The sequence below is a fragment of the Heterodontus francisci genome, unplaced genomic scaffold (assembly GCF_036365525.1).
Source record: "Heterodontus francisci isolate sHetFra1 unplaced genomic scaffold, sHetFra1.hap1 HAP1_SCAFFOLD_113, whole genome shotgun sequence".
In the NCBI taxonomy this organism is placed as follows: Eukaryota; Metazoa; Chordata; class Chondrichthyes; order Heterodontiformes; family Heterodontidae; genus Heterodontus; species Heterodontus francisci.
In genome coordinates this window covers 631,568-703,656 of record NW_027141007.1, presented here as the reverse complement: position 1 = coordinate 703,656, position 72,089 = coordinate 631,568, and positions in this window count along the sequence as shown.

Genomic DNA, 72,089 nt, shown 5'->3' with positions numbered 1-72,089 from the left:
ACAGATTAATATTAACACACTCACTGACACACTGTGTATATCATGACCCACAGTCAGATACACCCTGTGAAGTGTAAAACACCCCCACTGTTCTCAGGAATATTAACACACTGACAGAGAACACAGATTAATATTAACACACTCACTGACACACTGTGTATATCATGACCCACAGTCAGATACACCCTGTGAAGTGTAAAACACCCCCACTGTTCTCAGGAATATTAACACACTGACAGAGAACGCAGATTAATATTAACACACTCACTGACACACTGTGTATATCATGACCCACAGTCAGATACACCCTGTGAAGTGTAAAACACCCCCACTGTCCTCAGCAATATTAACACACTGACAGAGAACACAGATTAATATTAACACACTCACTGACACACTGAGTACATCATGACCCAGAGTCAGATACACCCTGTGAAGTGTAAAACACCCCCACTGTCCTCAGTAATATTAACACACTGACAGAGAACACAGATTAATATTAACACATTCACTGACACACTGTGTATATCATGACCCACAGTCAGATACACCCTGTGAAGTGTAAAACACCCCCACTGTCCTCAGTAATATTAACACACTGACAGAGAACACAGATTAATATTAACACACTCACTGACACACTGTGTATATCATGACCCACAGTCAGATACACCCTGTGAAGTGTAAAACACCCCCACTGTCCTCAGGAATATTAACACACTGACAGAGAACACAGATTAATATTAACACACTCACTGACACACTGTGTACATCATGACCCACAGTCAGATACACCCTGTGAAGAGTAAAACACCCCCACTGTCCTCAGTAATATTAACACACTGACAGAGAACACAGATTAATATTAACACACTCACTGACACACTGTGTACATCATGACCCAGAGTCAGATACACCCTGTGAAGTGTAAAACACCCCCACTGTCCTCAGCAATATTAACACACTGACAGAGAACAAAGATTAATATTAACACACTCACTGACACACTGTGTATATCATGACCCACAGTCAGATACACCCTGTGAAGTGTAAAACACCCCCACTGTTCTCAGGAATATTAACACACTGACAGAGATCGCAGATTAATATTAACACACTCACTGACACACTGTGTATATCATGACCCACAGTCAGATACACCCTGTGAAGTGTAAAACACCCCCACTGTCCTCAGGAATATTAACACACTGACAGAGAACACAGATTAATATTAACACACTCACTGACACACTGTGTATATCATGACTCACAGTCAGATACACCCTGTGAAGTGTAAAACACTCCCACTGTCCTCAGTAATATTAACACACTGACAGAGAACACAGATTAATATTAACACACTCACTGACACACTGTGTACATCGTGACCCACAGTCAGATACACACTGTGAAGTGTAAAACACCCCCACTGTCCTCAGCAATATTAACACACTGACAGAGAACACAGATTAATATTAACACACTCACTGACACACTGAGTACATCATGACCCAGAGTCAGATACACCCTGTGAAGTGTAAAACACCCCCACTGTCCTCAGTAATATTAACACACTGACAGAGAACACAGATTAATATTAACACATTCACTGACACACTGTGTATATCATGACCCACAGTCAGATACACCCTGTGAAGTGTAAAACACCCCCACTGTCCTCAGTAATATTAACACACTGACAGAGAAAACAGATTAATATTAACACACTCACTGACACACTGTGTATATCATGACCCACAGTCAGATACACCCTGTGAAGTGTAAAACACCCCCACTGTCCTCAGGAATATTAACACACTGACAGAGAACACAGATTAATATTAACACACTCACTGACACACTGTGTACATCATGACCCACAGTCAGATACACCCTGTGAAGTGTAAAACACCCCCACTGTCCTCAGTAATATTAACACACTGACAGAGAACACAGATTAATATTAACACACTCACTGACACACTGTGTACATCATGACCCAGAGTCAGATACACCCTGTGAAGTGTAAAACACCCCCACTGTCCTCAGCAATATTAACACACTGACAGAGAACAAAGATTAATATTAACACACTCACTGACACACTGTGTACATCATGACCAACGTCAGATAAACCCTGTGAAGTGTAAAACACCCCCACTGCCCTCAGGAATATTAACACACTGACAGAGTACACAGATTAATATTAACACACTCACTGACACACTGTGTACATCATGACCCACAGTCAGATACACCCTGTGAAGTGTAAAACACCCCCACTGTCCTCAGCAATATTAACACACTGAGAGAGAACACAGATTAATATTAACACACTCACTGACACACTGTGTAGATCATGACCCACAGTCAGATACACCCTGTGAAATGTAAAACACCCCCACTGTCCTCAGTAATATTAGCACACTGACAGAGAACACAGATTAATATTAACACACTCACTGACACACTGTGTATATCATGACCCACAGTCAGATAAACCCTGTGAAGTGTAAAACACCCCCACTGTCCTCAGTAATATTAACACACTGACAGAGAACACAGATTAATATTAACACACTCACTGACACACTGTGTACATCATGACCCACAGTCAGATACACCCTGTGAAGTGTAAAACACCCCCACTGTCCTCAGTAATATTAACACACTGACAGAGAACACAGATTAATATTAACACACTCACTGACACACTGTGTACATCATGACCCACAGTCAGATACACCCTGTGAAGTGTAAAACACCCCCTCTGTCCTCAGGAATATTAACACACTGACAGAGAACACAGATTAATATTAACACACTCACTGACACACTGTGTATATCATGGCCCACAGTCAGATACACCCTGTGAAGTGTAAAACATCCCCACTGTCCTCAGTAATATTAACACACTGACAGAGAACACAGATTAATATTAACACACTCACTGACACACTGTGTATATCATGACCCACAGTCAGATAAACCCTGTGAAGTGTAAAACACCCCCACTGTCCTCAGTAATATTAGCACACTGACAGAGAACACAGATTAATATTAACACACTCACTGACACACTGTGTATATCATGTCCCACTGTCAGATACACCCTGTGAAGTGTAAAACACCCCCACTGTCCTCAGTAATATTAACACACTGACAGAGAACACAGATTAATATTAACACACTTACTGACACACTGTGTATAACATGACCCACAGTCAGATACACCCTGTGAAGTGTAAAACACCCCCACTGTCCTCAGTAATATTAGCACACTGACAGAGAACACAGATTAATATTAACACACTCACTGACACACTGTGTACATCATGACCCACAGTCAGATACACCCTGTGAAGTGTAAAACATCCCCACTGTCCTCAGTAATATTAACACACTGACAGAGAACACAGATTAATATTAACACACTCACTGACACACTGTGTATATCATGACCCACAGTCAGATAAACCCTGTGAAGTGTAAAACACCCCCACTGTCCTCTGTAATATTAGCACACTGACAGAGAACACAGATTAATATTAACACACTCACTGACACACTGTGTACATCATGACCCAGAGTCAGATACACCCTGTGAAGTGTAAAACACCCCCACTGTCCTCAGCAATATTAACACACTGACAGAGAACAAAGATTAATATTAACACACTCACTGACACACTGTGTACATCATGACCAACGTCAGATAAACCCTGTGAAGTGTAAAACACCCCCACTGCCCTCAGGAATATTAACACACTGACAGAGTACACAGATTAATATTAACACACTCACTGACACACTGTGTACATCATGACCCACAGTCAGATACACCCTGTGAAGTGTAAAACACCCCCACTGTCCTCAGCAATATTAACACACTGAGAGAGAACACAGATTAATATTAACACACTCACTGACACACTGTGTAGATCATGACCCACAGTCAGATACACCCTGTGAAATGTAAAACACCCCCACTGTCCTCAGTAATATTAGCACACTGACAGAGAACACAGATTAATATTAACACACTCACTGACACACTGTGTATATCATGACCCACAGTCAGATAAACCCTGTGAAGTGTAAAACACCCCCACTGTCCTCAGTAATATTAACACACTGACAGAGAACACAGATTAATATTAACACACTCACTGACACACTGTGTACATCATGACCCACAGTCAGATACACCCTGTGAAGTGTAAAACACCCCCACTGTCCTCAGTAATATTAACACACTGACAGAGAACACAGATTAATATTAACACACTCACTGACACACTGTGTACATCATGACCCACAGTCAGATACACCCTGTGAAGTGTAAAACACCCCCTCTGTCCTCAGGAATATTAACACACTGACAGAGAACACAGATTAATATTAACACACTCACTGACACACTGTGTATATCATGGCCCACAGTCAGATACACCCTGTGAAGTGTAAAACATCCCCACTGTCCTCAGTAATATTAACACACTGACAGAGAACACAGATTAATATTAACACACTCACTGACACACTGTGTATATCATGACCCACAGTCAGATAAACCCTGTGAAGTGTAAAACACCCCCACTGTCCTCAGTAATATTAGCACACTGACAGAGAACACAGATTAATATTAACACACTCACTGACACACTGTGTATATCATGTCCCACTGTCAGATACACCCTGTGAAGTGTAAAACACCCCCACTGTCCTCAGTAATATTAACACACTGACAGAGAACACAGATTAATATTAACACACTTACTGACACACTGTGTATAACATGACCCACAGTCAGATACACCCTGTGAAGTGTAAAACACCCCCACTGTCCTCAGTAATATTAGCACACTGACAGAGAACACAGATTAATATTAACACACTCACTGACACACTGTGTACATCATGACCCACAGTCAGATACACCCTGTGAAGTGTAAAACATCCCCACTGTCCTCAGTAATATTAACACACTGACAGAGAACACAGATTAATATTAACACACTCACTGACACACTGTGTATATCATGACCCACAGTCAGATAAACCCTGTGAAGTGTAAAACACCCCCACTGTCCTCTGTAATATTAGCACACTGACAGAGAACACAGATTAATATTAACACACTCACTGACACACTGTGTATATCATGACCCACAGTCAGATACACCATGTGAAGTGTAAAACACCCCCACTGTCCTCAGTAATATTAACACACTGACAGAGAACACAGATTAATATTAACACAATCACTGACACACTGTGTACATCATGACCCACAGTCAGATACACCCTGTGAAGTGTAAAACACCCCCACTGTCCTCAGTAATATTAACACACTGACAGAGAACACAGATTAATATTAACACACTCACTGACACACTGTGTATATCATGACCCACAGTCAGATACACCCTGTGAAGTGTAAAACACCCCCACAGTCCTCAGGAATATTAACACACTGACAGAGAACACAGATTAATATTAACACACTCACTGACACACTGTGTATATCATGACCCACAGCCAGATACACCCTGTGAAGTGTAAAACATCCCCACTGTCCTCAGTAATATTAATACACTGACAGAGAATACAGATTAATATTAACACACTCACTGACACACTGTGTATATCATGACCCACAGTCAGATACACCCTGTGAAGTGTAAAACACCCCCACTGTCCTCAGTAATATTAACACACTGACAGAGAACACAGATTAATATTAACACACTCACTGACACACTGTGTATAACATGACCCACAGTTAGATACACCCTGTGAAGTGTAAAACACCCCCACTGTTCTCAGGAATATTAACACACTGACAGAGAACACAGATTAATATTAACACACTCACTGACACACTGTGTATATCATGACCCACAGTCAGATACACCCTGTGAAGTGTAAAACACCCCCACTGTCCTCAGTAATATTAACACACTGACAGAGAACACAGATTAATATTAACACACTCACTGACACACTGTGTATATCATGACCCACAGTCAGATACACCCTGTGAAGTGTAAAACACCCCCACTGTCCTCAGTAATATTAACACACTGACAGAGAACACAGATTAAGATTAACACACTCACTGACACACTGTGTATATCATGACCCACAGTCAGATACACCCTGTGAAGTGTAAAACACCCCCACTGTCCTCAGTAATATTAGCACACTGACAGAGAACACAGATTAATATTAACACACTCACTGACACACTGTGTATATCATGACCCACAGTCAGATACACCCTGTGAAGTGTAAAACACCTCCACTGTCCTCAGTAATATTAGCACACTGACAGAGAACACAGATTAATATTAACACACTCACTGACACACTGTGTATATCATGACCCACAGTCAGATACACCCTGTGAAGTGTAAAACACCCCCACTGTCCTCAGGAATATTAACACACTGACAGAGAACACAGATTAATATTAACACACTCACTGACACACTGTGTATATCATGACCCACAGCCAGATACACCCTGTGAAGTGTAAAACATCCCCACTGTCCTCAGTAATATTAATACACTGACAGAGAACACAGATTAATATTAACACACTCACTGACACACTGTGTATATCATGACCCACAGTCAGATACACCCTGTGAAGTGTAAAACACCCCCACTGTCCTCAGTAATATTAACACACTGACAGAGAACACAGATTAATATTAACACACTCACTGACACACTGTGTATAACATGACCCACAGTCAGATACACCCTGTGAAGTGTAAAACACCCCCACTGTTCTCAGGAATATTAACACACTGACAGAGAACACAGATTAATATTAACACACTCACTGACACACTGTGTATATCATGACCCACAGTCAGATACACCCTGTGAAGTGTAAAACACCCCCACTGTCCTCAGTAATATTAACACACTGACAGAGAACACAGATTAATATTAACACACTCACTGACACACTTTGTATATCATGACACACAGTCAGATACACCCGGTGAAGTGTAAAACACCCCCACTGTCCTCAGTAATATTAACACACTGACAGAGAACACAGATTAATATTAACACACTCACTGACACACTGTGTATATCATGACCCACTGTCAGATACACCCTGTGAAGTGTAAAACACCCCCACTGTCCTCAGTAATATTAACACACTGACAGAGAACACAGATTAATATTAACACACTCACTGACACACTGTGTATATCATGACCCACAGTCAGATAAACCCTGTGATGTGTAAAACACCCCCACTGTCCTCAGGAATATTAACACACTGACAGAGAACACAGATTAATATTAACACACTCACTGACACACTGTGTATATCATGACCCACAGTCAGATACACCCTGTGAAGTGTAATACATGCCCACTGTCCTCAGGAATATTAACACACTGACAGAGAACACAGATTAATATTAACACACTCACTGACACACTGTGTACATCATGACCCACAGTCAGATACACCCTGTGAAGTGTAAAACACCCCCACTGTCCTCAGGAATATTAACACACTGACAGAGAACACAGATTAATATTAACACTCTCACTGACACACTGTGTATATCATGACCCAAAGTCAGATACACCCTGTGAAGTGTAAAACACCCCCACTGTCCTCAGGAATATTAACACCTGACAGAGAACACAGATTAATATTAACACACTCACTGACACACTGTGCATATCATGACCCACAGTCAGATACACCCTGTGAAGTGTAAAACACCCCCACTGTCCTCAGGAATATTAACACACTGACAGAGAACACAGATTAATATTAACACACTCACTGACACACTGTGTACATCATGACCCACAGTCAGATACACCCTGTGAAGTGTAAAACATCCCCACTGTCCTCAGTAATATTAACACACTGACAGAGAACACAGATTAATATTAACACACTCACTGACACACTGTGTATATCATGACCCACAGTCAGATAAACCCTGTGAAGTGTAAAACACCCCCACTGTCCTCAGTAATATTAGCACACTGACAGAGAACACAGATTAATATTAACACACTCACTGACACACTGTGTATATCATGACCCACATTCAGATACACCCTGTGAAGTGTAAAACACCCCCACTGTCCTCAGTAATATTAACACACTGACAGAGAACACAGATTAATATTAACACACTCACTGACACACTGTGTACATCATGACCCACAGTCAGATACACCCTGTGAAGTGTAAAACACCCCCACTGTCCTCAGTAATATTAACACACTGACAGAGAACACAGATTAATATTAACACACTCACTGACACACTGTGTATATCATGACCCACAGTCAGATACACCCTGTGAAGTGTAAAACACCCCCACAGTCCTCAGGAATATTAACACACTGACAGAGAACACAGATTAATATTAACACACTCACTGACACACTGTGTATATCATGACCCACAGCCAGATACACCCTGTGAAGTGTAAAACATCCCCACTGTCCTCAGTAATATTAATACACTGACAGAGAATACAGATTAATATTAACACACTCACTGACACACTGTGTATATCATGACCCACAGTCAGATACACCCTGTGAAGTGTAAAACACCCCCACTGTCCTCAGTAATATTAACACACTGACAGAGAACACAGATTAATATTAACACACTCACTGACACACTGTGTATAACATGACCCACAGTCAGATACACCCTGTGAAGTGTAAAACACCCCCACTGTTCTCAGGAATATTAACACACTGACAGAGAACACAGATTAATATTAACACACTCACTGACACACTGTGTATATCATGACCCACAGTCAGATACACCCTGTGAAGTGTAAAACACCCCCACTGTCCTCAGTAATATTAACACACTGACAGAGAACACAGATTAATATTAACACACTCACTGACACACTGTGTATATCATGACCCACAGTCAGATACACCCTGTGAAGTGTAAAACACCCCCACTGTCCTCAGTAATATTAACACACTGACAGAGAACACAGATTAAGATTAACACACTCACTGACACACTGTGTATATCATGACCCACAGTCAGATACACCCTGTGAAGTGTAAAACACCCCCACTGTCCTCAGTAATATTAGCACACTGACAGAGAACACAGATTAATATTAACACACTCACTGACACACTGTGTATATCATGACCCACAGTCAGATACACCCTGTGAAGTGTAAAACACCTCCACTGTCCTCAGTAATATTAGCACACTGACAGAGAACACAGATTAATATTAACACACTCACTGACACACTGTGTATATCATGACCCACAGTCAGATACACCCTGTGAAGTGTAAAACACCCCCACTGTCCTCAGGAATATTAACACACTGACAGAGAACACAGATTAATATTAACACACTCACTGACACACTGTGTATATCATGACCCACAGCCAGATACACCCTGTGAAGTGTAAAACATCCCCACTGTCCTCAGTAATATTAATACACTGACAGAGAACACAGATTAATATTAACACACTCACTGACACACTGTGTATATCATGACCCACAGTCAGATACACCCTGTGAAGTGTAAAACACCCCCACTGTCCTCAGTAATATTAACACACTGACAGAGAACACAGATTAATATTAACACACTCACTGACACACTGTGTATAACATGACCCACAGTCAGATACACCCTGTGAAGTGTAAAACACCCCCACTGTTCTCAGGAATATTAACACACTGACAGAGAACACAGAATAATATTAACACACTCACTGACACACTGTGTATATCATGACCCACAGTCAGATACACCCTGTGAAGTGTAAAACACCCCCACTGTCCTCAGTAATATTAACACACTGACAGAGAACACAGATTAATATTAACACACTCACTGACACACTTTGTATATCATGACACACAGTCAGATACACCCGGTGAAGTGTAAAACACCCCCACTGTCCTCAGTAATATTAACACACTGACAGAGAACACAGATTAATATTAACACACTCACTGACACACTGTGTATATCATGACCCACTGTCAGATACACCCTGTGAAGTGTAAAACACCCCCACTGTCCTCAGTAATATTAACACACTGACAGAGAACACAGATTAATATTAACACACTCACTGACACACTGTGTATATCATGACCCACAGTCAGATAAACCCTGTGATGTGTAAAACACCCCCACTGTCCTCAGGAATATTAACACACTGACAGAGAACACAGATTAATATTAACACACTCACTGACACACTGTGTATATCATGACCCACAGTCAGATACACCCTGTGAAGTGTAATACATGCCCACTGTCCTCAGGAATATTAACACACTGACAGAGAACACAGATTAATATTAACACACTCACTGACACACTGTGTACATCATGACCCACAGTCAGATACACCCTGTGAAGTGTAAAACACCCCCACTGTCCTCAGGAATATTAACACACTGACAGAGAACACAGATTAATATTAACACTCTCACTGACACACTGTGTATATCATGACCCAACGTCAGATACACCCTGTGAAGTGTAAAACACCCCCACTGTCCTCAGGAATATTAACACCTGACAGAGAACACAGATTAATATTAACACACTCACTGACACACTGTGCATATCATGACCCACAGTCAGATACACCCTGTGAAATGTAAAACACCCCCACTGTCCTCAGGAATATTAACACACTGACAGAGAACACAGATTAATATTAACACACTCACTGACACACTGTGTATATCATGACCCACAGTCAGATACACCCTGTGAAATGTAAAACACCCCCACTGTCCTCAGTAATATTAACACACTGACAGAGAACACAGATTAATATTAACACACTCACTGACACACTGTGTATATCATGACCCACAGTCAGATACACCCTGTGAAGTGTAAAACACCCCCACTGTCGTCAGTAATATTAACACACTGACAGAGAACACAGATTAATATTAACACACTCACTGACACACTGTGTATATCATGACCCACAGTCAGATACACCCTGTGAAGTGTAAAACACCCCCACTGTCCTCAGTAATATTAACACACTGACAGAGAACACAGATTAATATTAACACACTCACTGACACACTGTGTATATCATGACCCACAGTCAGATACACCCTGTGAAGTGTAAAACACCCCCACTGTCCTCAGTAATATTAACACACTGACAGAGAACACAGATTAATATTAACACACTCACTGACACACTGTGTACATCATGACCCACAGTCAGATAAACCCTGTGAAGTGTAAAACACCCCCACTGTCCTCAGTAATATTAACACACTGACAGAGAACACAGATTAATATTAACACACTCACTGACACACTGTGTACATCATGACCCTCAGTCAGATACACCCTGTGAAGTGTAAAACACCCCCACTGTCCTCAGGAATATTAACACACTGACAGAGTACACAGATTAATATTAACGCACTCACCGACACACTGTGTACATCATGACCCACAGTCAGATACACCCTGTGAAGTGTAAAACACCCCCACTGTCCTCAGCAATATTAACACACTGTCAGAGAACACAGATTAATATTAACACACACACTGACACACTGTGTACATCGTGACCCACAGTCAGATACACCCTGTGAAGTGTAAAACACCCCCACTGTCCTCAGTAATATTAACACACTGACAGAAAACACAGATTAATATTAACACACTCACCGACACACTGTGTATATCATGACCCACAGTCAGATACACCCTGTGAAGTGTAAAACACCCCCACTGTCCTCAGGAATATTAACACACTGACAGAGAACACAGATTAATATTAACACACTCACTGACACACTGTGTATATCATGACCCACAGTCAGATACACCCTGTGAAGTGTAAAACACCCCCACTGTCCTCAGTAATATTAACACACTGACAGAGAACACAGATTAATATTAACACACTCACTGACACACTGTGTACATCTTGACCCACAGTCAGATACACCCTGTGAAGTGTAAAACACCCAAACTGTCCTCAGGAATATTAACACACTGACAGAGAACACAGATTAATATTAACACACTCACTGACACACTGTGTATATCATGACCCACAGTCAGATACACCCTGTGAAGTGAAAAAAATCCCCACTGCCCTCAGTAATATTAACACACTGACAGAGAACACCGATTAATATTAACACAATCACTGACACACTGTGTACATCATGACCCACAGTCAGATAAACCCTGTGAAGTGTAAAACACCCCCACTGTCCTCAGTAATATTAACACACTGACAGAGTACACGGATTAATATTAACACACTCACTGACACACTGAGTATATCATGACTCACAGTCAGATAAACCCTGTGAAGTGTAAAACACCCCCACTGTCCTCAGGAATATTAACACACTGACAGAGAACACAGATGAATATTAACACTCTCACTGACACACTGTGTATATCATGACCCACAGTCAGATACACCCTGTGAAGTGTAAAACACCCCCACTGTCCTCAGTCATATTAGGACACTGACAGAGAACACAGATTAATATTAACACACTCACTGACACACTGTGTATATCATGACCCACAGTCAGATACACCCTGTGAAGTGTAAAACACTTCCACTGTCCTTAGGAATATTAACACACTGACAGAGAACACAGATTAATATTAACACACTCACTGACACACTGTGTACATCATGACCCAGAGTCAGATACACCCTGTGAAGTGTAAAACACCCCCACTGTCCTCAGTAATATTAACACACTGACAGAGGACACAGATTAATATTAACACACTCACTGACACACTGTGTACATCATGACCCACAGTCAGATACACCTTGTGAAGTGTAAAACATCCCCACTGTCCTCAGGAATATTAACACACTGACAGAGAACACAGATTAATATTCACACTCTCACTGACACACTGTGTATATCATGACCCACAGTCAGATAAACCCTGTGAAGTGTAAAACACCCCCGCTGTCCTCAGTAATATTAACACACTGACAGAGAACACAGATTAATATTAACACACTCACTGACACACTGTGTACATCATGACCCACAGTCAGATACACCCTGTGAAGTGTAAAACATTCCCACTGTCCTCAGGAATATTAACACACTGACAGAGAACACAGATTAATGTTAACACACTCACTGACACACTGTGTACATCATGACCCACAGTCAGATACACCCTGTGAAGTGTAATACATGCCCACTGTCCTCAGGAATATTAACACACTGACAGAGAACACAGATTAATATTAACACACTCACTGACACACTGTGTACATCATGACCCACAGTCAGATACACCCTGTGAAGTGTAAAACACCCCCACTGTCCTCAGGAATATTAACACACTGACAGAGAACACAGATTAATATTAACACTCTCACTGACACACTGTGTATATCATGACCCAAAGTCAGATACACCCTGTGAAGTGTAAAACACCCCCACTGTCCTCAGTAATATTAACACACTGACAGAGAACACAGATTAATATTAACACACTCACTGACACACTGTGTATATCATGACCCACAGTCAGATACACCCTGTGAAGTGTAAAACACCCCCACTGTCCTCAGTAATATTAACACACTGACAGAGAACACAGATTAATATTAACACACTCACTGACACACTGTGTATATCATGACCCACAGTCAGATACACCCTGTGAAGTGTAAAACACCCCCACTGTCCTCAGTAATATTAACACACTGACAGAGAACACAGATTAATATTAACACACTCACTGACACACTGTGTACATCATGACCCACAGTCAGATAAACCCTGTGAAGTGTAAAACACCCCCACTGTCCTCAGTAATATTAACACACTGACAGAGAACACAGATTAATATTAACACACTCACTGACACACTGTGTACATCATGACCCACAGTCAGATACACCCTGTGAAGTGTAAAACACCCCCACTGTCCTCAGGAATATTAACACACTGACAGAGTACACAGATTAATATTAACACACTCACCGACACACTGTGTACATCATGACCCACAGTCAGATACACCCTGTGAAGTGTAAAACACCCCCACTGTCCTCAGCAATATTAACACACTGACAGAGAACACAGATTAATATTAACACACTCACTGACACACTGTGTACATCGTGACCCACAGTCAGATACACCCTGTGAAGTGTAAAACACCCCCACTGTCCTCAGTAATATTAACACACTGACAGAAAACACAGATTAATATTAACACACTCACCGACACACTGTGTATATCATGACCCACAGTCAGATACACCCTGTGAAGTGTAAAACACCCCCACTGACCTCAGGAATATTAACACACTGACAGAGAACACAGATTAATATTAACACACTCACTGACACACTGTGTATATCATGACCCACAGTCAGATACACCCTGTGAAGTGTAAAACACCCCCACTGTCCTCAGTAATATTAACACACTGACAGAGAACACAGATTAATATTAACACACTCACTGACACACTGTGTAGATCATGACCCACAGTCAGATACACCCTGTGAAGTGTAAAACACCACCACTGTCCTCAGTAATATTAAAACAATGACAGAGAACACAGATTAATATTAACACACTCACTGACACACTGTGTACATCATGACCCACAGCCAGATAAACCCTGTGAAGTGTAAAACAACCCCACTGTCCTCAGTAATATTAACACACTGACAGAGAACACAGATTAATATTAACACACTCACTGACACACTGTGTATATCATGACCCACAGTCAGATACACCCTGTGAAGTGTAAAACATCCCCACTGTCCTCAGGAATATTAACACACTGACAGAGAACACAGATTAATATTAACACACTCACTGACACACTGTGTATAACATGACCCACAGTCAGATACACTCTGTGAAGTGTAAAACACCCCCACTGTCCTCAGTAATATTAACACACTGACAGAGAACACAGATTAATATTAACACACTCACTGACACACTGTGTACATCGTGACCCACAGTCAGATACACCCTGTGAAGTGTAAAACACCCAAACTGTCCTCAGGAATATTAACACACTGACAGAGAGCACAGATTAATATTAACACACTCACTGACACACTGTGTATATCATGACCCACAGTCAGATACACCCTGTGAAGTGTAAAACATCCCCACTGCCCTCAGTAATATTAACACACTGACAGAGAACACAGATTAATATTAACACAATCACTGACACACTGTGTACATCATGACCCACAGTCAGATAAACCCTGTGAAGTGTAAAACACCCCACTGTCCTCAGTAATATTAACACACTGACAGAGTACACAGATTAATATTAACACACTCACTGACACACTGAGTATATCATGACTCACAGTCAGATAAACCCTGTGAAGTGTAAAACACCCCCACTGTCCTCAGGAATATTAACACACTGACAGAGAACACAGATGAATATTAACACACTCACTGACACACTGTGTATATCATGACCCACAGTCAGATACACCCTGTGAAGTGTAAAACACTTCCACTGTCCTCAGGAATATTAACACACTGACAGAGAACACAGATTAATATTAACACACTCACTGACACACTGTGTACATCATGACCCAGAGTCAGATACACCCTGTGAAGTGTAAAACACCCCCACTGTCCTCAGTAATATTAACACACTGACAGAGGACACAGATTAATATTAACACACTCACTGACACACTGTGTACATCATGACCCACAGTCAGATACACCTTGTGAAGTGTAAAACATCCCCACTGTCCTCAGGAATATTAACACACTGACAGAGAACACAGATTAATATTCACACTCTCACTGACACACTGTGTATATCATGACCCACAGTCAGATAAACCCTGTGAAGTGTAAAACACCCCCGCTGTCCTCAGTAATATTAACACACTGACAGAGAACACAGATTAATATTAACACACTCACTGACACACTGTGTACATCATGACCCACAGTCAGATACACCCTGTGAAGTGTAAAACATTCCCACTGTCCTCAGGAATATTAACACACTGACAGAGAACACAGATTAATATTAACACACTCACTGACACACTGTGTACATAATGACCCACAGTCAGATACACCCTGTGAAGTGTAAAACACCCCCACTGTCCTCAGGAATATTAATACACTGACAGAGAACACAGATTAATGTTAACACTCTCACTGACACACTGTGTACATCATGACCCACAGCCAGATACACCCTGTGAAGTGTAAAACACCCCCACTGTCGCAGTAATATTAACACACTGACAGAGAACACAGATTAATATTAACACTCTCACTGACACACTGTGTATATCATGACCCAGAGTCAGATACACCCTATGAAGTGTAAAACACCCCCACTGTCCTCAGGAATATGAGCACACTGACAGAGAACACAGATTAATATTAACACACTCACTGACACACTGTGTATATCATGACCCACAGTCAGATACACCCTGTGAAGTGTAAAACACCCCCACTGTCCTCAGTAATATTAACACACTGACAGAGTACACAGATTAATATTAACACACTCACTGACACACTGTGTACATCATGACCCACAGTCAGATAAACCCTGTGAAGTGTAAAACACCCCCACTGTCCTCAGGAATATTAACACACTGACAGAGAACACAGATTAATATTAACACACTCACTGACACACTGTGTATATCATGACCCACAGTCAGATGCACCCTGTGAAGTGTAAAACACCCCCGCTGTCCTAAGGAATATTAACACACTGACAGAGAACACAGATTAATATTAACACACTCACTGACACACTGAGTATATCATGACCCACAGTCAGATAAACCCTGTGAAGTGTAAAACACCCCCACTGTCCTCAGGAATATTAACACACTGACAGAGAACACAGATTAATATTAACACACTCACTGACACACGTGTACATCATGACCCACAGTCAGATACACCCTGTGAAGTGTAAAACACCCCCACTGTCCTCAGTAATATTAACACACTGACAGAGAACGCAGATTAATATTAACACACTCACTGACACACTGTGTATATCATGACCCACAGTCAGATAAACCCTGTGAAGTGTAAAACACCCCCACTCTCCTCAGGAATATTAACACACTGACAGAGAACACAGATTAATATTAACACACTCACTGACACACTGTGTACATCATGACCCACAGTCAGATACACCCTGTGAAGTGTAAAACACCCCCGCTGTCCTCAGGAATATTAACACACTGACAGAGAACACAGATTAATATTAACACACTCACTGACACACTGTGTGTCTCATGACCCACAGTCAGATACACCTTGTGAAGTGTAAAACACCCCCACTGTCCTCAGGAATATTAACACACTGACAGAGAACACAGATTAATATTAACACTCTCACTGACACACTCTGTACATCATGACCCACAGTCAGATACACCCTGTGAAGTGTAAAACACCCCCACTGTCCTCGGTAATATTAACACACTGACAGAGAACACAGATTAATATTAACACACTCACTGACACACTGTGTACATCATGACCCAGAGTCAGATACACCCTGTGAAGTGTAAAACAACCCCACTGTCCTCAGTAATATTAACACACTGACAGAGAACACAGATTAATATTAACACACTCACTGACACACTGTGTATATCATGACCCACAGTCAGATACCCCCTGTGAAGTGTAAAACACCCCCACTGTCCTCAGGAATATTAACACACTGACAGAGAACACAGATTAATATTAACACACTCACTGACACACTGTGTACATCATGACCCACAGTCAGATACACCCTGTGAAGTTTAAAACACCCCCACTGTCCTCAGTAATATTAACACACTGACAGAGAACACAGATTAATATTAACACACTCACTGACACACTGTGTATATCATGACCCAGAGTCAGATACACCCTGTGAAGTGTAAAACACCCCCACTGTCCTCAGGAATATTAACACATTGACAGAGAACACAGATTAATATTAACACACTCACTGACACACTGTGTACATCATGACCCAAGTTCAGATACACCCTGTGAAGTGTAAAACACCCCCACTGTCCTCAGTAATATTAACACACTGACAGAGAACACAGATTAATATTAACACGCTCACTGACACACTGAGTATATCGTGACCCACAGTCAGATACACCCTGTGAAGTGTAAAACACCCCCACTGTCCTCAGTAATATTAACACACTGACAGAGAACACTGATTAATATTAACACACTCACTGACACACTGTGTACATCATGACCCACAGTCAGATAAACGCTGTGAAGTGTAAAACACCCCCACTGTCCTCAGTAATATTAACACACTGACAGAGAACACAGATTAATATTAACACTCTCACTGACACACTGTGTACATCATGACCCACAGTCAGATACACCCTGTGAAGTGTAAAACACCCCCACTGTCCTCGGTAATATTAACACACTGACAGAGAACACAGATTCATATTAACACACTCACTGACACACTGTGTGTATCATGACCCACAGTCAGATAAACCCTGTGAAGTGTAAAACACACCCACTGTCCTCAGGAATATTAACACACTGACAGAGAACACAGATTAATATTAACACGCTCACTGACACACTGTGTACATCATGACCCACAGTCAGATACACCCTGTGAAGTGTAAAAGACCCCCACTGTCCTCAGGAATATTAACACACTGACAGAGAACACAGATTAATATTAACACGCTCACTGACACACTGTGTACATCATGACCCACAGTCAGATACACCCTGTGAAGTGTAAAACACCCCCACTGTCCTCAGTAATATTAACACACTGACAGAGAACACAGATTAATATTAACACACTCACTGACACACTGTGTACATCATGACCCACAGTCAGATACACCCTGTGAAGTGTAAAACACCCCCACTGTCCTCAGGAATATTAACACACTGACAGAGAACACAGATTAATATTAACACACTCACTGACACACTGTGTATATCCTGACCCACAGTCAGATAAACCCTGTGAAGTGTAAAACACCCCCACTGTCCTCAGGAATATTAACACACTGACAGAGAACACAGATTAATATTAACACACTCACTGACACACTGTGTATATCATGACCCACTGTCAGATACACCCTGTGAAGTGTAAAACACCCCCACTGTCCTCAGTAATATTAACACACTGACAGAGAAGACAGATTAATATTAACACACTCACTGACACACTGTGTATAGCATGACCCACAGTCAGATACACCCTGTGAAGTGTAAAACATCCCCACTGTCCTCAGTAATATTAACACACTGACAGAGAACACAGATTAATATTAACACACTCACTGACACACTGTGTACATCATGACCCACAGTCAGATACACCCTGTGAAGTTTAAAACACCCCCACTGTCCTCAGTAATATTAACACACTGACAGAGAACACAGATTAATATTAACACACTCACTGACACACTGTGTATATCATGACCCAGAGTCAGATACACCCTGTGAAGTGTAAAACACCCCCACTGTCCTCAGGAATATTAACACATTGACAGAGAACACAGATTAATATTAACACACTCACTGACACACTGTGTACATCATGACCCAAGTTCAGATACACCCTGTGAAGTGTAAAACACCCCCACTGTCCTCAGTAATATTAACACACTGACAGAGAACACAGATTAATATTAACACGCTCACTGACACACTGAGTATATCATGACCCACAGTCAGATAAACCCTGTGAAGTGTAAAACACCCCCACTGTCCTCAGTAATATTAACACACTGACAGAGAACACAGATTAATATTAACACACTCACTGACACACTGTGTACATCATGACCCACAGTCAGAAAAACGCTGTGAAGTGTAAAACACCCCCACTGCCCTCAGTAATATTAACACACTGACAGAGAACACAGATTAATATTAACACACTCACTGACACACTGTGTATATCATGACCCACATTCAGATACACCTTGTGAAGTGTAAAACACCCCCACTGTCCTCAGGAATATTAACACACTGACAGAGAACACAGATTAATATTAACACTCTCACTGACACACTGTGTACATCATGACCCACAGTCAGATACACCCTGTGAAGTGTAAAACACCCCCACTGTCCTCGGTAATATTAACACACTGACAGAGAACACAGATTAATATTAACACACTCACTGACACACTGTGTGCATCATGACCCACAGTCAGATAAACCCTGTGAAGTGTAAAACACCCCCACTGTCCTCAGGAATATTAACACACTGACAGAGAACACAGATTAACATTAACACGCTCACTGACACACTGTGTACATCATGACCCACAGTCAGATACACCCTGTGAAGTGTAAAAGACCCCCACTGTCCTCAGGAATATTAACACACTGACAGAGAACACAGATTAATATTAACTCGCTCACTGACACACTGTGTACATCATGACCCACAGTCAGATACACCCTGTGAAGTGTAAAACACCCCCACTGTCCTCAGTAATATTAACACACTGACAGAGAACACAGATTAATATTAACACACTCACTGACACACTGTGTACATCATGACCCACAGTCAGATACACCCTGTGAAGTGTAAAACACCCCCACTGTCCTCAGGAATATTAACACACTGACAGAGAACACAGATTAATATTAACACACTCACTGACACACTGTGTATATCCTGACCCACAGTCAGATAAACCCTGTCATGTGTAAAACACCCCCACTGTCCTCAGGAATATTAACACACTGACAGAGAACACAGATTAATATTAACACACTCACTGACACACTGTGTATATCATGACCCACTGTCAGATACACCCTGTGAAGTGTAAAACACCCCCACTGTTCTCAGGAATATTAACACACTGACAGAGAAGACAGATTAATATTAACACACTCACTGACACACTGTGTATATCATGACCCACAGTCAGATACACCCTGTGAAGTGTAAAACATCCCCACTGTCCCCAGTAATATTAACACACTGACAGAGAACACAGATTAATATTAACACACTCACTGACACACTGCGTACATCATGACCCACAGTCAGATACACCCTGTGAAGTGTAAAACATCCCCACTGTCCTCAGGAATATTAACACACTGACAGAGAACACAGATTAATATTAACACACTCACTGACACACAGTGTATATCATGACCCACTGTCAGATACACCCTGTGAAGTGTAAAACACCCCCACTGTCCTCAGGAATATTAACACACTGACAGAGAACACAGATTAATATTAACACACTCACTGACACACTGTGTATATCATGACCCACTGTCAGATACACCCTGTGAAGTGTAAAACACCCCCACTGTCCTCAGTAATATTAACACACTGACAGAGAAGACAGATTAATATTAACACACTCACTGACACACTGTGTATAGCATGACCCACAGTCAGATACACCCTGTGAAGTGTAAAACATCCCCACTGTCCTCAGGAATATTAACACACTGACAGAGAACACAGATTAATATTAACACTCTCACTGACACACTGTGTACATCATGACCCACAGTCAGATACACCCTGTGAAGTGTAAAACACCCCCACTGTCCTCGGTAATATTAACACACTGACAGAGAACACAGATTAATATTAACACACTCACTGACACACTGTGTGCATCATGACCCACAGTCAGATAAACCCTGTGAAGTGTAAAACACCCCCACTGTCCTCAGGAATATTAACACACTGACAGAGAACACAGATTAATATTAACACGCTCACTGACACTCTGTGTACATCATGACCCACAGTCAGATACACCCTGTGAAGTGTAAAAGACCCCCACTGTCCTCAGGAATATTAACACACTGACAGAGAACACAGATTAATATTAACACGCTCACTGACACACTGTGTACATCATGACCCACAGTCAGATACACCCTGTGAAGTGTAAAACACCCCCACTGTCCTCAGTAATATTAACACACTGACAGAGAACACAGATTAATATTAACACACTCACTGACACACTGTGTACATCATGACCCACAGTCAGATACACCCTGCGAAGTGTAAAACACCCCCACTGTCCTCAGGAATATTAACACACTGACAGAGAACACAGATTAATATTAACACACTCACTGACACACTGTGTATATCCTGACCCACAGTCAGATAAACCCTGTGAAGTGTAAAACACCCCCACTGTCCTCAGGAATATTAACACACTGACAGAGAAGACAGATTAATATTAACACACTCACTGACACACTGTGTATATCATGACCCACAGTCAGATACACCCTGTGAAGTGTAAAACATCCCCACTGTCCCCAGTAATATTAACACACTGACAGAGAACACAGATTAATATTAACACACTCACTGACACACTGCGTACATCATGACCCACAGTCAGATACACCCTGTGAAGTGTAAAACATCCCCACTGTCCTCAGGAATATTAACACACTGACAGAGAACACAGATTAATATTAACACACTCACTGACACACAGTGTATATCATGACCCACTGTCAGATACACCCTGTGAAGTGTAAAACACCCCCACTGTCCTCAGGAATATTAACACACTGACAGAGAACACAGATTAATATTAACACACTCACTGACACACTGTGTATATCATGACCCACTGTCAGATACACCCTGTGAAGTGTAAAACACCCCCACTGTCCTCAGTAATATTAACACACTGACAGAGAAGACAGATTAATATTAACACACTCACTGACACACTGTGTATAGCATGACCCACAGTCAGATACACCCTGTGAAGTGTAAAACATCCCCACTGTCCTCAGGAATATTAACACACTGACAGAGAACACAGATTAATATTAACACTCTCACTGACACACTGTGTACATCATGACCCACAGTCAGATACACCCTGTGAAGTGTAAAACACCCCCACTGTCCTCGGTAATATTAACACACTGACAGAGAACACAGATTAATATTAACACACTCACTGACACACTGTGTGCATCATGACCCACAGTCAGATAAACCCTGTGAAGTGTAAAACACCCCCACTGTCCTCAGGAATATTAACACACTGACAGAGAACACAGATTAATATTAACACGCTCACTGACACTCTGTGTACATCATGACCCACAGTCAGATACACCCTGTGAAGTGTAAAAGACCCCCACTGTCCTCAGGAATATTAACACACTGACAGAGAACACAGATTAATATTAACACGCTCACTGACACACTGTGTACATCATGACCCACAGTCAGATACACCCTGTGAAGTGTAAAACACCCCCACTGTCCTCAGTAATATTAACACACTGACAGAGAACACAGATTAATATTAACACACTCACTGACACACTGTGTACATCATGACCCACAGTCAGATACACCCTGCGAAGTGTAAAACACCCCCACTGTCCTCAGGAATATTAACACACTGACAGAGAACACAGATTAATATTAACACACTCACTGACACACTGTGTATATCCTGACCCACAGTCAGATAAACCCTGTGAAGTGTAAAACACCCCCACTGTCCTCAGGAATATTAACACACTGACAGAGAACACAGATTAATATTAACACACTCACTGACACACTGTGTATATCATGACCCACTGTCAGATACACCCTGTGAAGTGTAAAACACCCCCACTGTCCTCAGTAATATTAACACACTGACAGAGAAGACAGATTAATATTAACACACTCACTGACACACTGTGTATATCATGACCCACAGTCAGATACACTCTGTGAAGTGTAAAACATCCCCACTGTCCCCAGTAATATTAAAACACTGACAGAGAACACAGATTAATATTAACACACTCACTGACACACTGCGTACATCATGACCCACAGTCAGATACACCCTGTGAAGTGTAAAACATCCCCACTGTCCTCAGGAGTATTAACACACTGACAGAGAACACAGATTAATATTAACACACTCACTGACACACAGTGTATATCATGACCCACTGTCAGATACACCCTGTGAAGTGTAAAACACCCCCACTGTCCTCAGTAATATTAACACACTGACAGAGAAGACAGATTAATATTAACACACTCACTGACACACTGTGTATAGCATGACCCACAGTCAGATACACCCTGTGAAGTGTAAAACATCCCCACTGTCCTCAGTAATATTAACACACTGACAGAGAACACAGATTAATATTAACACACTCACTGACACACTGTGCACATCATGACCCACAGTCAGATAAACCCTGTGAAGTGTAAAACACCCCCACTGTCCTCAGTAATATTAACACACTGACAGAGAACACAGATTAATATTAACACACTCACTGACACACTGTGTATATCATGACCCACAGTCAGATACACCCTGTGAAGTGTAAAACACCCCCACTGTCCTCAGTAATATTAACACACTGACAGAGAACACAGATTAATATTAACACACTCACTGACACACTGTGTACATCATGACCCAGACTCAGATACACCCTGTGAAGTGTAAAACACCCCCACTGTCCTCAGGAATATTAACACACTGACAGAGAACACAGATTAATATTAACACACTCACTGACACACTGTGTATATCATGACCCACAGTCAGATACACCCTGTGAAGTGAAAAACACCCCCACTGTCCTCAGTAATATTAACACACTGACAGAGAACACAGATTAATATTAACACACTCACTGACACACTGTGTATATCATGACCCACAGTCAGATACACCCTGTGAAGTGTAAAACACCCCCACTGCCCTCAGGAATATTAACACACTGACAGAGAACACAGATTAATATTAACACACTCACTGACACACTGTGTATATCATGACCACAGTCAGATACACCCTGTGAAGTGTAAAACACCCCCACTGTCCTCAGGAATATTAACACACTGACAGAGAACACAGATTAATATTAACACACTCACTGACACACTGAGTATATCATGACCCACAGTAAGATACACCCTGTGAAGTGTAAAACACCCCCACTGTCCTCAGGAATATTAACACACTGACAGAGAACACAGATTAATATTAACACACTCACTGACACACTGTGTATATCATGACCCACAGTCAGATACACCCTGTGAAGTGTAAAACACCCCCACTGTCCTCAGTAATATTAACACACTGACAGAGAACACAGATTAATATTAACACTCTCACTGACACACTGTGTATATCATGACCCACAGTCAGATAAACCCTGTGAAGTGTAAAACACCCCCACTGTCCTCAGGAATATTAACACACTGACAGAGAACACAGATTAATATTAACACACTCACTGACACACTGTGTGTATCATGACCCAGAGTCAGATAAACCCTGTGAAGTGTAAAACACCCCCACTGTCCTCAGTAATATTAACACACTGACAGAGAACACAGATTAATATTAACACACTCACTGACACACTGTGTATATCATGACCCACAGTCAGATACACCCTGTCAAGTGTAAAACACCCCCACTGTCCTCAGGAATATTAACACACTGACAGAGAACACAGATTAATATTAACACACTCACTGACACACTGTGTACATCATGACCCACAGTCAGATACACCATGTGAAGTGTAAAACACCCCCACTGCCCTCAGCAATATTAACACACTGACAGAGTACACAGATTAATATTAACACACTCACTGACACACTGTGTATATCATGACCCACAGTCAGATACACCCTGTGAATTGTAAAACACCCCCGCTGTCCTAAGGAATATTAACACACTGACAGAGAACACAGATTAATATTAACACACTCAATGACACACTGTGTATATCATGACCCACAGTCAGATAAACCCTGTGAAGTGTAAAACACCCCCACTGTCCTCAGTGATATTAACACACTGACAGAGAACACAGATTAATATTAACACACTCACTGACACACGTGTACATCATGACCCACAGTCAGATACACCCTGTGAAGTGTAAAACACCCCCACTGTCCTCAGTAATATTAACACACTGACAGAGAACACAGATTAATATTAACACACACACTGACACACTGTGTATATCATGACCCACAGTCAGATAAACCCTGTGAAGTGTAAAACACCCCCACTCTCCTCAGGAATATTAACACACTGACAGAGAACACAGATTAATATTAACACACTCACTGACACACTGTGTATATCATGACCCACAGTCAGGTACACCCTGTGAAGTGTAAAACACCCCCACTGTCCTCAGGAATATTAACACACTGACAGAGAACACAGATTAATATTAACACACTCACTGACACACTGTGTATATCATGACCCACAGTCAGATACACACTGTGAAGTGTAAAACACCCCCACTGTCCTCAGTACTATTAACACACTGACAGAGAACACAGATTAATATTAACACACTCACTGACACACTGTGTATATCATGACCCACAGTCAGATACACCCTGTGAAGTGTAAAACACCCCCACTGTCCTCAGTAATATTAACACACTGACAGAGAACACAGATTAATATTAACACACTCACTGACACACTGTGTCCATCATGACCCACAGTCAGATACACCCTGTGAAGTGTAAAACACCCCCGCTGTCCTCAGGAATATTAACACACTGACAGAGAACACAGATGAATATTAACACACTCACTGACACACTGTGTGTCTCATGACCCACAGTCAGATACACCCTGTGAAGTGTAAAACACCCCCAGTGTCCTCAGGAATATTAAAACACTGACAGAGAACACAGATTAATATTAACACACTCACTGACACACTGTGTACATCATGACCCACAGTCAGATTCACCCTGTGAAGTGTAAAACACCCCCACTGTCCTCAGGAATATTAACACACTGACAGAGAACACAGATTAATATTAACACACTCACTGACACACTGTGTATATCCTGACCCACAGTCAGATAAACCCTGTGAAGTGTAAAACACCCCCACCGACCTCAGGAATATTAACACACTGACAGAGAACACAGATTAATATTAACACACTCACTGACACACTGTGTATATCATGACCCACTGTCAGATAAACCCTGTGAAGTGTAAAACAGCCCCACTGTCCTCAGTAATATTAACACACTGACAGAGAACACAGATTAATATTAACACACTCACTGACACACTGTGTATATCATGACCCACAGTCAGATACACCCTGTGAAGTGTAAAACATCCCCACTGTCCTCAGTAATATTAACACACTGACAGAGAACACAGATTAATATTAACACACTCACTGACACACTGTGTACATCATGACCCACAGTCAGATACACCCTGTGAAGTGTAAAACACACCCACTGTCCTCAGGAATATTAACACACTGACAGAGAACACAGATTAATATTAACACACTCACTGACACACTGTGTATATCATGACCCACAGTCAGATACACCCTGTGAAGTGTAAAACACCCCCACTGTCCTCAGTAATATTAACACACTGGCAGAGAACACAGATTAATATTAACACACTCACTGACACACTGTGTACATCATGAACCAGACTCAGATACACCCTGTGAAGTGTAAAACACCCCCACTGTCCTCAGGAATATTAACACACTGACAGAGAACACAGATTAATATTAACACACTCACTGACACACTGTGTATATCATGACCCACAGTCAGATACACCCTGAGAAGTGTAAAACACCCCCACTGTCCTCAGGAATATTAACACACTGACAGAGAACACAGATTAATATTAACACACTCACTGACACACTGTGTATATCATGACCCACTGTGAGATGCACCCTGTGACGTGTAAAACACCCCCACTGTCCTCAGAAATATTAACACACTGACAGAGAACACAGATTAATATTAACACACTCACTGACACACTGTGTATATCATGACCCACAGTCAGATACACCCTGTGAAGTGTAAAACACCCCCACTGTCCTCAGCAATATTAACACACTGACAGAGAACACAGATTAATATTAACACACTCACTGAGACACTGAGTATATCATGACCCACAGTCAGATACACCCTGTGAAGTGTAAAACACCCCCACTGTCCTCAGGAATATTAACACACTGACAGAGAACACAGATTAATATTAACACGCTCACTGACACACTGAGTATATCATGACCCACAGTCAGATACACCCTGTGAAGTGTAAAACACACCCACTGTCCTCAGGAATATTAACACACTGACAGAGAACACAGATTAATATTAACACACTCACTGACACACTGTGTATATCATGACCCACAGTCAGATACACCCTGTGAAGTGTAAAACACCACCACTGTCCTCAGGAATATTAACACACTGACAGAGAATACAGATTAATATTAACACACTCACTGACACACTGTGTATATCATGAGCCACAGTCAGATACACCCTGTGACGTGTAAAACACCCCCACTGTCCTCAGAAATATTAACACACTGACAGAGAACACAGATTAATATTACCACACTCACTGACACACTGTGTATATCATGACTCACAGTCAGATACACCCTGTGAAGTGTAAAACACCCCCACTGTCCTCAGGAATATTAACACACTGACAGAGAACACAGATTAATATTAACACACTCACTGACACACTGTGTACATCATGACCCACAGTCAGATACACCCTGTGAAGTGTAAAACACCCCCACTGTCCTCGGTAATATTAACACACTGACAGAGAACACAGATTAATATTAACACACTCACTGACACACTGTGTACATCATGACCCACAGTCAGATACACCCTGTGAAGTGTAAAACACTCCCACTGTCCTCAGGAATATTAACACACTGACAGAGTACACAGATTAATATTAACACACTCACTGACACACTGTGTGCATCATGACCCACAGTCAGATACACCATGTGAAGTGTAAAACACCCCCACTGTCCTCAGGAATATTAACACACTGACAGAGAACACAGATTAATATTAACACACTCACTGACACACTGTGTAGATCATGACCCACAGTCAGATAAACCCTGTGAAGTGTAAAACACCCCCACTGTCCTCAGGAATATTAACACACTGACAGAGAACACAGATTAATATTAACACACTCACTGACACACTGTGTATATCATGACCCACAGTCAGATACACCCTGTGACGTGTAAAACACCCCCACTGTCCTCAGAAATATTAACACACTGACAGAGAACACAGATTAATATTAACACTCTCACTGACACACTGTGTATATCATGACCCACAGTCAGATAAACCCTGTGAAGTGTAAAACAACCCCACTGTCCTCAGGAATATTAACACACTGACAGAGAACACAGATTAATATTAACACACTCACTGACACACTGTATATCATGACCCAGAGTCAGATAAACCCTGTGAAGTGTAAAACACCCCCACTGTCCTCAGGAATATTAACACACTGACAGAGAACACAGATTAATATTAACACACTCACTGACACACTGTGTATATCATGACGCACAGTCAGATACACCCTGTGAAGTGCAAAACACCACCACTGTCCTCAGCAATATTAACACACTGACAGAGAACACAGATTAATATTAACACACTCACTGACACACTGTGTATATCATGACCCACAGTCAGATACACCCTGTGAAGTGTAAAACACCCCCACTGTCCTCAGTAATATTAACACACTGACAGAGAACACAGATTAATATTAACACATTCACTGACACACTGTGTATATCATGACCCACAGTCAGATACACCCTGTGAAGTGTAAACCACCCCCACTGTCCTCAGTAATATTAACACACTGACAGAGAACACAGATTAATATTAACACACTCACTGACACACTGTGTACATCATGACCCACAGTCAGATACACCCTGTGAAGTGTAAAACACCCCCACTGTCCTCAGTAATCTTAACACACTGACAGAGAACACAGATTAATATTTACACACTCACTGACACACTGTGTATATCATGACCCACAGTGAGATACACCCTGTGATGTGTAAAACACCCCCACTGTCCTCAGTAATATTAACACACTGACAGAGAACACAGATTAATATTAACACACTCACTGACACACTGTGTATATCATGACCCACAGTCAGATACACCCTGTGAAGAGTAAAACACCCCCACAATCCTCAGGAATATTAACACACTGACAGAGAACACAGATTAATATTAACACACTCACTGACACACTGAGTATATCATGACCCACAGTCAGATACACCCTGTGAAGTGTAAAACACCCCCACTGTCCTCAGGAATATTAACACACTGACAGAGAACACAGATTTATATTAACACGCTCACTGACACACTGAGTATATCATGACCCACAGTCAGATACACCCTGTGAAGTGTAAAACACCCGCACTGTCCTCAGGAATATTAACACACTGACAGAGAACACCGATTAATATTAACACACTCACTGACACACTGTGTATATCATGACCCACAGTCAGATACACCCTGTGAAGTGTAAAACACCCCCACTGTCCTCAGGAATATTAACACACTGACAGAGAACACAGATTAATATTAACACACTCACTGACACACTGTGTACATCATGACCCACAGTCAGATACACCCTGTGAAGTGTAAAACACCCCCACTGTCCTCAGGAATATTAACACACTGACAGAGTACACAGATTAATATTAACACACTCACTGACACACTGTGTGCATCATGACCCACAGTCAGATACACCCTGTGAAGTGTAAAACACCCCCACTGTCCTCAGGAATATTAACACACTGACAGAGAACACAGATTAATATTAACACACTCACTGACACACTGTGTACATCATGACCCACAGTCAGACAAACCCTGTGAAGTGTAAAACACCCCCACTGTCCTCAGTAATATTAACACACTGACTGAGAACACAGATTAATATTAACACACTCACTGACACACTGTGTACATCATGACCCACAGTCAAATACACCCTGTGAAGTGTAAAACACACCCAATGTCCTCAGGAATATTAACACCTGACAGAGAACACAGATTAATATTAACACACTCACTGACACACTGTGTATATCATGACCCACAGTCAGATACACCCTGTGAAGTGTAAAACACCCCCACTATCCTCAGTAATATTAACACACTGACAGAGAACACAGATTAATATTAACACACTCACTGACACACTGTGTACATCATGACCCACAGTCAGACAAACCCTGTGAAGTGTAAAACACCCCCACTGTCCTCAGTAATATTAACACACTGACTGAGAACACAGATTAATATTAACACACTCACTGACACACTGTGTACATCATGACCCACAGTCAAATACACCCTGTGAAGTGTAAAACACACCCAATGTCCTCAGGAATATTAACACCTGACAGAGAACACAGATTAATATTAACACACTCACTGACACACTGTGTATATCATGACCCACAGTCAGATACACCCTGTGAAGTGTAAAACACCCCCACTGTCCTCAGGAATATTAACACACTGACAGAGAACACAGATTAATATTAACACACTCACTGACACACTGTGTACATCATGACCCACAGTCAGATCCACCCGGTGAAGTGTAAAACATCCCCACTATCCTCAGTAATATTAACACACTGACAGAGAACACAGATTAATATTAACACACTCACTGACACACTGTGTACATCATGACCTACAGTCAGATACACCCTGTGAAGTGTAAAACACCCCCACTGTCCTCAGGAATATTAACACACTGACAGAGAACACAGATTAATATTAACACACTCACTGACACACTGTGTATATCATGACCCACTGTCAGATACACCCTGTGAAGTGTAAAACATCCCCACTGTCCTCAGGAATATTAACACACTGACAGAGAACACAGATTAATATTAACACACTCACTGACACACTGTGTATATCATGACCCACAGTGAGATACACCCTGTGATGTGTAAAACACCCCCACTGTCCTCAGTAATATTAACACACTGACAGAGAACACAGATTAATATTAACACACTCACTGACACACTGTGTATATCATGACCCACAGTCAGATACACCCTGTGAAGAGTAAAACACCCCCACAATCCTCAGGAATATTAACACACTGACAGAGAACACAGATTAATATTAACACACTCACTGACACACTGAGTATATCATGACCCACAGTCAGATACACCCTGTGAAGTGTAAAACACCCCCACTGTCCTCAGGAATATTAACACACTGACAGAGAACACAGATTTATATTAACACGCTCACTGACACACTGAGTATATCATGACCCACAGTCAGATACACCCTGTGAAGTGTAAAACACCCGCACTGTCCTCAGGAATATTAACACACTGACAGAGAACACCGATTAATATTAACACACTCACTGACACACTGTGTATATCATGACCCACAGTCAGATACACCCTGTGAAGTGTAAAACACCCCCACTGTCCTCAGGAATATTAACACACTGACAGAGAACACAGATTAATATTAACACACTCACTGACACACTGTGTACATCATGACCCACAGTCAGATACACCCTGTGAAGTGTAAAACACCCCCACTGTCCTCAGGAATATTAACACACTGACAGAGTACACAGATTAATATTAACACACTCACTGACACACTGTGTGCATCATGACCCACAGTCAGATACACCCTGTGAAGTGTAAAACACCCCCACTGTCCTCAGGAATATTAACACACTGACAGAGAACACAGATTAATATTAACACACTCACTGACACACTGTGTACATCATGTCCCACAGTCAGACAAACCCTGTGAAGTGTAAAACACCCCCACTGTCCTCAGTAATATTAACACACTGACTGAGAACACAGATTAATATTAACACACTCACTGACACACTGTGTACATCATGACCCACAGTCAAATACACCCTGTGAAGTGTAAAACACACCCAATGTCCTCAGGAATATTAACACCTGACAGAGAACACAGATTAATATTAACACACTCACTGACACACTGTGTATATCATGACCCACAGTCAGATACACCCTGTGAAGTGTAAAACACCCCCACTATCCTCAGTAATATTAACACACTGACAGAGAACACAGATTAATATTAACACACTCACTGACACACTGTGTACATCATGACCCACAGTCAGACAAACCCTGTGAAGTGTAAAACACCCCCACTGTCCTCAGTAATATTAACACACTGACTGAGAACACAGATTAATATTAACACACTCACTGACACACTGTGTACATCATGACCCACAGTCAAATACACCCTGTGAAGTGTAAAACACACCCAATGTCCTCAGGAATATTAACACCTGACAGAGAACACAGATTAATATTAACACACTCACTGACACACTGTGTATATCATGACCCACAGTCAGATACACCCTGTGAAGTGTAAAACACCCCCACTGTCCTCAGGAATATTAACACACTGACAGAGAACACAGATTAATATTAACACACTCACTGACACACTGTGTACATCATGACCCACAGTCAGATCCACCCGGTGAAGTGTAAAACATCCCCACTATCCTCAGTAATATTAACACACTGACAGAGAACACAGATTAATATTAACACACTCACTGACACACTGTGTACATCATGACCTACAGTCAGATACACCCTGTGAAGTGTAAAACACCCCCACTGTCCTCAGGAATATTAACACACTGACAGAGAACACAGATTAATATTAACACACTCACTGACACACTGTGTATATCATGACCCACTGTCAGATACACCCTGTGAAGTGTAAAACATCCCCACTGTCCTCAGGAATATTAACACACTGACAGAGAACACAGATTAATATTAACACACTCACTGACACACTGTGTACATCATGACCCACAGTCAGATACAACCTGTGAAGTGTAAAACGTCCCCACTGTCCTCAGTAATATTAACACACTGACAGAGAACACAGATTAATATTAACACACTCACTGACACACTGTGTATATCATGACCCACAGTCAGATACACCCTGTGAAGTGTAAAACACCCCCACTGTCCTCAGTAATATTAACACACTGACAGAGAACACAGATTAATATTAACACACTCACTGACACACTGTGTATATCATGACCCACAGTCAGATACACCCTGTGAAGTGTAAAACACCCCCACTGTCCTCAGTAATATTAACACACTGACAGAGAACACAGATTAATATTAACACACTCACTGACACACTGTGCATATCATGACCCACAGTCAGATAAACCCTGTGAAGTGTAAAACACCCCCACTGTCCTCAGTAATATTAGCACACTGACAGAGAACACAGATTAATATTAACACTCTCACTGACACACTGTGTACATCATGACCCACAGTCAGATACACCCTGTGAAGTGTAAAACACCCCCACTGTCCTCAGGTATATTAACACGCTGACAGAGAACACAGATTAATATTAACACACTCACTGACACACTGTGTATATCATGACCCACAGTCAGATACACCCTGTGAAGTGTAAAACACCCCCACTGTCCTCAGGAATATTAACACACTGACAGAGAACACAGATTAATATTAACACACTCACTGACACACTGTGTACATCATGACCCACAGTCAGATACACCATGTGAAGTGTAAAACACCCCCACTGTCCTCAGTAATATTAACACACTGACAGAGAACACAGATTAATATTAACACACTCACTGACACACTGTGTATATCATGACCCACAGTCAGATACACCCTGTGAAGTGTAAAACACCCCCACTGTCCTCAGGAATATTAACACACTGACAGAGAACACAGATTAATATTAACACACTCACTGACACACTGTGTACATCATGACCCACAGTCAGATAAACCCTGTGAAGTGTAAAACACCCCCACTGTCCTCAGGAATATTAACACACCGACAGAGAACACAGATTAATATTAACACACTCACTGACACACTGTGTACATCATGACCCACAGTCAGATACACCCTGTGAAGTGTAAAACACCCCCACTGTCCTCATTAATATTAACACACTGACAGAGAACACAGATTAATATTAACACACTCACTGACACACTGTGTACATCATGACCCACAGTCAGATACACCCTGTGAAGTGTAAAACACCCCCACTGTCCTCAGTAATATTAACACACTGACAGAGAACACAGATTAATATTAACACACTCACTGACACACTGTGTACATCATGACCAACAGTCAGATACACCCTGTGAAGTGTAAAACACCCCCACTGTCCTCAGTAATATTAACACACTGACTGAGAACACAGATTAATATTAACACACTCACTGACACACTGTGTATATCATGACCCACAGTCAGATAAACCCTGTGAAGTGTAAAACACCCCCACTGTCCTCAGTAATATTAAGACCTGACAGAGAACACAGATTAATATTAACACACTCACTGACACACTGTGTACATCATGACCCACAGTCAGATACACCCTGTGAAGTGTCAAACACACCCACTGTCCTCAGTAATATTAACACACTGACAGAGAACACAGATTAATATTAACACACTCACTGACACACTGTGTATATCATGACCCACAGTCAGATACACCCTGTGAAGTGTAAAACACCCCCACTGTCCTCAGGAATATTAACACACTGACAGAGAACACAGATTAATATTAACACACTCACTGACACACTGTGTACATCATGACCCACAGTCAGATACACCCTGTGAAGTGTAAAACACCCTCACTGTCCTCAGGAATGTTAACACACTGACAGAGAACACAGATTAATATTAACACACTCACTGACACACTGTGTACATCATGACCCACAGTCAGATACACCCTGTGAAGTGTAAAACACCCCAACTGTCCTCAGGAATATTAACACACTGACAGAGAACACAGATTAATATTAACACACTCACTGACACACTGTGTATTTCATGACCCACAGTCAGATACACCAGGTGAAGTGTAAAACACCCCCACTGTCCTCAGGAATATTAACACACTGACAGAGAACACAGATTAATATTAACACACTCACTGACACACTCTGTACATCATGACCCACAGTCAGATACACCCTGTGAAGTGTAAAACACCCCCACTGTCCTCAGGAATATTAACACACTGACAGAGAACACAGATTAATATTAACACACTCACTGACACACTGTGTATATCATGACCCACAGTCAGATACACCCTGTGAAGTGTAAAACACCCCCACTGTCCTCAGCAATATTAACACACTGACAGGGAACACAGATTAATATTAACACACTCACTGACACACTGTGTATATCATGACCCACAGTCAGATACACCCTGTGAAGTGTAAAACACCCCCACTGTCCTCAGTAATATTAACACACTGACAGAGAACACAGATTAATATTAACACACTCACTGACACACTGTGTACATCATGACCTACAGTCAGATACACCCTGTGAAGTGTAAAACACCCCCACTGTCCTCAGTAATATTAACACACTGACAGAGAAGACAGATTAATATTAACACACTCACTGACACACTGTGTATATCATGACCCACAGTCAGATACACCCTGTGAAGTGTAAAACACCCCCACTGTCCTCAGTAATATTAACACACTGACAGAGAACACAGATTAATATTAACACACTCACTGACACACTGTGTATATCATGACCCACAGTCAGATAAACCCTGTGAAGTGTAAAACACCCCCACTGTCCTCAGGAATATTAACACACCGACAGAGAACACAGATTAATATTAACACACTCACTGACACACTGTGTACATCATGACCCACAGTCAGATACACCCTGTGAAGTGTAAAACACCCCCACTGTCCTCAGTAATATTAACACACTGACAGAGAACACAGATTAATATTAACACACTCACTGACACACTGTGTACATCATGACCCACAGTCAGATACACCCTGTGAAGTGTAAAACACCCCCACTGTCCTCAGTAATATTAACACACTGACTGAGAACACAGATTAATATTAACACACTCACTGACACACTGTGTATATCATGACCCACAGTCAGATAAACCCTGTGAAGTGTAAAACACCCCCACTGTCCTCAGTAATATTAAGACCTGACAGAGAACACAGATTAATATTAACACACTCACTGACACACTGTGTACATCATGACCCACAGTCAGATACACCCTGTGAAGTGTAAAACACACCCACTGTCCTCAGGAATATTAACACACTGACAGAGAACACAGATTAATATTAACACACTCACTGACACACTGTGTACATCATGACCCACAGTCAGATACACCCTGTGAAGTGTAAAACACCCCCACTGTCCTCAGGAATATTAACACACTGACAGAGAACACAGATTAATATTAACACACTCACTGACACACTGTGTATATCATGACCCACAGTCAGATACACCCTGTGAAGTGTAAAACACCCCAACTGTCCTCAGGAATATTAACACACTGACAGAGAACACAGATGAATATTAACACACTCACTGACACACTGTGTATATCATGACCCACAGTCAGATACACCCGGTGAAGTGTAAAACACCCCCACTGTCCTCAGGAATATTAACACACTGACAGAGAACACAGATTAATATTAACACACTCACTGACACACTGTGTATATCATGACCCACAGTCAGATACACCCGGTGAAGTGTAAAACACCCCCACTGTCCTCAGGAATATTAACACACTGACAGAGAACACAGATTAATATTAACACACTCACTGACACACTGTGTACATCATGACCCACAGTCAGATACACCCTGTGAAGTGTAAAACACCCCCACTGTCCTCAGGAATATTAACACACTGACAGAGAACACAGATTAATATTAACACACTCACTGACACACTGTGTATATCATGACCCACAGTCAGATACACCCTGTGAAGTGTAAAACACCTCAACTGTCCTCAGGAATATTAACACACTGACAGAGAACACAGATTAATATTAACACACTCACTGACACACTGTGTATATCATGACCCACAGTCAGATAAACCCTGTGAAGTGTAAAACATTCCCACTGTCCTCAGTAATATTAACACACTGACAGAGAACACAGATTAATATTAACACACTCACTGACACACTGTGTACATCATGACCCACAGTCAGATACACCCTGTGAAGTGTAAAACACCCCCACTGTCCTCAGTAATATTAACACACTGACAGAGAACACAGATTAATATTAACACACTCACTGACACACTGTGTACATCATGACCCACAGTCAGATACAACCTGTGAAGTGTAAAACACCCCCAATGTCCTCAGTAATATTTACACACTGACAGAGAACACAGATTAATATTAACACACTCACTGACACACTGTGTACATCATGACCCACAGTCAGATACACCCTGTGAAGTGTAAAACACCCCCACTGTCCTCAGGAATATTAACACACTGACAGAGAACACAGATTAATATTAACACACTCACTGACACACTGTGTACATCATGACCCACAGTCAGATACACCCTGTGAAGTGTAAAACACCCCCACTGTCCTCAGGAATATTAACACACTGACAGAGAACACAGATTAATATTAACACACTCGCTGACACACTGTGTACATCATGACCCACAGTCTGATACACACTGTGAAGTGTAAAACACCCCCACTGTCCTCAGGAATATTAACACACTGACAGAGAACACAGATTAATATTAACACACTCACTGACACACTGTGTACATCATGACCCACAGTCAGATACACCCTGTGAAGTGTAAAACACCCCCACTGTCCTCAGTAATATCAACACACTGACAGAGAACACAGATTAATATTAACACACTCACTGACACACTGTGTATATCATGACCCACAGTTAGATACACCCTGTGAAGTGTAAAACACCCCCACTGTCCTCAGTAATATTAACACACTGACAGAGAACACAGATTAATATTAACACACTCACTGACACACTGTGTACATCATGACCCACAGTCAGATACACCCTGTGAAGTGTAAAACATCCCCACTGTCCTCAGCAATATTAACACACTGACAGAGAACACAGATTAATATTAACACACTCACTGACACACTGTGTATATCATGACCCACAGTCAGATAAACCCTGTGAAGTGTAAAACACCCCCACTGTCCTCAGTAATATTAACACACTGACAGAGAACACAGATTAATATTAACACACTCACTGACACACTGTGTACATCATGACCCACAGTCAGATACACCCTGTGAAGTGTAAAACACCCCCACTGTCCTCAGTAATATTAACACACTGACAGAGAACACTGATTAATATTAACACACTCACTGACACACTGTGTATATCATGACCCACAGTCAGATACACCCGGTGAAGTGTAAAACACCCCCACAGTCCTCAGGAATATTACCACACTGACAGAGAACACAAATTAATATTAACACACTCACTGACACACTGTGTATATCATGACCCACAGTCAGATACACCCGGTGAAGTGTAAAACACCCCCACTGTCCTCAGGAATATTAACACACTGACAGAGAACACAGATTAATATTAACACAGTCACTGACACACTGTGTACATCATGACCCACAGTCAGATACACCCTGTGAAGTGTAAAACACCCCCACTGTCCTCAGGAATATTAACACACTGACAGAGAACACAGATTAATATTAACACACTCACTGACACACTGTGTATATCATGACCCACAGTCAGATAAACCCTGTGAAGTGTAAAACACCCCCACTGTCCTCAGGAATATTAACACACTGACAGAGAACACAGATTAATATTAACACACTCACTGACACACTGTGTACATCATGACCCACAGTCAGATACACCCTGTGAAGTGTAAAACACACCCACTGTCCTCAGGAATATTAACACACTGACAGAGAACACAGATTAATATTAACACACTCACTGACACACTGTGTACATCATGACCCACAGTCAGATACACCCTGTGAAGTGTAAAACACCCCCACTGTCCTCAGGAATATTAACACACTGACAGAGAACACAGATTAATATTAACACACTCACTGACACACTGTGTATATCATGACCCACAGTCAGATACACCCTGTGAAGTGTAAAACACCCCAACTGTCCTCAGGAATATTAACACACTGACAGAGAACACAGATGAATATTAACACACTCACTGACACACTGTGTATATCATGACCCACAGTCAGATGCACCCGGTGAAGTGTAAAACACCCCCACTGTCCTCAGGAATATTAACACACTGACAGAGAACACAGATTAATATTAACACACTCACTGACACACTGTGTATATCATGACCCACAGTCAGATACACCCGGTGAAGTGTAAAACACCCCCACTGTCCTCAGGAATATTAACACACTGACAGAGAACACAGATTAATATTAACACACTCACTGACACACTGTGTACATCATGACCCACAGTCAGATACACCCTGTGAAGTGTAAAACACCCCCACTGTCCTCAGGAATATTAACACACTGACAGAGAACACAGATTAATATTAACACACTCACTGACACACTGTGTATATCATGACCCACAGTCAGATACACCCTGTGAAGTGTAAAACACCTCAACTGTCCTCAGGAATATTAACACACTGACAGAGAACACAGATTAATATTAACACACTCACTGACACACTGTGTATATCATGACCCACAGTCAGATAAACCCTGTGAAGTGTAAAACATTCCCACTGTCCTCAGTAATATTAACACACTGACAGAGAACACAGATTAATATTAACACACTCACTGACACACTGTGTACATCATGACCCACAGTCAGATACACCCTGTGAAGTGTAAAACACCCCCACTGTCCTCAGTAATATTAACACACTGACAGAGAACACAGATTAATATTAACACACTCACTGACACACTGTGTACATCATGACCCACAGTCAGATACACCCTGTGAAGTGTAAAACACCCCCAATGTCCTCAGTAATATTTACACACTGACAGAGAACACAGATTAATATTAACACACTCACTGACACACTGTGTACATCATGACCCACAGTCAGATACACCCTGTGAAGTGTAAAACACCCCCACTGTCCTCAGGAATATTAACACACTGACAGAGAACACAGATTAATATTAACACACTCACTGACACACTGTGTACATCATGACCCACAGTCAGATACACCCTGTGAAGTGTAAAACACACCCACTGTCCTCAGGAATATTAACACACTGACAGAGAACACAGATTAATATTAACACACTCACTGACACACTGTGTACATCATGACCCACAGTCAGATACACCCTGTGAAGTGTAAAACACCCCCACTGTCCTCAGGAATATTAACACACTGACAGAGAACACAGATTAATATTAACACACTCACTGACACACTGTGTATATCATGACCCACAGTCAGATACACCCTGTGAAGTGTAAAACACCCCAACTGTCCTCAGGAATATTAACACACTGACAGAGAACACAGATTAATATTAACACACTCACTGACACACTGTGTATATCATGACCCACAGTCAGATGCACCCGGTGAAGTGTAAAACACCCCCACTGTCCTCAGGAATATTAACACACTGACAGACAACACAGATTAATATTAACACACTCACTGACACACTGTGTATATCATGACCCACAGTCAGATACACCCGGTGAAGTGTAAAACACCCCCACTGTCCTCAGGAATATTAACACACTGACAGAGAACACAGATTAATATTAACACACTCACTGACACACTGTGTACATCATGACCCACAGTCAGATACACCCTGTGAAGTGTAAAACACCCCCACTGTCCTCAGGAATATTAACACACTGACAGAGAACACAGATTAATATTAACACACTCACTGACACACTGTGTATATCATGACCCACAGTCAGATACACCCTGTGAAGTGTAAAACACCTCAACTGTCCTCAGGAATATTAACACACTGACAGAGAACACAGATTAATATTAACACACTCACTGACACACTGTGTATATCATGACCCACAGTCAGATAAACCCTGTGAAGTGTAAAACATTCCCACTGTCCTCAGTAATATTAACACACTGACAGAGAACACAGATTAATATTAACACACTCACTGACACACTGTGTACATCATGACCCACAGTCAGATACACCCTGTGAAGTGTAAAACACCCCCACTGTCCTCAGTAATATTAACACACTGACAGAGAACACAGATTAATATTAACACACTCACTGACACACTGTGTACATCATGACCCACAGTCAGATACACCCTGTGAAGTGTAAAACACCCCCAATGTCCTCAGTAATATTTACACACTGACAGAGAACACAGATTAATATTAACACAGTCACTGACACACTGTGTACATCATGACCCGCAGTCAGATACACCCTGTGAAGTGTAAAACACCCCCACTGTCCTCAGGAATATTAACACACTGACAGAGAACACAGATTAATATTAACACACTCACTGACACACTGTGTACATCATGACCCACAGTCAGATACACCCTGTGAAGTGTAAAACACCCCCACTGTCCTCAGGAATATTAACACACTGACAGAGAACACAGATTAATATTAACACACTCGCTGACACACTGTGTACATCATGACCCACAGTCAGAGACACACTGTGAAGTGTAAAACACCCCCACTGTCCTCAGGAATATTAACACACTGACAGAGAACACAGATTAATATTAACACACTCACTGACACACTGTGTACATCATGACCCACAGTCAGATACACCCTGTGAAGTGTAAAACACCCCCACTGTCCTCAGTAATATCAACACACTGACAGAGAACACAGATTAATATTAACACACTCACTGACACACTGTGTATATCATGACCCACAGTTAGATACACCCTGTGAAGTGTAAAACACCTCCACTGTCCTCACTAATATTAACACACTGACAGAGAACACAGATTAATATTAACACACTCACTGACACACTGTGTACATCATGACCCACAGTCAGATACACCCTGTGAAGTGTAAAACATCCCCACTGTCCTCAGCAATATTAACACACTGACAGAGAACACAGATTAATATTAACACACTCACTGACACACTGTGGATATCATGACCCACAGTCAGATAAACCCTGTGAAGTGTAAAACACCCCCACTGTCCTCAGTAATATTAACACACTGACAGAGAACACAGATTAATATTAACACACTCACTGACACACTGTGTACATCATGACCCACAGTCAGATACACCCTGTGAAGTGTAAAACACCCCCACTGTCCTCAGTAATATTAACACACTGACAGAGAACACAGATTAATATTAACACACTCACTGACACACTGTGTATATCATGACCCACAGTCAGATACACCCGGTGAAGTGTAAAACACCCCCACAGTCCTCAGGAATATTACCACACTGACAGAGAACACAAATTAATATTAACACACTCACTGACACACTGTGTATATCATGACCCACAGTCAGATACACCCGGTGAAGTGTAAAACACCCCCACTGTCCTCAGGAATATTAACACACTGACAGAGAACACAGATTAATATTAACACAGTCACTGACACACTGTGTACATCATGACCCACAGTCAGATACACCCTGTGAAGTGTAAAACACCCCCACTGTCCTCAGGAATATTAACACACTGACAGAGAACACAGATTAATATTAACACACTCACTGACACACTGTGTATATCATGACCCACAGTCAGATACACCCTGTGAAGTGTAAAACACCTCAACTGTCCTCAGGAATATTAACACACTGACAGAGAACACAGATTAATATTAACACACTCACTGACACACTGTGTATATCATGACCCACAGTCAGATAAACCCTGTGAAGTGTAAAACATTCCCACTGTCCTCAGTAATATTAACACACTGACAGAGAACACAGATTAATATTAACACACTCACTGACACACTGTGTACATCATGACCCACAGTCAGATACACCCTGTGAAGTGTAAAACACCCCCACTGTCCTCAGTAATATTAACACACTGACAGAGAACACAGATTAATATTAACACACTCACTGACACACTGTGTACATCATGACCCACATTCAGATACACCCTGTGAAGTGTAAAACACCCCCACTGTCCTCAGTAATATTAACACACTGACAGAGAACACAGATTAATATTAACACACTCACTGACACACTGTGTACATCATGACCCACAGTCAGATACACCCTGTGAAGTGTAAAACACCCCCACTGTCCTCAGGAATATTAACACACTGACAGAGAACACAGATTAATATTAACACACTCACTGACACACTGTGTACATCATGACCCACAGTCAGATACACCCTGTGAAGTGTAAAACACCCCCACTGTCCTCAGTAATATTAACACACTGACAGAGAACACAGATTAATATTAACACACTCGCTGACACACTGTGTACATCATGACCCACAGTCAGATACACCCTGTGAAGTGTAAAACACCCCCACTGTCCTCAGGAATATTAACACACTGACAGAGAACACAGATTAATATTAACACACTCACTGACACACTGTGTACATCATGACCCACAGTCAGATACACCCTGTGAAGTGTAAAACACCCCCACTGTCCTCAGTAATATTAACACACTGACAGAGAACACAGATTAATATTAACACACTCACTGACACACTGTGTATATCATGACCCACAGTTAGATACACCCTGTGAAGTGTAAAACACCCCCACTGTCCTCAGTAATATTAACACACTGACAGAGAACACAGATTAATATTAACACACTCACTGACACACTGTGTACATCATGACCCACAGTCAGATACACCCTGTGAAGTGTAAAACATCCCCACTGTCCTCAGCAATATTAACACACTGACAGAGGACACAGATTAATATTAACACACTCACTGACACACTGTGTATATCATGACCCACAGTCAGATAAACCCTGTGAAGTGTAAAACACCCCCACTGTCCTCAGTAATATTAACACACTGACAGAGAACACAGATTAATATTAACACACTCACTGACACACTGTGTACATCATAACCCACAGTCAGATACACCCTGTGAAGTGTAAAACACCCCCACTGTCCTCAGTAATATTAACACACTGACAGAGAACACAGATTAATATTAACACACTCACTGACACACTGTGTATATCATGACCCACAGTCAGATACACCCTGTGAAGTGTAAAACACCCCCACTGTCCTCAGCTATATTAACACACTGACAGGGAACACAGATTAATATTAACACACTCACTGACACACTATGTATATCATGACCCACAGTCAGATACACCCTGTGAAGTGTAAAACACCCCCACTGTCCTCAGTAATATTAACACACTGACAGAGAACACAGATTAATATTAACACACTCACTGACACACTGTGTACATCATGACCCACAGTCAGATACACCCTGTGAAGTGTAAAACACCCCCACTGTCCTCAGTAATATTAACACACTGACAGAGAACACAGATTAATATTAACACACTCACTGACACACTGTGTATATCATGACCCACAGTTAGATACACCCTGTGAAGTGTAAAACACCCCCACTGTCCTCAGTAATATTAACACACTGACAGAGAACACAGATTAATATTAACACACTCACTGACACACTGTGTATATCATGACCCACAGTTAGATACACCCTGTGAAGTGTAAAACACCCCACTGTCCTCAGTAATATTAACACACTGACAGAGAACACAGATTAATATTAACACACTCACTGACACACTGTTTACATCATGACCCACAGTCAGATACACCCTGTGAAGTGTAAAACATCCCCACTGTCCTCAGCAATATTAACACACTGACAGAGAACACAGATTAATATTAACACACTCACTGACACAATGTGTATATCATGACCCACAGTCAGATAAACCCTGTGAAGTGTAAAACACCCCCACTGTCCTCAGTAATATTAACATACTGACAGAGAACACAGATTAATATTAACACACTCACTGACACACTGTGTACATCATGACCCACAGTCAGATACACCCTGTGAAGTGTAAAACACCCCCACTGTCCTCAGTAATATTAACACACTGACAGAGAACACAGATTAATATTAACACACTCACTGACACACTGTGTATATCATGACCCACAGTCAGATACACCCTGTGAAGTATAAAACACCCCCACTGTCCTCAGCAATATTAACACACTGACAGGGAACACAGATTAATATTAACACACTCACTGACACACTGTGTATATCATGACCCACAGTCAGATACACCCTGTGAAGTGTAAAACACCCCCACTGTCCTCAGTAATATTAACACACTGACAGAGAACACAGATTAATATTAACACACTCACTGACACACTGTGTACATCATGACCCACAGTCAGATACACCCTGTGAAGTGTAAAACACCCCCACTGTCCTCAGTAATATTAACACACTGACAGAGAACACAGATTAATATTAACACACTCACTGACACGCTGTGTATATCATGACCCACAGTTAGATGCACCCTGTGAAGTGTAAAACACCCCCACTGTCCTCAGTAATATTAACACACTGACAGAGAACACAGATTAATATTAACACACTCACTGACACACTGTTTACATCATGACCCACAGTCAGATACACCCTGTGAAGTGTAAAACATCCCCACTGTCCTCAGCAATATTAACACACTGACAGAGAACACAGATTAATATTAACACACTCACTGACACAATGTGTATATCATGACCCACAGTCAGATAAACCCTGTGAAGTGTAAAACACCCCCACTGTCCTCAGTAATATTAACATACTGACAGAGAACACAGATTAATATTAACACACTCACTGACACACTGTGTACATCATGACCCACAGTCAGACACACCCTGTGAAGTGTAAAACACCCCCACTGTCCTCAGCAATATTAACACACTGACAGGGAACACAGATTAATATTAACACACTCACTGACACACTGTGTATATCATGACCCAAAGTCAGATACACCCTGTGAAGTGTAAAACACCCCCACTGTCCTCAGTAATATTAACACACTGACAGAGAACACAGATTAATATTAACACACTCACTGACACACTGTGTACATCATGACCCACAGTCAGATACACCCTGTGAAGTTTAAAACACCCCCACTGTCCTCAGTAATATTAACACACTGACTGAGAACACAGATTAATATTAACACACTCACTGACACACTGTGTATATCATGACCCACAGTCAGATAAACCCTGTGAAGTGTAAAACACCCCCACTGTCCTCAGGAATATTAACACACTGACAGAGAACACAGATTAATATTAACACACTCACTGAAACACTGTGTACATCATGACCCACAGTCAGATACACCCTGTGAAGTGTAAAACACACCCACTGTCCTCAGGAATATTAACACACTGACAGAGAACACAGATTAATATTAACACACTCACTGACACACTGTGTACATCATGACCCACAGTCAGATACACCCTGTGAAGTGTAAAACACCCCCACTGTCCTCAGGAATATTAACACACTGACAGAGAACACAGATTAATATTAACACACTCACTGACACACTGTGTATATCATGACCCACAGTCAGATACACCCTGTGAAGTGTAAAACACCCCAACTGTCCTCAGGAATATTAACACACTGACAGAGAACACAGATTAATATTAACACACTCACTGACACACTGTGTATATCATGACCCACAGTCAGATACACCCGGTGAAGTGTAAAACACCCCCACTGTCCTCAGGAATATTAACACACTGACAGAGAACACAGATTAATATTAACACACTCACTGACACACTGTGTATATCATGACCCACAGTCAGATACACCCGGTGAAGTGTAAAACACCCCCACTGTCCTCAAGAATATTAACACACTGACAGAGAACACAGATTAATATTAACACACTCACTGACACACTGTGTACATCATGACCCACAGTCAGATACACCCTGTGAAGTGTAAAACACCCCCACTGTCCTCAGGAATATTAACACACTGACAGAGAACACAGATTAATATTAACACACTCACTGACACACTGTGTATATCATGACCCACAGTCAGATACACCCTGTGAAGTGTAAAACACCTCAACTATCCTCAGGAATATTAACACACTGACAGAGAACACAGATTAATATTAACACACTCACTGACACAATGTGTATATCATGACCCACAGTCAGATAAACCCTGTGAAGTGTAAAACATTCCCACTGTCCTCAGTAATATTAACACACTGACAGAGAACACAGATTAATATTAACACACTCACTGACACACTGTGTACATCATGACCCACAGTCAGATACACCCTGTGAAGTGTAAAACACCCCCACTGTCCTCAGTAATATTAACACACTGACAGAGAACACAGATTAATATTAACACACTCACTGACACACTGTGTACATCATGACCCACAGTCAGATACACCCTGTGAAGTGTAAAACACCCCCACTGTCCTCAGTAATATTAACACACTGACAGAGAACACAGATTAATATTAACACACTCACTGACACACTGTGTACATCATGACCCACAGTCAGATACACCCTGTGAAGTGTAAAACAACCCCCACTGTGCTCAGTAATATTAACACACTGACATAGAACACAGATTAATATTAACACACTCACTGACACACTGTGTATATCATGACGCACAGTCAGATAAACCCTGTGAAGTGTAAAACACCCCCACTGTCCTCAGCAATATTAACACACTGACAGGGAACACAGATTAATATTAACACACTCACTGACACACTGTGTATATCATGACCCACAGTGAGATACACCCTGTGAAGTGTAAAACACCCCCACTGTCCTCAGTAATATTAACATTCTGACAGAGAACACAGATTAATATTAACACACTCACTGACACACTATGTATATCATGACCCACAGTCAGATACACCCTGTGAAGTGTAAAACACCCCCACTGTCCTCAGGAATATTAACACACTGACAGAGAACACAGATTAATATTAACACACTCACTGACACACTGTGTACATCATGGCCCACAGCCAGATACACCCTGTGAAGTGTAAAACACCCCCACTGTCCTCAGTAATATTAACACACTGACAGAGAACACAGATTAATATTAACACACTCACTGACACACTGTGTATATCATGACCCACAGTCAGATACACCCTGTGAAGTGTAAAACATCCCCACTGTCCTCAGTAATATTAACACACTGACAGAGAACACAGATTAATATTAACACACTCACTGACACACTGTGTATATCATGACCCATAGTCAGATACACCCGGTGAAGTGTAAAACATCCCCACTGTCCTCAGTAATATTAACACACTGACAGAGAACACAGATTAATATTAACACACTCACTGACACACTGTGTATATCATGACCCACAGTCAGATACACCCTGTGAAGTGTAAAACACCGCCACTGTCCTCAGTAATATTAACATACTGACAGAGAACACAGATTAATATTAACACACTCACTGACACACTGTGCATATCATGACCCACAGTCAGATACACCCTGTGAAGTGTAAAACACCCCCACTGTCCTCAGTAATATTAACACACTGACAGAGAACACAGATTAATATTAACACACTCACTGACACACTGTGGACATCATGACCCACACTCAGATACACCCTGTGAAGTGTAAAACACCCCCACTGTCCTCAGTAATATTAACAAACTGACAGAGAACACAGATTAATATTAACACACTCACTGACACACTGTGTACATCATGACCCACAGTCAGATACACCCTGTGAAGTGTAAAACACCTCCACTGTCCTCAGTAATATTAATACACTGACAGAGAACACAGATTAATATTAACACACTCACTGACACACTGTGTATATCATGACCCACAGTCAGATACACCCTGTGAAGTGTAAAACACCCCCACTGTCCTCAGGAATATTAACACACTGACAGAGAACACAGATTAATATTAACACACTCACTGACACACTGTGTACATCATGACCCACAGTCAGATAAACCCTGTGAAGTGTAAAACACCGCCACTGTCCTCAGTAATATTAACAAACTGACAGAGAACACAGATTAATATTAACACACTCACTGACACACTGTGTACATCATGACCCACAGTCAGATACACCCTGTGAAGTGTAAAACACCTCCACTGTCCTCAGTAATATTAACACACTGACAAGAACACAGATTAATATTAACACACTCACTGACACACTGTGTATATCATGACCCACAGTCAGATACACCCTGTGAAGTGTAAAACACCCCCACTGTCCTCAGGAATATTAACACACTGACAGAGAACACAGATTAATATTAACACACTCACTGACACACTGTGTACATCATGACCCACAGTCAGATAAACCCTGTGAAGTGTAAAACACCCCCACTGTCCTCAGTAATATTAACACACTGACAGAGAACACAGATTACTATTAACACACTCACTGACACACTGTGTACATCATGACCCACAGTCAGATAACCCTGTGAAGTGTAAAACACCCCCACTGTCCTCAGGAATATTAACACACTGACAGAGAACACAGATTAACATTGACACACTCACTGACACACTGTGTATATCATGACCCACAGTCAGATACACCCTGTGAAGTGTAAAACACCCCCGCTGTCCTCAGTAATATTAACACACTGACAGAGAACACAGATTAATATTAACACACTCAATGACACACTGTGTATATCATGACCCACAGTCAGATACACCCTGTGAAGTGTAAAACACCCCAACTGTCCTCAGTAATATTAACACACTGACAGAGAACACAGATTAATATTAACACACTCACTGACACACTGTGTATATCATGACCCACAGTCAGATACACCCTGTGAAGTGTAAAACACCCCCACTGTCCTCAGGAATATTAACACACTGACAGAGAACACAGATTAATATTAACACACTCACTGACACACTATGTATATCATGACCCACAGTCAGATACACCCTGTGAAGTGTAAAACACCCCCACTGTCCTCAGGAATATTAACACACTGACAGAGAACACAGATTAATATTAACACACTCACTGACACACTGTGTACATCATGACCCACAGCCAGATACACCCTGTGAAGTGTAAAACACCCCCACTGTCCTCAGTAATATTAACACACTGACAGAGAACACAGATTAATATTAACACACTCACTGACACACTGTGTATATCATGACCCACAGTCAGATACACCCTGTGAAGTGTAAAACATCCCCATTGTCCTCAGGAATATTAACACACTGACAGAGAACACAGATTAATATTAACACACTCACTGACACACTGTGTATATCATGACCCACAGTCAGATACACCCTGTGAAGTGTAAAACACCCCCACTGTCCTCAGTAATATTAACACACTGACAGAGAACACAGATTAATATTAACACACTCACTGACACACTGTGTATATCATGACCCACAGTCAGATACACCCTGTGAAGTGTAAAACATCCCCACTGTCCTCAGTAATATTAACACACTGACAGAGAACACAGATTAATATTAACACACTCACTGACACACTGTGGAGATCATGACCCACAGTCAGATACACCCGGTGAAGTGTAAAACATCCCCACTGTCCTCAGTAATATTAACACACTGACAGAGAACACAGATTAATATTAACACACTCACTGACACACTGTGTATATCATGACCCACAGTCAGATACACCCTGTGAAGTGTAAAACACCGCCACTGTCCTCAGTAATATTAACACACTGACAGAGAACACAGATTAATATTAACACACTCACTGACACACTGTGCATATCATGACCCACAGTCAGATACACCCTGTGAAGTGTAAAACACCCCCACTGTCCTCAGTAATATTAACACACTGACAGAGAACACAGATTAATATTAACACACTCACTGACACACTGTGGACATCATGACCCACACTCAGATACACCCTGTGAAGTGTAAAACACCCCCACTGTCCTCAGTAATATGAACAAACTGACAGAGAACACAGATTAATATTAACACACTCACTGACACACTGTGTATATCATGACCCACAGTCAGATACACCCTGTGAAGTGTAAAACACCCCCACTGTCCTCAGGAATATTAACACACTGACAGAGAACACAGATTAATATTAACACACTCACTGACACACTGTGTACATCATGACCCACAGTTAGATACACCCTGTGAAGTGTAAAACACCCCCACTGTCCTCAGTAATATTAACACACTGACAGAGAACACAGATTAATATTAACACACTCACTGACACACTGTGTACATCATGACCCACAGTCAGATACACCCTGTGAAGTGTAAAACACCCCCACTGTCCTCAGGAATATTAACACACTGACAGAGAACACAGATTAACATTGACACACTCACTGACACACTGTGTATATCATGACCCACAGTCAGATACACCCTGTGAAGTGTAAAACACCCCCGCTGTCCTCAGTAATATTAACACACTGACAGAGAACACAGATTAATATTAACACACTCAATGACACACTGTGTATATCATGACCCACAGTCAGATACACCCTGTGAAGTGTAAAACACCCCAACTGTCCTCAGTAATATTAACACACTGACAGAGAACACAGATTAATATTAACACACTCACTGACACACTGTGTATATCATGACCCACAGTCAGATACACCCTGTGAAGTGTAAAACACCCCCACTGTCCTCAGTAATATTAACACACTGACAGAGAACACAGATTAATATTAACACACTCACTGAAACACTGTGTATATAATGACCCACAGTCAGATACACCCTGTGAAGTGTAAAACACCCCAACTGTCCTCAGTAATATTAACACACTGACAGAGAACACAGATTAATATTAACACACTCACTGACACACTGTGTATATCATGACCCACAGTCAGATAAACCCTGTGAAGTGTAAAACATTCCCACTGTCCTCAGTAATATTAACACACTGACAGAGAACACAGATTAATATTAACACACTCACTGACACACTGTGTACATCATGACCCACAGTCAGATACACCCTGTGAAGTGTAAAACACCCCCACTGTCCTCAGTAATATTAACACACTGACAGAGAACACCGATTAATATTAACACACTCACTGACACACTGTGTATATCATGACCCACAGTCAGATACACCCGGTGAAGTGTAAAACATCCCCACTGTCCTCAGTAATATTAACACACTGACAGAGAACACAGATTAATATTAACACACTCACTGACACACTGTGTACATCATGACCCACAGTCAGATACACCCTGTGAAGTGTAAAACACCCCCACTGTCCTCAGTAATATTAACACACTGACAGAGAACACAGATTAATATTAACACACTCACTGACACACTGTGTATATCATGACCCACAGTCAGATACACCCGGTGAAGTGTAAAACACCCCCACTGTCCTCAGGAATATTAACACACTGACAGAGAACACAGATTAATATTAACACACTCACTGACACACTGTGTATATCATGACCCACAGTCAGATAAACCCTGTGAAGTGTAAAACACCCCCACTGTCCTCAGGAATATTAACACACTGACAGAGAACACAGATTAATATTAACACACTCACTGACACACTGTGGAGATCATGACCCACAGTCAGATACACCCGGTGAAGTGTAAAACATCCCCACTGTCCTCAGTAATATTAACACACTGACAGAGAACACAGATTAATATTAACACACTCACTGACACACTGTGTATATCATGACCCACAGTCAGATACACCCTGTGAAGTGTAAAACACCGCCACTGTCCTCAGTAATATTAACACACTGACAGAGAACACAGATTAATATTAACACACTCACTGACACACTGTGCATATCATGACCCACAGTCAGATACACCCTGTGAAGTGTAAAACACCCCCACTGTCCTCAGTAATATTAACACACTGACAGAGAACACAGATTAATATTAACACACTCACTGACACACTGTGGACATCATGACCCACACTCAGATACACCCTGTGAAGTGTAAAACACCCCCACTGTCCTCAGTAATATTAACAAACTGACAGAGAACACAGATTAATATTAACACACTCACTGACACACTGTGTACATCATGACCCACAGTCAGATACACCCTGTGAAGTGTAAAACACCTCCACTGTCCTCAGTAATATTAACACACTGACAGAGAACACAGATTAATATTAACACACTCACTGACACACTGTGTATATCATGACCCACAGTCAGATACACCCTGTGAAGTGTAAAACACCCCCACTGTCCTCAGGAATATTAACACACTGACAGAGAACACAGATTAATAGTAACACACTCACTGACACACTGTGTACATCATGACCCACAGTCAGATAAACCCTGTGAAGTGTAAAACACCCCCACTGTCCTCAGTAATATTAACACACTGACAGAGAACACAGATTAATATTAACACACTCACTGACACACTGTGTACATCATGACCCACAGTCAGATACACCCTGTGAAGTGTAAAACACCCCCACTGTCCTCAGGAATATTAACACACTGACAGAGAACACAGATTAACATTAACACACTCACTGACACACTGTGTATATCATGACCCACAGTCAGATACACCCTGTGAAGTGTAAAACACCCCCGCTGTCCTCAGTAATATTAACACACTGACAGAGAACACAGATTAATATTAACACACTCACTGACACACTGTGGATATCATGACCCACAGTCAGATACACCCTGTGAAGTGTAAAACACCCCAACTGTCCTCAGTAATATTAACACACTGACAGAGAACACAGATTAATATTAACACACTCACTGACACACTGTGTATATCATGACCCACAGTCAGATACACCCTGTGAAGTGTAAAACACCCCAACTGTCCTCAGTAATATTAACACACTGACAGAGAACACAGATTAATATTAACACACTCACTGACACACTGTGCATATCATGACCCACAGTCAGATACACCCGGTGAAGTGTAAAACATCCCCACTGTCCTCAGTAATATTAACACACTGACAGAGAACACAGATTAATATTAACACACTCACTGACACACTGTGTATATCATGACCCACAGTCAGATACTCCCTGTGAAGTGTAAAACACCGCCACTGTCCTCAGTAATATTAACACACTGACAGAGAACACAGATTAATATTAACACACTCACTGACACACTGTGCATATCATGACCAACAGTCAGATACACCCTGTGAAGTCTAAAACACCCCCACTGTCCTCAGTAATATTAACACACTGACAGAGAACACAGATTAATATTAACACACTCACTGACACACTGTGGACATCATGACCCACACTCAGATACACCCTGTGAAGTGTAAAACACCCCCACTGTCCTCAGTAATATTAACAAACTGACAGAGAACACAGATTAATATTAACACACTCACTGACACACTGTGTACATCATGACCCACAGTCAGATACACCCTGTGAAGTGTAAAACACCTCCACTGTCCTCAGTAATATTAACACACTGACAGAGAACACAGATTAATATTAACACACTCACTGACACACTGTGTACATCATGACCCACAGTCAGATACACCCTGTGAAGTGTAAAACACCCCCACTGTCCTCAGGAATATTAACACACTGACAGAGAACACAGATTAATATTAACACACTCACTGACACACTGTGTACATCATGACCCACAGTCAGATAAACCCTGTGAAGTGTAAAACACCCCCACTGTCCTCAGTAATATTAACACACTGACAGAGAACACAGATTAATATTAACACACTCACTGACACACTGTGTACATCATGACCCACAGTCAGATACACCCTGTGAAGTGTAAAACACCCCCACTGTCCTCAGGAATATTAACACACTGACAGAGAACACAGATTAACATTAACACACTCACTGACACACTGTGTATATCATGACCCACAGTCAGATACACCCTGTGAAGTGTAAAACACCCCCGCTGTCCTCAGTAATATTAACACACTGACAGAGAACACAGATTAATATTAACACACTCACTGACACACTGTGTATATCATGACCCACAGTCAGATACACCCTGTGAAGTGTAAAACACCCCAACTGTCCTCAGTAATATTAACACACTGACAGAGAACACAGATTAATATTAACACACTCACTGACACACTGTGTATATCATGACCCACAGTCAGATACACCCTGTGAAGTGTAAAACACACCCACTGTCCTCAGTAATATTAACACACTGACAGAGAACACAGATTAATATTAACACACTCACTGAAACACTGTGTATATCATGACCAACAGTCAGATACACCCTGTGAAGTGTAAAACACCCCAACTGTCCTCAGTAATATTAACACACTGACAGAGAACACAGATTAATATTAACACACTCACTGACACACTGTCTATATCATGACCCACAGTCAGATACACCCTGTGAAGTGTAAAACACCCCCACTGTCCTCAGTAATATTAACACACTGACAGAGAACACAGATTAATATTAACACACTCACTGACACACTGTGTATATCATGACCCACAGTCAGATACACCCGGTGAAGTGTAAAACACCCCCACTGTCCTCAGGAATATTAACACACTGACAGAGAACACAGATTAATATTAACACACTCACTGAGACACTGTGTTTTTCATGACCCACAGTCAGATACACCCGGTGAAGTGTAAAATACACCCATTGTCCTCAGTAATATTAACACACTGACAGAGTACACAGATTAATATTAACACACTCACTGGCACACTGTGTACATCATGACCCACAGTCAGATACACCCGGTGAAGTGTAAAACACCCCCACTGTCCTCAGGAATATTAACACACTGACAGAGAACACAGATTAATATTAACACTCTCACTGACACACTGTGTACATCATGACCCACAGTCAGATAAACCCTGTGAAGTGTAAAACACCCCCACTGTCCTCAGTAATATTAACACACTGACAGAGAACACAGATTAATATTAACACACTCACTGACACACTGTGTACATCATGACCCACAGTCAGATACACCCGGTGAAGTGTAAAACACCCCCACTGTCATCAGGAATATTAACACACTGACAGAGAACACAGATTAATATTAACACACTCACTGACACACTGTGTATATCATGACCCACAGTCAGATAAACCCTGTGAAGTGTAAAACACCCCCACTGTCCTCAGTAATATTAACACACTGACAGAGAACACAGATTAATATTAACACACTCACTGACACACTGTGTATATCATGACCCACAGTCAGATACACCCGGTGAAGTGTAAAACACCCCCACTGTCCTCAGGAATATTAACACACTGACAGAGAACACAGATTAATATTAACACACTCACTGACACACTTTGTACATCATGACCCACAGTCAGATACACCCTGTGAAGTGTAAAACACCCCCACTGTCCTCAGGAATATTAACACACTGACAGAGAACACAGATTAATATTAACACACTCACTGACACACTGTGTATATCATGACCCACAGTCAGATACACCCTGTGAAGTGTAAAACACCCCCACTGTCCTCAGGAATATTAACACACTGACAGAGAACACAGATTAATATTAACACACTCACTGACACACTGTGTATATCATGACCCACAGTCAGATACACCATGTGAAGTGTAAAACACCCCCACTGTCCTCAGGAATATTAACACACTGACAGAGAACACAGATTAATATTAACACACTCACTGACACACTGTGTATATCATGACCCACAGTCAGATAAACCCTGTGAAGTGTAAAAAACCCCCACTGTCCTCAGGAATATTAACACACTGACAGAGTACACAGATTAATATTAACACACTCACTGACACACTGTGTATATCATGACCCACAGTCAGATACAATCTGTGAAGTGTAAAACATCCCCACTGTCCTCAGGAATATTAACACACTGACAGAGAACACAGATTAATATTAACACACTCACTGACACACTGTGTATATCATGACCCACAGTCAGATACACCCTGTGAAGTGTAAAACATCCCCACTGTCCTCAGGAATATTAACACACTGACAGAGAACACAGATTAATATTAACATATTCACTGACACACTGTGTATATCATGACCCACAGTTAGATACACCCGGTGAAGTGTAAAACACCCCCACTGTCCTCAGTAATATTAACACACTGACTGAGAACACAGATTAATATTAACACACTCACTGACACACTGTGTATATCATGACCCACAGTCAGATACACCCTGTGAAGTGCAAAACACCCCCGCTGTCCTCAGCAATATTAACACATTGACAGAGAACACAGATTAATATTAACACACTCACTGACACACTGTGTATATCATGACCCACAGTCAGATACACCCTGTGAAGTGTAAAACACCCCCACTGTCCTCAGGAATATTAACACACTGACAGAGAACACAGATTAATATTAACACACTCACTGACACACTGTGTATATCATGACCCACAGTCAGATACACCCTGTGAAGTGTAAAACACCCCCACTGTCCTCAGTAATATTAACACACTGACAGAGAACACAGATTAATATTAACACACTCACTGACACACTGTGTATATCATGACCCACAGTCAGATACAGCCTGTGAAGTGTAAAACACCCCCACTGTCCTCAGGAATATTAACACACTGACAGAGAACACAGATTAATATTAACACACTCACTGACACACTGTGTATATCATGACCCACAGTCAGATACACCCTGTGAAGTGTAAAACACCCCCACTGTCCTCAGTAATATTAACACACTGACAGAGAACACAGATTAATATTAACACACTCACTGACACACTGTGTATATCATGACCCACAGTCAGATACACCCTGTAAAGTGTAAAACACCCCCGCTGTCCTCAGGAATATTAACACACTGACAGAGAACAAGATTAATATTAACACTCTCACTGACACACTGTGTATATCATGACCCACAGTCAGATACACCCTGAGATGTGTAAAACACCCCCACTGTCCTCAGTAATATTAACAAACTGACAGAGAACACAGATTAATATTAACACACTCACTGACACACTGTGTATATCATGACCCACAGTCAGATACACCCTGTGAAGTGTAAAACACCCCCACTGTCCTCAGTAATATTAACACACTGACAGAGAACACAGATTAATATTAACACACTCACTGACACACTGTGTATATCATGACCCACAGTCAGATACACCCTGTGAAGTGCAAAACACCCCCGCTGTCCTCAGCAATATTAACACACTGACAGAGAACACAGATTAATATTAACACACTCACTGACACACTGTGTACATCATGACCCACAGTCAGATACACCCGGTGAAGTGTAAAACACCCCAACTGTCCTCAGGAATATTAACACACCGACAGAGAACACAGATTAATATTAACACACTCACTGACACACTTTGTACATCATGACCCACAGTCAGATACACCCTGTGAAGTGTAAAACACCCCCACTGTCCTCAGTAATATTAACACACTGACAGAGAACACAGATTAATATTAACACACTCACTGACACACTTTGAACATCATGACCCACAGTCAGATACACCCTGTGAAGTGTAAAACAACCCCCCTGTCCTCAGGAATATTAACACACTGACAGAGAACACAGATTAATATTAACACACTCACTGACACACTGTGTATATCATGACCCACAGTCAGATACACCCTGTGAAGTGTAAAACACCCCCACTGTCCTCAGGAATATTAACACACTGACAGAGAACACAGATTAATATTAACACACTCACTGACACACTGTCTATATCATGACCCACAGTCAGATACACCCTGTGAAGTGTAAAACATCCCCACTGTCCTCAGGAATATTAACACACTGACAGAGAACACAGATTAATATTAACACACTCACTGACACACTGTGTATATCATGACCCACAGTCAGATACCCCCTGTGAAGTGTAAAACACCCCCACTGTCCTCAGGAATATTAACACACTGACAGAGAACACAGATTAATATTAACACACTCACTGACACACTGTGTATATCATGACCCACAGTCAGATACACCCTGTGAAGTGTAAAACATCCCCACTGTCCTCAGTAATATTAACACACTGACAGAGAACACAGATTAATATTAACACACTCACTGACACACTGTGTATATCATGACCAACAGTCAGATACACCCGGTGAAGTGTAAAACATCCCCACTGTCCTCAGTAATATTAACACACTGACAGAGAACACAGATTAATATTAACACACTCACTGACACACTGTGTATATCATGACCCACAGTCAGATACACCATGTGAAGTGTAAAACACCCCCACTGTCCTTAGGAATATTAACACACTGACAGAGAACACAGATTAATATTAACACACTCACTGACACACTGTGTATATCATGACCCACAGTCAGATAAACCCTGTGAAGTGTAAAAAACCCCCACTGTCCTCAGGAATATTAACACACTGACAGAGTACACAGATTAATATTAACACACTCACTGACACACTGTGTATATCATGACCCACAGTCAGATACACCCTGTGAAGTGTAAAACATCCCCACTGTCCTCAGGAATATTAACACACTGACAGAGAACACAGATTATTATTAACACACTCACAGACACACTGTGTATATCATGACCCACAGTCAGATACACCCTGTGAAGTGTAAAACATCCCCACTGTCCTCAGGAATATTAACACACTGACAGAGAACACAGATTAATATTAACACACACACTGACACACTGTGTATATCATGACCCACAGTTAGATACACCCGGTGAAGTGTAAAACACCCCCACTGTCCTCAGTAATATTAACACACTGACTGAGAACACAGATTAATATTAACACACTCACTGACACACTGTGTATATCATGACCCACAGCCAGATACACCATGTGAAGTGCAAAACACCCCCGCTGTCCTCAGCAATATTAACACATTGACAGAGAACACAGATTAATATTAACACACTCACTGACACACTGTGTATATCATGACCCACAGTCAGATACACCCTGTGAAGTGTAAAACACCCCCACTGTCCTCAGGAATATTAACACACTGACAGAGAACACAGATTAATATTAACACACTCACTGACACACTGTGTATATCATGACCCACAGTCAGATACACCCTGTGAAGTGTAAAACACCCCCACTGTCCTCAGTAATATTAACACACTGACAGAGAACACAGATTAATATTAACACACTCACTGACACACTGTGTATATCATGACCCACAGTCAGATACAGCCTGTGAAGTGTAAAACACCCCCACTGTCCTCAGGAATATTAACACACTGACAGAGAACACAGATTAATATTAACACACTCACTGACACACTGTGTATATCATGACCCACAGTCAGATACACCCTGTGAAGTGTAAAACACCCCCACTGTCCTCAGTAATATTAACACACTGACAGAGAACACAGATTAATATTAACACACTCACTGACACACTGTGTATATCATGACCCACAGTCAGATACACCCTGTGAAGTGTAAAACACCCCCGCTGTCCTCAGGAATATTAACACACTGACAGAAAACAAGATTAATATTAACACTCTCACTGACACACTATGTATATCATGACCCACAGTCAGATACACCCTGAGAAGTGTAAAACACCCCCACTGTCCTCAGTAATATTAACACACTGACAGAGAACACAGATTAATATTAACACACTCACTGACTCACTGTGTATATCATGACCCACAGTCAGATACACCCTGTGAAGTGTAAAACACCCCCACTGTGCTCTGTAATATTAGCACACTGACAGAGAACACAGATTAATATTAACACACTCACTGACACACTGTGTATACCATGACCCACAGTCAGATACACCCTGTGAAGTGTAAAACACCCCCGCTGTCCTCAGCAATATTAACACACTGACAGAGAACACAGATTAATATTAACACACTCACTGACACACTGTGTACATCATGACCCACAGTCAGATACACCCGGTGAAGTGTAAAACACCCCAACTGTCCTCAGGAATATTAACACACCGACAGAGAACACAGATTAATATTAACACACTCACTGACACACTGTGTATATCATGACCCACAGTCAGATACACCCTGTGAAGTGTAAAACACCCCCACTGTCCTCAGTAATATTAACACACTGACAGAGAACACAGATTAATATTAACACACTCACTGACACACTGTGTATATCATGACCCACAGTCAGATACACCCTGTGAAGTGTAAAACACCCCCACTGTCCTCAGTAATATTAACACACTGACAGAGAACACAGATTAATATTAACACACTCACTGACACACTGTGTACATCATGACCCACAGTCAGATACACCCTGTGAAGTGTAAAACACCCCCACTGTCCTCTGGAATATTAACACACTGACAGAGAACACAGATTAATATTAACACACTCACTGATACACTGTGTGCATCATGACCCACAGCCAGATACAGCCTGTGAAGTGTAAAACACCCCCACTGTCCTCAGTAATATTAACACACTGACAGAGAACACAGATTAATATTAACACACTCACTGACACACTGTGTATATCATGACCCACAGTCAGATACACCCTGTGAAGTGTAAAACACCCCCACTGTCCTCAGGAATATTAAAACACTGACAGAGAACACAGATTAATATTAACACACTCACTGACACACTGTGTATATCATGACCCACAGTCAGATACACCCTGTGAAGTGTAAAACACCCCCACTGTCCTCAGGAATATTAACACACTGACAGAGAACACAGATTAATATTAACACACTCACTGACACACTGTGTATATCATGACCCACAGTCAGATACACCCTGTGAAGTGTAAAACACCCCCACTGTCCTCAGGAATATTAACACACTGACAGAGAACACAGATTAATATTAACACACTCACTGACACACTGTCTATATCATGACCCACAGTCAGATACACCCTGTGAAGTGTAAAACATCCCCACTGTCCTCAGGAATATTAACACACTGACAGAGAACACAGATTAATATTAACACACTCACTGACACACTGTGTATATCATGACCCACAGTCAGATACCCCCTGTGAAGTGTAAAACACCCCCACTGTCCTCAGGAATATTAACACACTGACAGAGAACACAGATTAATATTAACACACTCACTGACACACTGTGTATATCATGACCCACAGTCAGATACACCCTGTGAAGTGTAAAACATCCCCACTGTCCTCAGTAATATTAACACACTGACAGAGAACACAGATTAATATTAACACACTCACTGACACACTGTGTATATCATGACCAACAGTCAGATACACCCGGTGAAGTGTAAAACATCCCCACTGTCCTCAGTAATATTAACACACTGACAGAGAACACAGATTAATATTAACACACTCACTGACACACTGTGTATATCATGACCCACAGTCAGATACACCATGTGAAGTGTAAAACACCCCCACTGTCCTTAGGAATATTAACACACTGACAGAGAACACAGATTAATATTAACACACTCACTGACACACTGTGTATATCATGACCCACAGTCAGATAAACCCTGTGAAGTGTAAAAAACCCCCACTGTCCTCAGGAATATTAACACACTGACAGAGTACACAGATTAATATTAACACACTCACTGACACACTGTGTATATCATGACCCACAGTCAGATACACCCTGTGAAGTGTAAAACATCCCCACTGTCCTCAGGAATATTAACACACTGACAGAGAACACAGATTATTATTAACACACTCACAGACACACTGTGTATATCATGACCCACAGTCAGATACACCCTGTGAAGTGTAAAACATCCCCACTGTCCTCAGGAATATTAACACACTGACAGAGAACACAGATTAATATTAACACACACACTGACACACTGTGTATATCATGACCCACAGTTAGATACACCCGGTGAAGTGTAAAACACCCCCACTGTCCTCAGTAATATTAACACACTGACTGAGAACACAGATTAATATTAACACACTCACTGACACACTGTGTATATCATGACCCACAGCCAGATACACCATGTGAAGTGCAAAACACCCCCGCTGTCCTCAGCAATATTAACACATTGACAGAGAACACAGTTTAATATTAACACACTCACTGACACACTGTGTATATCATGACCCACAGTCAGATACACCCTGTGAAGTGTAAAACACCCCCACTGTCCTCAGGAATATTAACACACTGACAGAGAACACAGATTAATATTAACACACTCACTGACACACTGTGTATATCATGACCCACAGTCAGATACACCCTGTGAAGTGTAAAACACCCCCACTGTCCTCAGTAATATTAACACACTGACAGAGAACACAGATTAATATTAACACACTCACTGACACACTGTGTATATCATGACCCACAGTCAGATACAGCCTGTGAAGTGTAAAACACCCCCACTGTCCTCAGGAATATTAACACACTGACAGAGAACACAGATTAATATTAACACACTCACTGACACACTGTGTATATCATGACCCACAGTCAGATACACCCTGTGAAGTGTAAAACACCCCCACTGTCCTCAGTAATATTAACACACTGACAGAGAACACAGATTAATATTAACACACTCACTGACACACTGTGTATATCATGACCCACAGTCAGATACACCCTGTGAAGTGTAAAACACCCCCGCTGTCCTCAGGAATATTAACACACTGACAGAAAACAAGATTAATATTAACACTCTCACTGACACACTGTGTATATAATGACCCACAGTCAGATACACCCTGAGAAGTGTAAAACACCCCCACTGTCCTCAGTAATATTAACACACTGACAGAGAACACAGATTAATATTAACACACTCACTGACTCACTGTGTATATCATGACCCACAGTCAGATACACCCTGTGAAGTGTAAAACACCCCCACTGTGCTCTGTAATATTAACACACTGACAGAGAACACAGATTAATATTAACACACTCACTGAAACACTGTGTATACCATGACCCACAGTCAGATACACCCTGTGAAGTGTAAAACACCCCCGCTGTCCTCAGCAAAATTAACACACTGACAGAGAACACAGATTAATATTAACACACTCACTGACACACTGTGTACATCATGACCCACAGTCAGATACACCCGGTGAAGTGTAAAACACCCCAACTGTCCTCAGGAATATTAACACACCGACAGAGAACACAGATTAATATTAACACACTCACTGACACACTGTGTATATCATGACCCACAGTCAGATACACCCTGTGAAGTGTAAAACACCCCCACTGTCCTCAGTAATATTAACACACTGACAGAGAACACAGATTAATATTAACACACTCACTGACACACTGTGTATATCATGACCCACAGTCAGATACACCCTGTGAAGTGTAAAACACCCCCACTGTCCTCAGTAATATTAACACACTGACAGAGAACACAGATTAATATTAACACACTCACTGACACACTGTGTACATCATGACCCACAGTCAGATACACCCTGTGAAGTGTAAAACACCCCCACTGCCCTCTGGAATATTAACACACTGACAGAGAACACAGATTAATATTAACACACTCACTGATACACTGTGTGCATCATGACCCACAGCCAGATACAGCCTGTGAAGTGTAAAACACCCCCACTGTCCTCAGTAATATTAACACACTGACAGAGAACACAGATTAATATTAACACACTCACTGACACACTGTGTATATCATGACCCACAGTCAGATACACCCTGTGAAGTGTAAAACACCCCCACTGTCCTCAGGAATATTAACACACTGACAGAGAACACAGATTAATATTAACACACTCACTGACACACTGTGTATATCATGACCCACAGTCAGATACACCCTGTGAAGTGTAAAACACCCCCACTGTCCTCAGGAATATTAACACACTGACAGAGAACACAGATTAATATTAACACACTCACTGACACACTGTGTATATCATGACCCACAGTCAGATACACCCTGTGAAGTGTAAAACACCCCCACTGTCCTCAGGAATATTAACACACTGACAGAGAACACAGATTAATATTAACACACTCACTGACACACTGTCTATATCATGACCCACAGTCAGATACACCCTGTGAAGTGTAAAACATCCCCACTGTCCTCAGGAATATTAACACACTGACAGAGAACACAGATTAATATTAACACACTCACTGACACACTGTGTATATCATGACCCACAGTCAGATACCCCCTGTGAAGTGTAAAACACCCCCACTGTCCTCAGGAATATTAACACACTGACAGAGAACACAGATTAATATTAACACACTCACTGACACACTGTGTATATCATGACCCACAGTCAGATACACCCTGTGAAGTGTAAAACATCCCCACTGTCCTCAGTAATATTAACACACTGACAGAGAACACAGATTAATATTAACACACTCACTGACACACTGTGTATATCATGACCAACAGTCAGATACACCCGGTGAAGTGTAAAACATCCCCACTGTCCTCAGTAATATTAACACACTGACAGAGAACACAGATTAATATTAACACACTCACTGACACACTGTGTATATCATGACCCACAGTCAGATACACCATGTGAAGTGTAAAACACCCCCACTGTCCTTAGGAATATTAACACACTGACAGAGAACACAGATTAATATTAACACACTCACTGACACACTGTGTATATCATGACCCACAGTCAGATAAACCCTGTGAAGTGTAAAAAACCCCCACTGTCCTCAGGAATATTAACACACTGACAGAGTACACAGATTAATATTAACACACTCACTGACACACTGTGTATATCATGACCCACAGTCAGATACACCCTGTGAAGTGTAAAACATCCCCACTGTCCTCAGGAATATTAACACACTGACAGAGAACACAGATTATTATTAACACACTCACAGACACACTGTGTATATCATGACCCACAGTCAGATACACCCTGTGAAGTGTAAAACATCCCCACTGTCCTCAGGAATATTAACACACTGACAGAGAACACAGATTAATATTAACACACACACTGACACACTGTGTATATCATGACCCACAGTTAGATACACCCGGTGAAGTGTAAAACACCCCCACTGTCCTCAGTAATATTAACACACTGACTGAGAACACAGATTAATATTAACACACTCACTGACACACTGTGTATATCATGACCCACAGCCAGATACACCATGTGAAGTGCAAAACACCCCCGCTGTCCTCAGCAATATTAACACATTGACAGAGAACACAGTTTAATATTAACACACTCACTGACACACTGTGTATATCATGACCCACAGTCAGATACACCCTGTGAAGTGTAAAACACCCCCACTGTCCTCAGGAATATTAACACACTGACAGAGAACACAGATTAATATTAACACACTCACTGACACACTGTGTATATCATGACCCACAGTCAGATACACCCTGTGAAGTGTAAAACACCCCCACTGTCCTCAGTAATATTAACACACTGACAGAGAACACAGATTAATATTAACACACTCACTGACACACTGTGTATATCATGACCCACAGTCAGATACAGCCTGTGAAGTGTAAAACACCCCCACTGTCCTCAGGAATATTAACACACTGACAGAGAACACAGATTAATATTAACACACTCACTGACACACTGTGTATATCATGACCCACAGTCAGATACACCCTGTGAAGTGTAAAACACCCCCACTGTCCTCAGTAATATTAACACACTGACAGAGAACACAGATTAATATTAACACACTCACTGACACACTGTGTATATCATGACCCACAGTCAGATACACCCTGTGAAGTGTAAAACACCCCCGCTGTCCTCAGGAATATTAACACACTGACAGAAAACAAGATTAATATTAACACTCTCACTGACACACTGTGTATATAATGACCCACAGTCAGATACACCCTGAGAAGTGTAAAACACCACCACTGTCCTCAGTAATATTAACACACTGACAGAGAACACAGATTAATATTAACACACTCACTGACTCACTGTGTATATCATGACCCACAGTCAGATACACCCTGTGAAGTGTAAAACACCCCCACTGTGCTCTGTAATATTAACACACTGACAGAGAACACAGATTAATATTAACACACTCACTGAAACACTGTGTATACCATGACCCACAGTCAGATACACCCTGTGAAGTGTAAAACACCCCCGCTGTCCTCAGCAAAATTAACACACTGACAGAGAACACAGATTAATATTAACACACTCACTGACACACTGTGTACATCATGACCCACAGTCAGATACACCCGGTGAAGTGTAAAACACCCCAACTGTCCTCAGGAATATTAACACACCGACAGAGAACACAGATTAATATTAACACACTCACTGACACACTTTGTACATCATGACCCACAGTCAGATACACCCTGTGAAGTGTAAAACACTCCCACTGTCCTCAGTAATATTAACACACTGACAGAGAACACAGATTAATATTAACACACTCACTGACACACTTTGTACATCATGACCCACAGTCAGATACACCCTGTGAAGTGTAAAACACCCCCACTGTCCTCAGGAATATTAACACACTGACAGAGAACACAGATTAATATTAACACACTCACTGACACACTGTGTATATCATGACCCACAGTCAGATACACCCTGTGAAGTGTAAAACACCCCCACTGTGCTCAGTAATATTAACACACTGACAGAGAACACAGATTAATATTAACACACTCACTGACACACTGTGTATATCATGACCCGCAGTCAGATACACCCTGTGAAGTGTAAAACACCCCCGCTGTCCTCAGCAATATTAAAACACTGACAGAGAACACAGATTAATATTAACACACTCACTGACACACTGTGTACATCATGACCCACAGTCAGATACACCCGGTGAAGTGTAAAACACCCCAACTGTCCTCAGGAATATTAACACACCGACAGAGAACACAGATTAATATTAACACACTCACTGACACACTTTGTACATCATGACCCACAGTCAGATACACCCTGTGAAGTGTAAAACACCCCCACTGTCCTCAGTAATATTAACACACTGACAGAGAACACAGATTAATATTAACACACTCACTGACACACTTTGTACATCATGACCCACAGTCAGATACACCCTGTGAAGTGTAAAACACCCCCACTGTCCTCAGGAATATTAACACACTGACAGAGAACACAGATTAATATTAACACACTCACTGACACACTGTGTATATCATGACCCACAGTTAGATACACCCTGTGAAGTGGAAAACACCCCAACTGTCCTCAGCAATATTAACACACTGACAGAGAACACAGATTAATATTAACACACTCACTGACACACTTTGTACATCATGACCCACAGTCAGATACACCCTGTGAAGTGTAAAACAACCCCACTGTCCTCAGGAATATTAACACACTGACAGAGAACACAGATTAATATTAACACTCTCACTGACACACTGTGTATATCATGACCCACAGCCAGATCCACCCTGTGAAGTGTAAAACATCCCCACTGTCCTCAGTAATATTAACACACTGACAGAGAACACAGATTAATATTAACACACTCACTGACACACTGAGTATATCATGACCCACAGTCAGATACACCCTGTGAAGTGTAAAACACACCCACTGTCCTCAGGAATATTAACACACTGACAGAGAACACAGATTAATATTAACACACTCACTGACACACTGTGTATATCATGACCCACAGTCAGATACACCCTGTGAAGTGTAAAACACTCCCACTGTCCTCAGGAATATTAACACACTGACAGAGAACACAGATTAATATTAACACACTCACTGACACACTGTGTACATCATGACCCACAGTCAGATACACCCTGTGAAGTGTAAAACACCCCACTGTCCTCAGCAATATTAACACACTGACAGAGAACACAGATTAATATTAACACACTCACTGACACACTGTGTATATCATGACCCACAGTCAGATACACCCTGTGAAGTGTAAAACACCCCCACTGTCCTCAGTAATATTAGCACACTGACAGAGAACACAGATTAATATTAACACACTCACTGACGCACTGTGTATATCATGACCCACAGTTAGATACACCCTGTGAAGTGTAAAACACCCCCACTGTCCTCAGTAATATGAACACACTGACAGAGAACAGAGATTAATATTAACACACTCACTGACACACTGTGTATATCATGACCCACAGTCAGATACACCCTGTGAAGTGTAAAACACCCCCACTGTCCTCAGCAATATTAACACACTGACAGAGTACACAGATTAATATTAACACACTCACTGACACACTGTGTATATCATGACCCACAGTCAGATACACCCTGTGAAGTGTAAAACACCCCCACTGTCCTCAGGAATATTAACACACTGACAGAGAACACAGATTAATATTAACACTCTCACTGACACACTGTGTATATCATGAACCACAGTCAGATGAACCCTGTGAAGTGTAAAACACCCCCACTGTCCTCAGGAATATTAACACACTGACAGAGTACACAGATTAATATTAACACACTCACTGACACACTGTGTATATCATGAACCACAGTCAGATACACCCTGTGAAGTGTAAAACACCCCCACTGTCCTTAGTAATATTAACACACTGACAGAGAACACAGATTAATATTAACACACTCACTGACACACTGTGTATATCATGACCCACAGTCAGATACACCCTGTGAAGTGTAAAACACCCCCACTGTCCTCAGTAATATTAACACACTGACAGAGAACACAGATTAATATTAACACACTCACTGACACACTGTGTACATCATGACCCACAGTCAGATACACCCTGTGAAGTGTAAAACACCCCCACTGTCCTCAGTAATATTAACACACTGACAGAGAACACAGATTAATATTAACACACTCACTGACACACTGTGTATATCATGACCCACAATCAGATACACCCTGTGAAGTGTAAAACACACCCACTGTCCTCAGCAATATTAACACACAGACAGGGAACACAGATTAATATTAACACACTCACTGACACACTGTGTATATCATGACCCACAGTCAGATACACCCTGTGAAGTGTAAAACACCCCCACTGTCCTCAGTAATATTAACACACTGACAGAGAACACAGATTAATATTAACACACTCACTGACACACTATGTATATCATGACCCACAGTCAGATACACCCTGTGAAGTGTAAAACACCCCCACTGTCCTCTGGAATATTAACACACTGACAGAGAACACAGATTAATATTAACACACTCACTGACACACTGTGTACATCATGACCCACAGCCAGATACACCCTGTGAAGTGTAAAACACCCCCACTGTCCGCAGTAATATTAACACACTGACAGAGAACACAGATTAATATTAACACACTCACTGACACACTGTGTATATCATGACCCACAGTCAGATACACCCTGTGAAGTGTAAAACACCCCCACTGTCCACAGGAATATTAACACACTGACAGAGAACACAGATTAATATTAACACACTCTCTGACACACTGTGTATATCATGACCCACAGTCAGATACACCCTGTGAAGTGTAAAACACCCCCACTGTCCTCAGGAATATTAACACACTGACAGAGAACACAGATTAATATTAACACACTCACTGACACACTGTGTATATCATGACCCACAGTCAGATACACCCTGTGAAGTGTAAAACACCCCCACTGTCCTCAGGAATATTAACACACTGACAGAGAACACAGATTAATA